At 38.5% G+C, this 72089-nt stretch overlaps 1 protein-coding gene across 1 annotated transcript; it reads right to left on the reverse strand.

Annotated features, from left to right (window-relative positions):
• Positions 1–5499: 5499 nt before the first annotated feature.
• LOC129377188 (teashirt homolog 2) lies at positions 5500–57551 on the reverse strand. The gene is made up of 2 exons (XM_055056973.1): positions 56858–57551; positions 5500–9249 (listed from the first exon to the last, which is right to left on the reverse strand). Exons 1-2 carry the CDS (start codon positions 56895–56897, stop codon positions 6209–6211), a joined length of 3081 nt encoding a protein of 1026 aa, XP_054912948.1. The 5' UTR covers positions 56898–57551; the 3' UTR covers positions 5500–6208.
• Between the last annotated feature and the right edge of the window lie 14538 nt (positions 57552–72089).

The following is a 72089-nucleotide window of genomic DNA, read 5'->3' on the forward strand; positions in this document are numbered from 1 at the left end:
CATTTTGTTGATCTTTTTTTTTATAGATAATCACAAATAAAATTGTCCAAATCCAGATAATATATACAATTAAGGGATCTGAAAGGATGCTTCACATGTTAGAATGATTTTGGAAGTAAATTTAATGTCAAAGTTTTTGTGTTTTGAAAGTAAGGAATGTGTCTTGGCCTTGATGCAGTCAAGGGTACGAATGGGGAAAATAAACAATTTTGCGCTTCTCAACAGTAGGAAGAAAATGTTATAATTACTATAGACCAGCTGTTTCTGATCTAAAATTTATTTTACCATGTACTTTTTAGTCAAATCCATATTCCGTGGAGTACTAGCAAAGAAATCATAAATTATACATCTAAAAAAAAACTTGTTTCTTGTCAGATATGACAACATAGCAATATAACTCTGTTCCAAGTATATAACAGGAACAGACATATACATGTGCTCAGTAAGAGAAAATAAAAGTTTATGACAATGTATTGTTTTTGTGTTTCTGTCTTTTCTTTCTGATTACCAAAAGCATAGCTTCATTATTATAGACCCACAGGAGTCTGTTTTGTGTGTTTATTCGTATTTCTGGTTTCCAGTTATAATCATGGTGATGTGATCTCTCATACTAATGTCAAGTGCCAGATTTAGCCAAATGACACTTCTTGTTGCATCGCTGTGATACATTTTGTTTTTTAATTTAACACACTGTAACAGAGTGTTTACTGTTGGTCATTAATTGATTGGTACCAAGTTATTTTTGACGATGTCAACAACAGGCTTCAGCAAAGAGTTGGCTTTTTTGGATTTATTCAAAGTTAGCCAGTTAGCCAGTGTCTTGACCATTTTACAGCTGCATGTTGGAAAAAATTGATTTTCTCCCAATTCAGGATAAATAACAATACTTGTATGTATTTAGCAATAATTGCAAGAAACAGACACTAGTAGGAGAGTGCAGCTGTGTGAGGAAATTGAGGGATTAAATACTATGGGTTAAATAAACTTATTAAGATACAGGTAGATATATTTACAAAAAGTTCAAAATTTAAACCTGTACCACAGTTTTGATGCATGGTAAATGTTTTGAAATGTCTGGTTGATTTTCAGGTGGTTTGACCTGACAGGTAATCTGCTTGTCAGAAACAAAACGAATCTGATCTTTTTTTCTTTAAATCTAAGCTATTTAGGAAATACGTTTATTTTAGAGTCCGCTGGTTGTTTAAAAATGAGCTCTGTAAAAACCTTCTAGGAAAATGACAACAACTTTATTATCTGCTATTCATCCAGATTGTCACAAAAGTAGTCTAAATCCAGCAGGAGATGGCTGGACATTTTGCAGCAAAGTGGTTTTGTTTTTATGCACTTCTGAAAGGTGGATCTTGCTGGATCTGGAAATGTTGACAGCTTTTTGGAAAATGAGGGTAAAGGTAAGGATCTATATTCTCTGGGGGATACATACAAGAACTGGGATGAATTCAGCTGCTAATGCTAACAGCCTTAATTGGAAATATACAGTGTCAAAGACAGCTTAAAATGTCACCTCTATGATCATGTTATCTTTAAAAATAACAGCAGCTCCTTTTAAAAACACATACTGTGTCATGTCTCTGTCTAACGTAAATAATATCACAATTTAACTAAGAAAAAGCTTCTATAGGGTTCTAAATAGGTAAAATGACTGGATACAAAACATTATATAGCAAATTAAAGTTTTTTCCTAAATATGCATTTGAAAACAAAATATTTGTATGTTTTAAGGTGAGAGGAAATAAGGTTATTTCTCCTCACAAGCTCGACCAACAGGTTGTGTACAACCTGTCCTAATATGAAAACGAGAGGCTTCATTTGTACAACTAGTTCTGAAAAATTGAACTGTTTGGGAGAAAGTAGATTGAGTTCAATAAAAACATTTCATAAAGACAACTGATTTTATCTTTTAATGAAAGCTTAATTTCTATAGAAAGTAGACAAAACATTGTTGATGTTAATATCCTGGATTTAGATTCTTTGACTCGTGTATCTCCAGAAACAATTAGCTAAGAAATGCTCAAATTTACTGAAAATTCACAGTCATGGTAAAAATGAAGTAAACCTAAATTAATTTTAGAGTTTTACATATTTCTAAAAGATTTTGCTTGAATCTTGTGCATTCCAAAAAACATCCATCCTCACACGTCTGATACAGTTTCCCAAAACTTTTCCATTTTCACTTCGTCTTTGATAAAACTACAAAAGAAAACCTAAAATGACCATAGGGTGAATTTTCAGTTCATAATGACTCTACTTTTAAACAATAAAATACAAAAAATCAAATTGAACTAAATATAGTGGCGTAGTCAGACATTGCATAATTTCTGGAACATATTGGCAAATGTATAGTATATGTTTATTAGAGCATTAATGTTTTTACCTTTTTTTTTTAAATTTTTGACAGTATTTGTTTTCCATACATTTGTACCATCCTCTGCCATGGCTGCAAAAACGGATCCATCTTCCTGGTTTCCTCTGAACTGTGTTATGTCTGTTATTGATGGCAATCAGTTTGTGTTTGGGCCCTTGTGTGCCCAAAGGAGGCTGACTGTGCTTTGTAATTAGCTGTGACATGCTTTATAAATGGTGCAATTAACAGCGTTTATATCCAAACATCCTAAATCAATTAATATAAAGCACACAGAATTATGAGCCTATTTCACTTGATTTTACGCAATGTTTAATCTGAAGTATTTTTTTAAAAAAGATTGAAAGGGAATGTGTTAATTTGAGGGGCAGATCAAACTACTTGACATAAATGCTTCAATAATTCACATAAATGTTATTGCTTTACACGTGTACACTGTTTTGTGAACAAACAGCATATTTCTCATTAATTTAATCAAAACAAGGTAAATTTTGACAACATTTTGTGTCTAATTCTCTATGCATGATTGACTGTTTATTTCTTAACCAAACAAAAATATAATTTTTAATATGTCACTGAAAATGTGCATTTCATTTTCAGTATCTGGTGCATAAGTCTGACTTTAAATCTAAATGAATAACCAGTCACAGCCACAGTTGTGATCTGTTCCTCGACCAAGCATTCTGCTGCAGCTTAAGAACAATGCCTACTTCAATATAAAATAAGTTCCTCCTCTAAAACATAATGGCCCTACAGACAAATCAGAGATCCATCGGCAAAGAAAGGCACTAAATAATTTATAGCTTTAATCTGCTCACTGAGGTGTGTGGTCTTTGACAGTAATTATAAATGCAGGGAGAAATTATAGCTGAATACTTTAACTGCATTAGGAGTCATCTGATGAACAACGTGATTGCCTCCTCATTTCCAACAATAGGGGGCAAGTCGGTGTCACAGCATTCAAATCACCACAGAGCCCATGTGCTTTTCCCCATTTACCATCAAATGTCACTTGCCTGTTATAAAACAGAGATTTGATGGGTGGAGGTAATTGAGGACTTGATTGCTTGAAAAGAGATGAATTGCATAAAATGTTTATGAATTTAGGAGGCAATTATTTTTAATAGCTGTGAAATAATAGAGCTGGAGGAAATATGTTTAATTGTTATGATAGTATCTTGCAGCGGCCGCGGCGGCAGCTTTCGCGGGGAAGCAATAAAGTCTGACAGGAGGATATATCTTTCAAGTGTATCTAAAAGTCATAAGGTGAAAAGAGGATTGTGCTGTGCTGTAGAGGATGCTGCTCTTTGTCTTATATGTTTTAAGTTCTTAGTGGATACAAAAACATGATGAGACAGATACTGTGAGCTTCAGGTTAATGCTTTCATTTAGTGATGGACTGAACAATCAGTGAGTGATTGGAAAAAGTTCTGACCAGTGATCTTCATTAAATCAGTCAATACTTAAAATTTTCACCATTTCTGATCTGAAGAGCTCATCAACAAACGGATCGTCTTTGATTTTAAGGTAAATCTGAGAAATGTTGGAGATACTTTCTGAACTGAAACTACAAACTGCAGAAAATTATTTAATTTTATGTTTGTAATATATATTAACCGTATATAAAAATAATTAAATGAGAATATGGAGGCGGAATCTGACAACCTGACTTATTTGTAGCCATATTATTTAGACTTGTGTTTCCCTTTGGTTTCAAACTGGCTTATTTTAAATATTTTGCTTTCATTTATGAGAAATGCAAATGATGACATATGAGAAGGGTTTGCAAATATGAGCAAATATTTCAGGCTTCTTAGTTTTTCAGATATCAAATAATTTATCCATCTGGATTTTGAGATGCTATATATAAATTTTTTTGAAGTGGTCTATGTCATCATAAACATTATGTATTGTTTTTTTCCCTCTTTATTATTTCCTCCTACTCTGAAAATGAATAATTAACTAAACAAATACATAAACAATAACATTTGTTGCAGTGTCTGCAAAAATATTTTGTACACAATAAAAATGTATTTTATTATAATGTCGCCTTTTGTCAGCCCCTCAGCTACAGGTGTCCATGACTAATCCAAACCTCGCTACCGATGGTCTGAATACTAGACTAGTGTTGATCAGGTAGAGGCGAAGTTAAGTTTTTACTATTTTGATTTTCATTTTCCTTTGAAAATACAAGTACATAAAAAAAAAGAAAATGCAGGTACATCTAAATAAATTTTCCCCATCATCACAAGAGTAATTTATGTCATTAAAGCAATTCAAAAGTTAGTCATGGTTTTTATATATTTATTACAGTGTGAGAAATATTAAGTATGCACTTTTTAAATTTCTATAATTAATGTATGCAAAGTACCACTCCCCAACCACCAAAAAAAAAGAAAAAAACAAGTTTCTCAGGAATAAAACAATTTTCATGTCCTGTTTTGTTCAAGTATGGTAACGGTTATACCTGTTGATCGTTCACTTTGCTGTCACCTTTTTCTTCCACTTAACTTTCCATTCATTTGCTTGGACAAAGCAATTTGCAAACAACCAGTTTCTTTAGCAATGGGGTTTGATGGTGTTCCCTCTTTCTGTCAATATCAGTGTGCGAGAAAAGAGTCTATATGGCATCGTTTAGGACAAAATTATTTATACCACTTGAAGATTTAGATCTAAAATGACTGCAGCCCCGATGTTTGTTTTTTAAAGGAAATAAAACATTCCCTGAGATTCAATCAGAACAATCTAAAAGACTGATATATCTTCCTGTAAAAAAAACATGTTAATAAAAATAAAAGATGACTAAATCAACAAGAAGGATAAATATGACTTTCATGTCTTAAACTAAAACAAGTTTACTTTTTAATCACATTCATTTTTAATCAGATAGGCTACACCCAAGTTTGTTCTGTTCACTTGAGAAAGAGAAAAAAATATATTTTTTCTTCTTTCTCTAACAGTAACGAGTAGAAAAATGCTATAAATTCATATTTTTATGTATAGGTGTACACCTATGCTTTTATCACAGATCAAATCTATACAGAAACTTGCATGTCAGGTGCAAAATGTGCAAAAAAAAAAAAATCCCATCCACAAAACACAAATACAAGCCATTATCAAATGTTAACTCTTTATTTGAATAAGTAAAAAAAGGTGCAGGTAATCACAGGTGTCATGTTGTTCTCATTGTTGCATGAAACTGTCTTTTTATGTTTTCCTAAAATATATTTACATGTGAAATGTCCTTGCTTCCAAACAGACTAATCGTTTTAGAGAAATGTACATAATCCGTGTCTAAACTGGTGATTAAACATTTATTAAAGTGCTTTTTATCGTCTTCTATCATTGCAGCACGAAACATCTTTACATAGCGATATACTGTACAGTTCTGCATGTGTGTGATCATTTCTCAGGCTACCTGCTTCAAAAGCTGCACGTCTGTGCAGATGTATCACAGAGGTTGTACAAGTAGTTCAATTAACTCATTATTTTTTCCTTTAAAATACAATTGAAACTTGACATATACAAATAAATAGTAGTCATAGCCAGGGCTATTGCATGCAAACATCAGCAATTATGTTTCTTCAAGCAGTAATACATTTCATTACTGGTGGTGCATTTGAGCTGGGTGCAAAAGTATTTCTTAGTGTTTCCTCAAACAACATCTAACCAGTGTGTCTCTGCTGAACTCCATGAGTTTTTTTTCTTCTGAAAGTCATGTCGATGCACACTATACAACGCTAATTGAAAAATGGTTGAAATATCTGACCCGTGTAATAAAATGAAAAAGGAAGAAAAGGATAAAAGTTAGAATATCCATAAAAAACATTACTCCTTGTCCATTTCCACATATTGTGAATGGTTATCAGGGGACTTGCTGTGAGTTTTACTCAAATGGAGCTTGACTGCATGATTGCTCGCAAATGTCCGACAGCAGAGCTTACATTTAAACTTTGAGTCAATGTCTTCCTCTGACACCAGAGAGTCGGTGGCTCTGATGCTGAGAGCCTTCAGCATTTCTGGCTCCTCCACCTTTGTCTGGTGCTCTACCGGCATTTTGCACATGTCTTTGATTTGGAAACCCAGATGGGATTCTAAATGGGAAATGAACGTGGTTGGTGACCTAAACTGGGAAGCACAGTCATTGCAGTAGAAGACCGGATGGCCAGTGTCCATATTCTTCAGAAACTTGGTTCCTCCTGTTTTCCTCAGCTGGTACTTTACATTCGCTAGCCAGTGGCTGATGGTGGTCATCGACAACCCAGTGAACTTGGAGATGTGCATCCGTTCCTGAGGGCCAAGATCTGAGAGCAAATACTTCCCCTCAGACGTTTGGAAGAGGCTGGAGGCAAACTGAGCTTGCAGGATGAGAAGATGGCGAGGATTCCAGTTCGACTGCCTGCCTTTGCGTTTGTGGACGGAATACACTTCAGCAGACACGTCCTCAAAGCGTCTGACGTCTGACTCCAACTTCATGGTCGGAATCCTTGATGGTAAGGATGGTTTTGGTGTTGTGGCTTTTGGAAGAACCTTAACCATGTCAGCGATGTCAGACAGAGCGTATTTCTGTGGTATTGGTGTAGAAGGCCCTAGCAACAAGGTGCTTGCCTTGCTGTGCTTAGATTTAGTCAGATCAATTGGTTGGTCATCATTAGCCATGAGGAAAGTCTTATCAGGTCTGTTTCTGATAGGACTTCCGAGCATTAAAGGCGGCTTCTCATTGCCCCGGTTAAACTCAGCAAAAATTGACTGAGCGTGTGCCGATAGTTTATCTGCTCTTGAGTTATTGGGTTTATTTGCTTTGCCCAGATGATTGTTCAGAACTGACTGTAGCGCACTAAGAGGGTTTATACCAAGCATATCTGGAGTGTCACTGAGAGGCTCTGATGTGGTGCTGCGTCCGTTGCTGGCAGCGGGGCTCGGCGTCTTGCCTCTGTCAGAGAAATCTGGGCTCAACTTCCCTTTGATCGCTTCACTTCCTTCATTCATGCAGTCTGCATCGAGCTTTGAAGAGGAAGAGGAGTCATCCTGACAATCGCTGTCATCATTCTCCAGCAGATCAAACTTAATATTCTGACTTTCTTTACCATCGCTAATGCCAGCCTTTTCTTTTTTGATGTCCACGTTTTGATGCAGTCCCTGGGGAAGCTCAACTCCCAAAGCGCTGTGGTACAGTTTCCCCTTTGGGGCAATCGGCCTCAACTTGTGGTTAAATGTCTGCTTTAGCTGTGCAGGGGGAGACGCAGAGAGAGGGCTGTTTTTGATGATGCCAGAGAGCTGATAGGCAGCGTGGATGCTCGGGTAGGCACTCCAGCTTGGTGTCCCTGTTTGAGCCTTATTGATAGCAGAGGCCACTGTATTGGCTAAAGATTTTAGGATGTCCCCTCCTCCACCCGACTCTTGTTCAAGGTCTTCCTCACGAAGATAGGGGTACTTAAAGACTCCATTGCTCTCTTTTTGATCCTCATTCTCCTGCTTGTCATCTTTTGTTTCAGTTTCTTCCATTTTGTCTGATGTTCCTTCCCCCTGGCTATCCTTCTCACAGCTTCGAGGGGAGAGGTTTTTCGGCGACACCTTTTCTCCTTCAGTGTCGCTGGCTGCAGGCTCTGCTATGCCCTGGATCTTCTCCACAGCCAGTGGGTCAAGTGCTAGCTGTTTGCCCTTTTTAGATGCAGAGTTTGTGACTTTGATGAAGTGTCCAGTGACCATCATGTGCGTGGTAAGCTGCTGAAGCGTGTCATGAGAGCTTCCACACTCCATACATTTGAGAATTTGAGACTTACATGTCTCAAACTGCCATGTATAGCTAGCGCCATTCTGATATCCGTAGCGATTGTTGTTGGCGTTTGAAAGGGTGGCGGTCCGCTGTGCCTCAGAGTAGCCAGATGCACCAGTGGTTGAGTCTGGGGAGCAGGGCCTTGTTGTTTCAAACACCCGTTTCTTCGCTGGTGGCAGGAGTTTGGGTGTAATCACTGGGATTGGCTCTTTTAAAGGCACTTTTTGATAATGCTTAGTTTTAATCATATGCACACTTAGATCCTGCAGCGAGTCAAAAGAATGGCCACAAAACATGCATTTTAAAACTTTCTGTGCATCCTCCTTCCCTTCCATGTCTTGCAAATTTCGCTTTCTAGATTTAGAGGATGAGGCTGAGGAGTTGCTCTGCTTACTGTGGTTATTATCTTGATAGTGTCCGGTCTTGTTCATGTGGACAGTGAGCTCCACCAGTGTGTCATATGCAGCGCTGCAGTCCTTACAGCGGAAGCGGCTGGCTCCTGTGAACACTGAGCCACAAGGTTTGGTGGTTTGCCTATAAAGGTGAACGGAACTGAACAGGTTGGGCTTGGATGCAGGTTTCGGTGAAAGCGTCTGCTGCAAGGTCTTGGAGAGTGCGTCCTGGTGCCAGTCAAACTCGTTCTTGCTACTCCCATTGGTGCTGTCACAGTTGGCTTTGCTGGTATTTTTGCCCACTTTTAAGTCTACACCGATTCCCGTCCAATAGGAATCTGACAGAAAGTTTGCATAGGCTGCTCTCATTTTCTCCAAGCTGCTGCTTGACTCCTCTTTGTGTTTTGAACCACGACTTTCTTCATCCCTCTGGCTCTCTGGCGGTGAAGACGTTTTAAAGTCTGAGAGTCTGTCACTGCTGTCGCTGAGACGAGACTCCAACTCCAACTCCTGATTGGAAAGCACGCTAATTGGGGAGTTCTGGTTGCTGTAGGTGTTGGTACTCTTGTTGTCCAACTCTCTGTCCTCACATGCCTTGGGGCTGGTCTTCTCTGAGCATTCTTCTTCAGTTTGAGCTTCAATCTCGCCATCCTCTTCTGGAATAGACTCCTGGAGAGGAGCATCTTCATCTGGTTCGTACACTGAAAAAAGAAAAGGAAGAAAATGTGCATTAAAATACAATATTTACTTTGCAACATCTAATTTATACTAAGATTTTTAGTGTGGGCAACAGTGCCCTATTTAGCTTTGAGACCTTGGTTTTATGTTTGGAGGTGATTGTATTGCTGAAAGACAGTTGTGAGACATTTTCAGTTACACACTCCTCAGTTTTACTTCAAATGTCTTCACTTCATGATGCCAGACATTGATATTAGGTTCAGAAGGGAAATTGGAAGAAAACAGGCCCACAGCATCAACAGTCTCTACTGTACAAAAAAGTGGTGCTTTCCTGATGTTCATCTTTTTCTTTATCAGTTTCAATTTAGTGACGTTACCGACCGCCTTAAATGAACATGGGTAAGAACCGGTTCTCATTCAATGGAAGCCATGGATTACTATTTGGCAGTTCCCAAACACTTTGATTTGTTGAGAAAACAACTAAAGTTTTATTTATTTTTGTTTTATTTAATTACTATTTGTAGTAATTGTTAGTAAGGTGCCAAGAATTTTTAGAATTTTTTTTTTTAATATGGGATGGTTTTCATACAGAACAATGTTCTCAAATGAAATATTCTTTTGAAATATTCAGTGCAAAATATGTTGTTTCTAGACTTTCTACACATCTTTATCACTGGTGGCAGTAAGCGTAGAGGTTGCTGAACATTTAAACATTCTGTTGAATATCATTCTGTTGAATATCATGTAAATAGCCATTGAAGACATTATGACATTAGGTGCTATGTGCTTGGGGAAGCTAGGAGAGCATAGCTTAACATAATGCTTTTACTAACAGACTGCTGCTGCTGTAACAGCACCATTTGATTCACGACCCGCCATTGACTTAATGCTGTGTCCAAGGGTTTCCTGGCCTCAAGTTGAGATGTTTACAACAATCACTGGCTACTGAGTGACAAAAGGAAATTGATTCTTCTGGGGCCTGTTAAGTGTTATTGCAAATGACCTATTCCACTGTGATTATGGATGCCTCAAAACTGCAATGGAAATGTGAGCCTTCTGTTCTGGGAAACATCTCATCCTCCCTGAAGCTACGTGTGAGGAATGGACTTTCACGAGCCGAGTGATTCTAATGTTCAGCATCAGTCCAGAAATAACCTACTGAGCCTGCATGAAAAAAGCAGAAAAACAGTACTTCATGTTCTGCTACTAATACGATATCTTAATATTTTGTTGACAGTGAAAATTTAAATATGTTGTTGATGCGGAAAAGCTTGTTGAGAAGCTGATTCAGTTATCAGAGTGTATTGTACAAAATTTCCAAAGATAACTGGCAATCTGTCACGTCATTATTTTTTTCCCTGACAGTCTCATAAAAAGCAATTACTTCTTTCATTATTCATATGTTTGTTCCCCCAACTCTTGGAGCACAAACATTATTGCTTCAATTAACAGATAATTAAACAACAGAATTTCTAATTGACACATTTCCCATCACCCAATTAATGGAGGCTCTGACTCAGCACTGCAGGAATTTCCTGCAGCTGCAGTTTTGGCTTCATATGGATTAAAACAACATTTTTCTCTCATTACATGTTTGAAATTTAACCACTGATAGCCCCTGTCAATGATATCTCTGATAATGCTACCCTGCAGCTCAGTAAAAATTTATTTGCCTGAAAATCTATTGCCAATTGTAAACATAATGTGACCAAAGGGCACTCAAAGATAAAGTACAACAATATAATAGTAAAATAAGTTTAATGTTCTGCAGCAACTAAGTTTTCACAAAAAAACCTAATGTTTTTAATAGCACTGTGTCTCTTAATGACATCTGCCAATAAGCGCAGCTTGTCAGGACTATCACACATCTTTTGAGATACTTTCCACCTCACGGTCATGCAGGAAAAACGGGCATTTTAGGAGAGACATGGCAGATGTGCTGGGTGTTAAATATGAATAGGACATAACAGCCCTGTCCAGGCACTTATGCATTTCATGTGGTTAATATTTCTCAGCTGAATAGAAGACTGTCCGCAGAGGGGATGGCTGCAGCTGAGCACTCAGGCGTCCCGCACCGGGCAGCCCGTAGAATGTCTCCATCACTCTGAAAATAAGACTTTTTTCCTCCTGTATCAATATTTCACAAGTGCCTCGAGAGAAACCCTGGAGATGAACTGGTTGCCGGCTAATGGATGAAGATGGAAATGGGATTCGGACTTTCAAAAACAAACACGGGCCAACTGAGGCCCAGTGAACGAGGGCTTGCGTGCGCGCGCGCGCACACACACACCCACACACACACGCATGCACTCATAAGCATAGATGCGCTGTGACCTTCCTCAACTGCACAGGGTTGTTTTGATTGGCTGGATGAGATCAGGGATGGAGCCCAAAACACCCTTGATGCTAAGGGAGAGAGTTGTCAAGAGCACAGAGATATGTTTTATTTATAATCTTATATATAGTATTCACAGTGAAGGAGAACAGAAATGGCTGTGACAAGTTTCAGGTGGATGTCCTCCCTCTTCAAAGTTAGCCCTAAAAGTGAAAGACTGCTGGGAATGTTCACCAAAAGAGGGGCGGACATCCCGTACGCTAGTGGCTCTTTTCTTATGCCCATCTTCTGGATGAAAGAGTTAGAAATACAGTGGCTTACAAAACTGTATCATGCAAGTCTTTTTACATGCTGTCAAGTTAGAATTAAAAATATGCCAGCATTTTATTGATTTTTGCAACATAAAAATTAAGTGGAATGTAAATATTACAAGATGCTTTGGAGAAAAAATGTGATTCTTCTCAAATTCTCTATTTAATTTAGGTCCCTGCTTTGACTAGGCCATTCTAACAAATTAAAAGTTTTGATCAACAATAAGATCAAAATGTTCTTATTGTCAGGATTGATAGTTTTACTATTTTTGCCAATAAAACAATTTATAAATATCAATAAATTTGAACGTACAGTAGCTTAGTGATGCAAATCACACTCCTTTATGTAACTGGTACCTTAAAGAAGCATGTTACAAATGGTTTTCAAGAGCATTACTTATGTTTGTGGTTGTATAATTGCTGTAACACACAGTCACAGTCATACAATCACCTAAGAAAGAAATAATAAATTGTTCTTATCACTTTTATCATTAACACAATAGTACTGCCAAATATCATAATAATATTATATTTGCAAAGCACTGTTAAAGTTGAAGTAAAGCAAAGTAAAAGTGCAATATACCAAGAAAAGTTTTCTTTTCCTGGCTAGTCACATGCACTTTTATTGATATTAATATTTATGTTTGTCCTATTCTTGGTATGTGAGAGCGGAATTGACAGAGATTAACAGCTGCCCTTCCTGCTGTTCTGTGTCTTTCTATCAGATGCCCTAAGCAGCAGACATCCAGAGGCATCAATTAACCTTCTGGAAGGGATTGCTCCGAGAAAGCTGCATGCCTGACTCTGCTTCCCGCTCTGTTTCTAACAGTGCTTTGCCAGCGTTTGATCTACTATGGCGCTGCAGCAAGTCCCAGTTGCACTGCTCAAAAACACAAGAGCAGACTCAAAGACAGTGACTAAGATCAGTGACCTAAGATCATTGCTGAATATAGCAAGGAAACAACCAATGAGGCTCACAAAGCAGCATTGATCAAAGAATTTATGCACAATCTGATAAAATAAAAGTCAACACCCGGTATTTTTATATTTCTGCCAAAAATAAAGAGAAGGAAATGCTTGCTTTGAAAATGAAGCCAAGTAAGACAACTCCTCGCCTGACCGGCCATAGAAAACAAGAGGCTGGCATGCTTGCCTGAGATTTAGCATGTCATAAACTGCTGTAAAGCCTCCAATCTGTGTCACGACAAATTTATATCTTCAGACAGAGATATGCAAAGGTCAAAAAACCTGAGGTGTCGATCGTAAATCAGACGGCTGAAGTGTTTATAACCTTTATCCGTTAGAACAGACTCTTGGCATGGAGAGGCCTGGATTTACAGAAGCAACGGCCTGATTCTGGGCCAAAAGACTTTTTCTCCACATCCAGAGAGACGAGCTAGCTGCATAAAAATTACAGATTCATGGCTGCATTTCCAACTGGACTGGTGCTAAAAGGCTTACATGACAACATATTTATACCTCAAGTGTAAAGTATAAGTATTTTTATAGAATACAATCTCCTATCCTTTCCAGTGAGTGTATTTGAAGGGTATCTAGTGTACAGCTCCCTCAACAATTATTGGTACTCCATGGTACATATGCATACAAAGCTTTCTCTAAATTTTGTGATCTTTAATTACAGAAACTAAAACTCACACTGAAAAAAATAAAAAAAAAAAATAAAATGCAACCTTTAATTTGAGTGTATTTATACACTGGGGATCTATTTTTATATTAAAATGATCACTTATTGGCCGTTCTAAATTTAACACTTTCACTGTCTTGTCAATAAACCTGTTTTTATAACATTTCACAATATTGGAGCAAAATGGACAAATGGAACTTTGACTATTATTCTTTGTAAAATGGCAGCCAAGAGTTCTGGGTCCTACCCACTGCTCTTCAGCTCATGCCACGAGTTTTCTATTGGACTTAGGTCTAGCCTCGGAGAGGCTATGAAGGAATGCCAAATCTGTCTGATGAAATATGTCTATGTTAATCTGGCCATATGGTTTGGATTATCATCCTACTGAAAGACGTAAAATAGATCTATTGTCAGTTTTCAGACAGTTGAAGTGCCATTCATTCTACCAAGATTCCCACAGCCTTTGGTATAGAAACGGGCCACAACATTACAGTTCCTCTAACATGATTAATACTCAACATGAGGGTTTTGCTTTCCATCAGGTTTACTCTGCGTTTTTGTTCCTTTGAAGCCCAGTCATCATCCAGCACTAAAGAAATTGAAGTCCAAGTTGAATTTGGCAAATTATACATTTACGTTTGTGATGGTAGGATGATAAACTTGCATTCTTCCTTAGCCAATAATTTATTTTTTTAAAATAAACTTCTTAATATTGACTCCAACTGTAAAATATGCTAGATTTTTTTTAACCATTTCCTAATTTGTTTAGGTTAATCCTCAGAAACCTTATTTGTATGGCATCTTCTCCTGTGTTTTCCAAGTTTAAGAGGCCATAAAAGAAATAGAGTTCAGACTGATCACTTTCACCCCCCTGTATTCTTAACACAGTGGTCCTCAGGAGGATGGGAGAACAGGTTTTTCCTGTCAGACCGTCAGTTCCCAAAACCACACAGACGAAAAACTCATAAAAGCGCATGGCAGGTAAGCGTAAGAAACTTACGGGTTCAAATAACCCCATATCTAAAGACCATAGGAGAGTTAAAACAGTGGACTATAAATTTTTTAAAAATATATTTTTTTGATTGTATGAAGTGTTTTTATATTATGCCGTTTGAAAATCAGTGAATACATTTGTTTCCCCCAATTGTTTATCATGAAATTATGCTACTGTAATAAATGATGGATTTATTTTTAAGGTGTTTTTACAAAGTATAAAATAAAGGAATACTTCAGTTGCATTTCTTTTTTCAAATCAATTTAAACTAAAGGTTGAATCTTTCTAACATTTTCAGCTAGTGTGATTCTATTTTAGGGCTTTTTACACATCTTTAACAGGTTTGTCAATAAGTGCGAATGACAACTGTGAAAGAGTGGTTCCAACATCAGGAGAAACTTTTGTAATTGTGAGAACATCAACATGCATCCACTGGAAGGTCAACATTTCCTTCATTAATCTGACAAGCCTCAGAGAGTTAGCACTCTGACGAGTGTGGCTAACGGACAGCTTCAATCCCCATCTGTAAGCATTCGAGGTAACACTATCTTCAGAGAAGATTGGGTAATTCATAGGTGCCGGTGACAGGTCTGCACGTCTGTGCCACTTTCCCCACCGCTCTCCGCTTGTCTCAAGCTACAGTTTTTGCTGCTCGCAAATCAATATCTCTTTTTACTTCTCATTGATTGCCTAGCGGTGGGACCAACCTAAGCAGGACTGTTATGACATTTCTAGATTTCCCCCTGTCCTTGGAACAATCAATTACACGAGCATGGCAATCAAAACCTCTTTGCAAAATGAACCTGCTCCATGACATTTTCATCTCCCGGATTTATGCCATGAGAGAAGAAGAAAAAAAAAAGAAAAAGAAAGAAAAAGAGGCGAGAGAGAAAAGGAGGCCTGCTGGATGGGCAGAACACAAACTAACAACACAGGTCAGACTCCAGGCTGTCTCAGAAAATCTAAGATTGTGTTTCTTCTTTCTCGTGTAAATTATAGAGCCAGCTAATTGTGCCTGTACGTTCTGAAACTCTTAGTCACAGCGCTCATCTGCCGTTATAAATAGGTGTGAAATGTCAGTCAAGAAGTACTCTGTCTACAAAAAAGAATTCCCAACAAACTTTCCCGTGCTTGCAACACTGAAAACAGGATGGCATGCTTCCCAAAAAATAAAGACCCAAACAAAAAAACAAGCAAGTCACCCTGATGTGATTTCTTCCGTGAGCTATCATTAGAATGAGAATCACATGCCACCAGGTTTAACTATTTGACAGCGATATCTGACTAACTCTGCAAGAAGCGTGTGTCACGATGAAATGCATGCATTGTCAGACATCCAGATGATTGCCTTGATGACATGTGTGAAGTTAATTCTGAACCGAATCACATGAGAAATGGTGAAGAGCTAATTTGGAGACCCGGAGCCATCTTTAAGGATCTATAAACACCACTCTCTGGATTGTTCCCTGTCAGGCAGAAGGCACTCGAGCCCAAGGACACTGCGGTGTGTCGACAGAACCATCAAACTCAGAAAGCACCCTTTAACAAAATGTGTCTGGGGGTTAATTGATATCACAAAGAGAGAGGGAGTTTTCGACTTGGTTTTAAACAGGAGTGTGTCATAAGATCTCACATGAGTATTATTTTCTAACACTTTGAAGCTAAGTGATTCTAGTGATAAACCTCAATACAGAGCAGACAAACTGTAACTGAGTCTACCTCTTGTATTCTAACAGCACACTAGTATGTATTCTGGGAAAAAATAAAAAACAAAAATAAGGATTAGATAATATGAAGTGGGTTTGAAAGCAGCCACGAGCATCCAGAAAGTGGTTCTGTTGGATCTTTTTAAAGCTCTCAGTACAAAACCACGAGATGGAAACAACTCTCTCAGTTAATTTTTGTATGCATGAAGGAGATGTTACTTAAAGCGCATTACGTACTTCACTAAACACAAGCTATTCATGCAGATAAATGCCTCGCTTTCACCCACCCTCAACTTTAATATTTAATAGACTAATATAATCAAATGAAAAGTCGCAGCTTGGAGAGAAAAAAAAAACAGAAATAGAAATGGACAACTTGAGGACAGATTGTGAACACAACAAATGGCACAATGTGCTCAGATGGACCCCGAGCCAGATTAATAAGATAGGATCGCAAATATGACACCATATCCTGCCATCTGGCTGTTCATTTGGGCAAAAATGATCACAATAATTATGGCAATTAATCAAAAGTGTTTTCACAACCAACACTCTGTTAACTAAAAACACGGAGAACCCTGGAATACACAATTAACACATTAACATTAGGCATGCTTACTTTCAGTTATTGTGGAGCATTTTTCTGCTGGTTTCTAAAAGCCTGCCTGTGTAAGCTGAACGGGAGCTAACGGTGGTATTAAGTGAGCCAAACCAGGCTGCAGCACCTCCACTGCAGGAGCTCCTTCTCTCCGTGATGTCAGCGAGCGACGCTGCTCCTTTTGATGCCTGCTAGAAGCGTCTGCACCCATCAGTCGGCCCCTCAGTCTAATTGGAAGTGAGCAGTGGGAGAGCATGGCGATCTGCACTCCAGCACCCAAGTCATCATTTTAAATTTGCCACTGCTAGCACACATTTCATGCTGCTACCTGGTGTAGCCCTGCAACAAAAAGAGTCTTTTCAGTGAAGAAAGACAAAAATATGTCCAACAGTCCAACCCTGTCAAATAGACCAGTTTTGTCATTTGATTGGACTAATGAGAGGGAGGTCTTTAGTACTACAGCTACATATGTGTAAATCTGCAGTTAGAATTTTTATGTACTTTTGAAAGTAAATTCTGGTGAAACCGTGCCATCTTGACTTTGTATTTTTAGAACGTTTAACGTTTCCAGGTATAAAATACAACGTGTCAATGTGAGACAATTCAAAGCTGCTTTGACAACAAGCAAGGACTTAAAATGTATATTGAATTATTTGAACATAAGGACTTATAAGGCTATGAAGTTGTGCAACTACAATAAATAATATCTAAGGGGAGAAGTTTGTCTGAAGTAATTTCTGGTTTGATCGCGTATCATTCTCTGCCTCAAACCGAGGTTTACACAGCATAAGTTAAAAGGTGAAAAATGCTTTTTTTATGTAGTAAATGAGAGAAAGATATTGTTATGGTGCTTATTTTACATTTAGACCAAATAGAATTGGTCTGTCAATGTTGACCGTTTCTATTAGGATTTAAAAACTATGCTAAAAACAACTTAAAAGTAGTGAGTTTGTTGAAGCTAATGTAGTCTGACAAAGTCATGCTATCTGCAAAAGGATATTGCTTTTTGAGGTAGATGTCCTCAAGCACTGCAATGTTTCAATATCGCAAGATTTCAGTGCACCTCTTATATTTGGTCATGCGCTCCATAGTTTAAGACTGATGCTCACATTAAAATTTTATTCAGTTTTCAAAAAAGGGCCTTTAAGCACCACAATGAAAACTTCACACTATTCACAGAGGCACATGTCTTCAGATCCACTAACAATCTGCATAAAATGGCAGCAACATGGTTGTTTTTGTCATTCTTTCTTGTCAATAATTTAAATTAGTTACTGCTGAATGAGCTGTGTATGAAGTTCTGTATGAGCAGTAATAAATATAAGATGAACACAGCCTGTCCGTCTCCTATTTGTCCCAGTTTTCCAACGTGGAGATTTTTCTAAACAATCTGATGAATACGTTGGAGAGTGCAACATCAGTGGAGGAGTTTATGGATGATCCTGAAGATAAAGTTCCAGCTGGAGGAGCAGGAGCAGGACAGCGTCGGCTGCAGTGCATCTTCCACCGTAGCGGGAGGGGAGCAGTGGCGCGCCGCTCTGTCACTCGCTTTCTGAAGAGCCTGTGACACGGCTCTCCACGAGCGACATGATGAGGTCTGATGGTTCCTTTCTGCAGAATAGCAGTTTACCCCTCGTTCACCCTTATCAGAGAGTGAACCCATCAACTCGCTGCACGCCACTCAGGAGCGCCTCGCATATTGGAGCTGACCAGTCGAGCAAACAGGGCGGTACTAATAAAAGACCATCTTGCTTCGGTTCAAATTTCCCTGATTGAATGTCAGTCAGGAATGTTTGCGTGACAGCGGGGTAGAAAGTGGGCCATCATTTCAAGGATGGCCCACATGATGCCTTTGTTCTCTGTTTATGAGTGAAAGGTATGATGGCCTGCAGCCACCTAGCAAGCTGTTTGTTTTCAATGCAAACTAAATAAAGCGCTTCTCAGTTTCTACTTAAACATTTCTGCATCAGAGCTACACATTCTGATTAACTGCCTTCAAATGTTTATTTCCTTGTCATTATGCCGAATGAAGCAGCCCGCCTCCTTGGCTTTCTGCTGTGTTGCATTCAGTTTCCCCCTGAGAGCTGTGGATGTATATACAGTGCTCACAGGCCCTGCATCATAAACTTTGCATGAACCTTAAACGCAGGCCCTCCCAAACAACACGGGCCCTCCATCAAGGTCAAGCCCTGATTAATCTGATAGTGCAGCTGGAGGAGAACGTGTGTATTCTATTAGAACAATCTGCATCTCACTAACTCTTCCCGCCCGCTCTATTCTGGTCCGAATCTTTCATTAGATTCTGGATGGACTCCATCGGAAGCTTTTCTCTAACATGCAGCTTATGTCATTTTCAGTAAAAAGAAGCATTTTATTTTTTGTTTTTTTTATTTTTATTTTTTTACATTTCACGTTCATTACACAAGATTGCTACTTTTTTTCCTTCATTAAATACAATGACGGTACAGAGTGAGAGTTTGCAGCTGAAGCGTGATACTGTCAGTTTCTAGAGGGTGGCAATGGGGGGGGGGACCAAAGGCTGCTTCATGGTAAACAAAAAGGGAGAGAAAGCGAGTCAGCCCAACCTGGAGCTCGGCGGGACGAGAAAACAAGCAGCAGCTAGAGAGGCAGAAAAGCTTCAAAACAGCCACTTCCCTTCCTTATTCACATTCATTTTAATGGCAAATTTGTTGTCAAGTGTCCTCCGTGAAATGATTAGGGCCCGCTGTTTTTGTGAAAAGTGCAAACTTCTGGATTTGCCTGCCACGCCTTGACACAGTGACAGGCTATTCTGAGAACAATGGCTGCCCAAATAGTGAAATGTGTTGGCACCCAATAGTTGAAAGTTTTCCCCCAAAACGGGAAAACTTTTTCTGCCGCGTTGATATCTCGATGTTGATTAGAATGAAAAAAGCAGCCAGTGAATTGGGCTCCCCAGAGCCGGCACATAAAGCACTGTGAGAGATTGACAGTCGCTCCATTGAGCCAATTATTTGTGTTCATGAGACCTTTTTCTATTAAAACTGGTTAAAGACTCCAGTCATTGTTGGGGCGTCTGAATTAAGCTGCCAGTGGAGTTTACGGAAAACCAACAGCAGTTAATGGCAGGGCCGCCTACTTAACGGTGCTTTTACTACATGAACTAATCACAGCTATAATAATGTTTCCATTACGTGTTAAAGTTGAGCACAGTGCTTTTTAGAATAAAATGCATAAACGGCAAATTATCCTCAAGTCTACAATAAAGGAAATGCAATAAAACCAGATCAGTAGGGCCATATGTGTAGCATTAATGTAACACTGCAAACATACCAAAGCTGGTCAAATGTTGCTGGTGGAAAGAGGAAATATTTTCCACCTCTCACTATATCCTCATTTAGCCCTCAAGTCGACGGCGTGACATTTCTGAGGTGTTCGGCTTTAATGGAGGAGGAGTAGGCTGCAGAGCCATTTTATTCATTGCATGGGAAAAAGTGGTTAATTTATTGAAAAGAAGGTAGGCGGACGAAGCAGCCGAACGGAACTGATACTCCGCATGGCTGTAGGTTGTGCACCGAGAGGGAGGAGACAAGAGAAGGGAGGAGTGGGGGAGTTCAGTGGGGGGAAAGAGGCCGAGGAAGGCGGAGACCAGAGCGACAGAGAAACGGCTAATGGAAATGAGTGACAGGCTTTCAGAATGATTTACAACGGGTGGCGCTGCGGCAGAGTCGGCGCTTGATGGATGATCCTGAAAGACGGAGACGAACCATAAATCATGTCTTTGAATCATTGACAGAGATAAAGGAGGGGGAGAAAAAGCAATGGCATTGACGTTCATTCTTCCAATAATGTACATTGACGAGTTACACTACGGAGCCTTAATTAAAAAGTGAACACGGGTCTTCTCCCTCTCTCGACTCCCCTCTTCTCCTCCTCTTGCCTCCCCCCTGTGCCTCCATCCCTCGCTTCTTTCTATTGCGATATCAATGGTAATTAAAGATGCAGCATCCCCGGCCCATGTCCCACAGCCACTTCCTCCAGCTTCCAACAGCAGCCAGATTAGATAAGTGCCTTGCTAAAAGATAATGTCACCCCTCAACAATATCAGGATGAGTCCGGCTCATTTGTTTCTACATCTGTTCGGCCAAAAGCCTGAGATGAGAAAGAGACAGGACGAAAAAGGAGGAATAAATAGTAATAAAAAGTACTCACACGCTGGTAATGTTTAGTCGAGATTGTAAGTGACTGACTTTATGCTTGACCAGTGAACTCAGTATCAATAAGGTAATTTTCTACATCTGCACAATCACAAGTCTAAGAATATGCCGTATTATTATTACTGCACTTGTAACAAGACATTGTTCCAATCTTATATGTTAAATGATCTGCCAATAGAACTAATACCTTTTCATCAATATTAAGTAATTATTGACTTAAAACAAGCTCACGTGTCCTGCTAAAAAGTGACTTGTACATTGCTTTTGTCTTAATTGAAGTGTACCAAGATATTTAATCTAGAAACTAGACTAAACATATTTGATAAAATTGTGTGTTTTTACATTTAGGGACTACTGAGCTGTGTTGAGACTCGATGCGGAAGCTGTAATTACAGCGAAAAGTCTCTAAATTACAGTATCCGTGATGGATATTCTACACCTTAACTGTTGCACATCTCGGATGAAAAAGAGGCTCACATACAGCAAAAAAAAAACAACAAAAAAACATCCACAAATTATTCTGCCCACATAGTCGAGGTCCACTATATTCTTCAGTAGTGATGCACCAAAAAATAAACAGGAGACTTGAGTTGGTCGACTTTATGCCAGACTTTACTTGATCACTGATTGGTTGGCCAGAAACTAAATATGCAATCGTGTTTTTTTGAACGAGTCAATATACAGCTTGCAAAGCTAAATGAGCTAATCATGCTAAATACTAAAGTAAGTTTGTTTTAGGCTAACCAGTTAGGAGATGTTTGCAATCTTCTAGAAACAAAGATAGTTAGCTCAGCAAGTAATACGGGAATTGATCATTAGCATTAGCAATGCTAACTGTGCTAAAAACTAATAAACTTGTTAACTGGGACTTTTGATAATCTTATATGAGTGGAATTTTGTTTTACTGCAGAGCTGTGTGACACCCACTGCTCTCTCTCACAAACAGTTTGATATAGCTATCAACCTGAAAAAAAATTATGCTTTTTAATTATGGAAAGGATTCTGGAAGCTCTGTAATAGTTATAATAAATTAATGAATCATTTAAAAATCTAAAATGAAACAGTGACAAAAGAGAATGAATGGTTCTTAAAAATATATATTATTTTTAGATGTAGAAACATTAACAGAAGTATCTTCTGAAGGTGTAAATAAGAGAGATGCTGGTTTGATGTACAGACGCCTCTGGTCTGTAACCTATTGTTTTACTGCTTTTGTAGACGTTCAATGATTCAGAAAGACAGCTTTGTAACTTCAGACTGCTTTTGAAAGGTTATTTGTTTTTTAGAATAAATATTCCAGTATTAAACAGTTTAATGTGTTTCGTGGAAATTAACATCCCACCTTTTCAATGTATCCATGAACTACATAAAAATAATTTGTTGTCAAAAACATAAATTGCAACTGACTGAACTTGAATCAGCAGGTCAGAACTTCACAATCAGCATCTTTGATCGGTGGATTTCTGCTCTTTAGTTTTACTTTGTGTGGACATTTAAGAAAATAGACTTTTTAAATCTGTTTTTCCAAAATCTCTTTCTCAGTAATCGTGGTGCTGCTCTGCTTGCAGTGCAGATGGCACTTTGATAAGCAGGAGGAGCCCTTCAGGAAGCACAGAGGCTGAATGAGTGGCATTCCACATCAGCTGAGCTCCCTTAAAGTGCACACAATAGAGCAATGAGGTGAGAGTAATCCTAAACATCTGTCTTGTGTGTTCTACATGCACGGGCTGTTTGTTCAAGTTCAAGAATAGACATTAGCAAGATCATGGGGTGATGGGAGTATTCAGAGAGGAGGATGTATCAATTCATGCAGTACTTCTTCAAAGGGATTAAACAGGGTCTCTGCAGCCTGTACCTCTCTCTGCTCGGGCAAACAGAATGAAGAGGGCTGCCCTACTAATACAAATATCCCCTTTCATGACATTACAAATGAATACTTAGGTCTGTCTATAAGATTGGTTTAAGCAAACTGGAGGTCTGTGCAGAAAAAAAGGTGCAGTTTGTCGTTCTGCTTCATGGTGACATTTCTGGTGAGCTGAATACTTGGTGGTCGTCGAACGCCAGAAGACTGGTTGCGGTAACCCTGGTCCTGCAAAATCCCACCCTGTCCGGTCTGCCTGGGTCTGCGTGTTTCTGAATGATTCATGCTGCCGCTCAAACACAAAAGCTAGCACACGATTCCAGTGCCATTTTCATCTGAAGGCTTGAAATTGTTCATATCATGTCTGATCGCATCCTTGCATCAAAACACCGCTTGATGGACAAGGGAAATAATTACTTGTCATTCACATGTCTGGGCTTTCTCTTCTCGCCTCTTTTGTTGCTGTTAAACATGTTTCTCTGTTAAACACTTTTCCTTCGCACCCTCCCCCTTTCATGTCCCAAACTCCAAAACAACCTCGACTCAAACTTTAAAGTTGAGATGAAAAAGTGAAGATTTGCTAAATCCTCACACCTCTACGTTTGTGAGAACTGACTCCTCAGCTGAATGAATCAAATGCTCAGAGCATAATGAACTTCTTGGAGTCTCTGTCATTAGCGGACAATAGCTCCAGCTGATCTTAAATGGTCTTAAAAGATGATCCATAAAGTAATGAAGCCAGCTCTGCTGCTGGCCTGACGCCCAAAACGGGACATAATCAAAGCCGCAGGGGACACGCCGGAGCTACTGTTACTGCTCAACATCCCTCCACTTCCCCACTGAATGCTCTTTGAAGGGTAAAATCTGCTTGTCATTATGCCGTAGATTGTGAATATTCAAAATTCACTGCGTGCGTTTCAAGGCTGTCAGCCGGGAGCACAGAGCGCCTTCAAACCCTGCTGGGTTTTCTATAAGAGCAGCTTGTAGTGTCCAAGGCCCACCCTCCTCCTGACTCTTCTGCCCGGACCACCCTGCTTGCTGCGTTGCACTCCATGACAGGACGATGCGGCTCAGTCCTTGGACCCATCGCATTGTTTTTCTTGGACCATGGTGAAAGCAAATAGCAGCTAAAGGGCCCCTGTGCTCGGAGTAAAAAACCAAAAACCCATGCGGTCGTTCATCAAAGCCAAGACAAGTCGCTATTCCCCATCAAACCCTCCCCATTTCCCCCCAGGGGCATCGCTATCTCCAGCCTCCCCCTCTCTGGGTTTTAACTAGGACTCCAAATAATTCCAGAAATGACAAATGATACTTATATCTCTGTGCCTGTGCCGAATCAATAAGCATGCAGAACAACTATCCATCTTGAGAGGTATCGACATACGCGGCCCCAACGTCGGCGGAGAAGCACTTGGTGGCTTTATTCGGGGGCTGCGATGGGCGGAAAAAAAAAAGAAAAAAAAAACACAGCACGCTCTCTCCCACAAGTGGTAGCAATCCAAAATCTATTACCAGGAAGTGCAGCATGTGGAGAGATTTTTCCCAAGAACAAAGATCGCTGGGAAGAGAAAGCGGACCGATCATTTGTGAACTGGGACGGGGCTTATTTTGACAGAAGCACCTGCACATGTTTACATGGCAGTTGTGTGCCGGTGTGAGCTGATGGGTGGCGATACGGCCCCCTCTCTGGTGCTCTTCCCCCAACCCCCCAGCTGGATCGGAGCAGCTGACAGATAGCACTTCAGAGCAGCTTTAGCTGCAGCTCCCCTTGAGGGGTGTGATTGATGACTCGCGCTGCCACCTAGATCCATTTTCCCCTCCAATCTGACTCCTCACAGGTAGCGTGCAGTCCTCCCTCTTTCTCCTCCTCTTCCTTTCTCTCTCATCTCCTCTAAAAATTTGAAAGGGCTCATTTTCAAAGAAGGAGTTTACCAACAGAGCGACTTCAAAACATCTCCTTCGGACAAATTAAAAACAGAATCGTACAGAAGAAATAATTGGGGATAAATGTCTTGCACAGCCGTTTTGATCCTCAACATTAGAGAGTAGAAAAGTATAAGGAGAAAAAAAAAAACAGTTCAATGTTTGCAGGCATAATGTCATTAGCAAGGAGAATGTTAAGACCCAAGACCCCTGCAGGTCTGAAGGCATTTAAGAACAGTTAGCTAAGCCATCTGGTAGACAATTACATGGGAACAAACACACCGCCTCAGCAAATAAAGCTCAGCTCATCAATCACCAGAATGGCCAGAACTTGGCCTGTTATTCCCTCTGATTTAATAACCCGGTGAACTACAGACTTATCCAGTCAACTGAAGAGCATCCTTACATTCACCAAAAAGCTCACAACTACAACGTCCTGCCAAAGTATTCATACCCGTTCAATGTTTTCATGTTTTCTAACATTAAAACCACAAACATTGTTTTTTTTTTTTTTCAGATATGTGATAGACTAACACAAAATAGGATTCAGATTTTTTTTACAAAACAAAAAATTAAAAAGTGTATAATGTTTTTGTATTTAGCCACATTCACTCTTCAAGCCATTGTACTAATTAGACCTGAAGAAACAACATGGAAAATATTTTGGTACGGTAGTGGCAGCATCATGTTGTGAGGATGCTTTTCTTCAGCAATAATATGGATGGTGGTAAGAGTTTGTGGGAAGATAGATGAAGCAAAATACAGTGGGGCATATTATTCATAGGGATTAGGAACAATTACCACCTGCGAAAATTTGCAACTACTTGATACTCCCTCTAAAAAATACTTATAACTGCCTATATTATTTATTTAAACCCTGAATATACATAAAAATGCAATAATATCCAGAGGGGAAACCTCTTAGCAAATATTTACAGTGTTTCTTATTTCTGCTGTCAGGAGAAAGTAGCAACCCTGGACATACACCCAAAACTACAATGTAACGATCAAGAATAAGACATATACATCTTTGTAGATGAATATAGTTGATTTAATACCAAAAAAACTGCAGCTGTAATTTTTAACAAATCAGTTCTACAACTTATTTTATACTCTTTCCATTTTTCTTTTTTTAAGAAATCAATTTTGTTCCACTACTTTCTGTTGTTCTATGTCACATGTTTCTAATTAAATACTGTGAAGGATCAAAGATGGAGTGTGAAATAAAAATAAAAAAAATCAAACAATTTTGCAAAGCACTCTGCGTAACAATACATACTTTTATTTTGTCTATGTTAACGTCAATATTTTAAAAACTTGATTTTATGCAAGAGCAAACCAAAGAAAAGTGCAAGGTTAAAAGTAAAAACATTAAAAGCCATCACTGGTCCACTTTCAAGTAGTTTGCTTAATTAACTTTTGCCCTGTGATTTTAATTGCAATCATTCTTCCCGTGGGACCTGGATGTGGATTGTCTAGTAATTGCAGATGTTTATATATGAGATGGTGACCCGGTGTCAAGCCCATTCCTGACAACCACGGAACAAAACGAGGGGCCACACTGTCACTTAGATTTTATTTTGTCAAATTTAGGAAGAACCACCAAGCTGAAAACGAAACTAACAGCACAGTATCGCAGGCTGAGAATGAAAACAAAACCATAAATATAAAAGGGCTGCAATTCACTCAGATGCAGGTCAGCCTTTGTCAGCTCCGGTTGAGAAAAAGAACATGTTCATGCAGTGTTTGTGGGTTGTGGCCTGGGCGGCCTGTGTGGAAGAAAAGAAGTAGGCCACCGCTGCGGTCTCCGATTCTCCTCAGTACACGCGTCACCTGCCAGCTCATGTGGCCCAGCGGAGATGTGAGCAGGTCTGGCAAGAACCAAATGTTTTCATTTACCTCGGGGGCATCCGTGCTCTCCTTTAGCAGGCGACGGCAGGCTAACATGTCGAGATACCAGTCCAGTCTTTGCCTCTGAGAGAGGTCGGGTTCAGGAAGCATCAAGTTTTGACTGAAAGGAGGGAAGGCTGCCCCAACCTCTGGGGTGAAAACGCCGCACAAAAGACAAATTTGATCACCGGGGTGTGTCAGAATGAACAAAACAAGAAAGCAAAGGATCAACTTTGTTTCATGGCACATTCCAACACTTTAGAACTTGAAAATGTGCTTCATTACACCTCTCTGCTCGGGTTTGATCTGTGCTCATGTTGCTTGATCTCTCCACAGTCTACTGGGCAGCAGGGGGTGGTGGTGTTTCTCTGGCAAACCCTCAACACGTCTATTTCTAGCCCAGGACTTGCTGACAGCACGTTTAACTTTGTGATCCGCACATGAGAGACAGCTAACGGTTACTGACAGCTTAAACGTACCATCTCCCTACACAATACCTTATTGACACGTTCCACCTCTGTTTCAGATAAAAAAAAAGAAAAAGAGAAAACAGAGATGGTGGGTACAAAAATATCATAAAGAGAAGGCTGACTTCCAGCCAGCTTGTGGAAACCAGTAGCTCCGTTGGGGAGGCTCTGGGCAGGGTGGGGCTGTCTATAGAAGCCTGATTTATGATCTACTCCGCTTTGCATGTGTGTTCACAGGTTTCTGAAAGTTACTCTCAATTAGAGCAGCAGGGGTTAGGAGTATGTTTTGCAGAGGATAAGTTAAAGCTTGACACGTTTATTTCTGCCTGGTGCAGCTGAGGAGCCGGTGACAGCCTTATCAAAAGTCGTTTTCTTTGATCACCCAGCTCCAAATGTAGGAAGTGGTAACCGTCCCTGACAAGTGAAGAGAAAAATCTAAAGGAGCACAAAATGTTTATAAAGCCTAACCTTAAAGGGATAGTTCAGGATTTTTGAAGGGAGGTTCTATTATAAGATTGTACGCACTTAATATAACAGCAGATGATAACTTTCTTAGGATCTCCATTTGGTATAAATTCAGATTAGTTGGAGCCAAAGCAGATTTCTGCTGTCCTTAAACAACTAAAATCTAACATAATTTATGTGCGTCATCATTTAATAGTTGCATGTGTTTCAGCAGTTATTTACAAAGAAGTTCATTTAACAGTTTTAAAGGTATAATGAGGTAGGTGACAAGTGTCACCAATAATTATTGAACCATTTCCAAAAAAATTATAAATAATCTAGCTATTAGCTGTCCAAAAAGTCATTAAATCTGCTGATCTGAAAGAATTGCAATATGGAAAAGGTAAAAAAGTAAAAATATCTAAACATATATTCTGCAAATTTTGCAATTTTTGTGTTATTTGTTTAGATCACTTGCATAAAATCTAGTTTGTTCTTTTATTTTAATGTCTGCGTTGATATACATTTTATTTTGACTTATTTCAGCACGTCAAAATAAAATCGACATTACTGTCAAAAGAAGAGGAATAATTGCTAACTATGAAAAATTTAACACATATTTTTTTTCTTCTCATCGGAAGAAATGTATCGTTTTCAGTATGTGTTTCACACCGGAAGATCATTGATGTTGACGCCGCCTCTAACCTCTGTTTGCTGTGTAAATTATCCGCTTCTATGTAAATTACCTTCAAATGCAAACTAGTTGAGGGGTGTGAGGATATTTTCAGCTAATGAAAACAGACAAATCTTGGTTAAGGAGAAATATTTTTTGTGAAGGTAGAGTGAAGGTTTCAGAAATCTCAAACTGTTTTTTTTTTAATCTCCTTTGATTTAATTAGTCCATATATTGGTTTTTCATTTCAGTCTAATGGGAGACAAAATAGCTGCACAAAAGCTTTCATTAGCATTGATAGAAACAATCTATTCTTAAATTTAGACTTAAAGATGATCAAGAGTAGTTCAGTCTCTTAAAAATATGAAATATCCAATCGGAAGTGGTGACAGGAACCTGTGAAACTGATTCTAATGTTAGCATTATTAATAGCTAATGTTTAGCTACTGACAATGTTCACTTTCAGTTGCTTCTACACCATGACTTTAAAATTTTACAGTCTATTAAAAGTCCTTTAATCCAACCTTAACAACAGAAAGTTTAAGAAGCTTTGAAACCATATATTTTGGATAATTAGCTTAAACTGTTATCTAATGTATATTTTAAGACATTTTTAAAGTAATTTCACTCCAGAAATCTTGAATTATCACTTTAAAGAATTAAAAGCACCATGTGGTGAAGAACAAAATGTGATTACTTAGAATGACAATAAGAAGCTGACAAAAGAAGCCCTAATCACATTTGTAAATTTAAATTAGCTTAGAAATAATTCACAGAAAGAGTAAGCAGGGATCTGCATCAAGCCAAAATCAGAGGAACGTCCTAATGAATTCCTCAGGACACAATCCCTAATTACGAGGGAAAATGCCACGTCCCTTCACAGTTCGTGGGGTAAATCTTATTTTTGAGACGTTTAATGACTGATCCAGCCAGCGAGACGGCAGAACAAAGCGCCGTGGCGAGGAGTTACTCATCTCCCCGTTGAAAAAACTCCTCCGTTTAATGATTCACCGCTAAGGAGAGTCCACACACTTCCAGAAGAATTCAAATCCCTTTTCCCACAGCCTCTTTCAGTCCGTATGATAAATGACACCCGTCATTCCGTCGTTGCCAAACAGCACAGAGGGGAATTGTACTGATATATGATTCACAAGAACAGGAAATAAACTCTGCCTTTCTCTCTAGCTCTCCCTCTTGCCAAGTAGGACGGACCTGGACAGTGTCAAGGATCTTTTGGTGGAGGCGGTGGGACGGGGCTGACGGCACCCAAGCCCAAAAAGGGAATAGGACAGTGGGTTTCCAAAGTGAACTCTCCCCTCTCTCAAAAGCCTGCAGCTTCTGGTGACTGATGAAAGGCACGGCATTAAAATAACACCAGCATCTCTGGGAAAAAAGCTTAGGAGGATGAAGAAAAAAAAAAGAAATTAAACAGAGGGCAAATTAAAGTCTGCAATTACCAAACAGGGGGGGAAAAATATAGATTGAGCAACCTTCTTCTGCCCCCAATTACAATGCAGCAAGCGAGGCTAATTACTGCGCCTTGATTATTTCAAATTTCTGACTGATGAGGGTGACAAAGACTTGAAGAGATGAGGTGCAAGTTCAAATAGGCCGAGTACACACAGACAGAACGTGTAGCCCGCATTAGACATCTCAACAAATTAAAGACTTTCTGCAACCTGCTCTGATGTCACTGCAGTCAATGTCCCTCTACTAGAAACAGACGGAGGGACGCATCTTGCTGATGCTCGCCTCCAGGCTAGTCCCTCCAGGCCAGTGCTCAGCGGCAGGCCTCCCACTTGGGCTCAGAGCGCGGGGATGTGCCCAGGGCCAGGACCAGCAGCACTCAATCACCCAGACAGCGACATCCTTTCGCCATCACCATCAGAGAGGCCCCTTTGGGGTGGTGAGCATGAGTGTCGAGTGGAGAACGGGGGAGATATTTATGGGCAGAGTGTTCCCACACACACACACACGCACACAAAAACACTCAAAACCATGCGATTCTGTTGATATACTGAAGGCTGGACTGTGAGATGGAGCCATAAAGTTCATCTCCTCCTCATTTTTAGCCCCTAACCAGACCCCTGGAAGTGCTCCTCTGAGTTTTACCGGTTGGGACTGATGCACAGAGCAGACAGCGTGCGTCAAGGCGAATGCAAACCACCATGTTGAAAAGATGAACCGAATGATCAAAATAACTCAAAGAAAGCAGAACAGACACTGCTTCTTGAGATGCTTCCGTCCTGCGTGAGGAGCTACACATGTTTACCTAAGAGATGCATTTCACTGCCTCTTTACCTTTGATTTCAGAGCACAATAATTACAGAGGAAGCCACGTATGACCCTGTGGCAGATTAGGGAAGTGGTTTGGAAATAGGTTCAAATTGTCCTTCTGAAATAAAAGAGGCTACTTTGCACCACCAGGGGTTTCTTTCCTCAGGCAGGCCAGGGGATTAAAAGAAGCCATAAAAGGTCTCTAATGGCATCAGTAATGTCTCGCTGCCATTAAAAACGGTGAGAAAAACATCTGCTTTGCATTTTTCATTCCCCTGCTACTCATTTGTCTTTCAAACTATCTGAGAGAGTGCCACGGTTTCATTGTGCTCATATTTCCTCAGAATAAGGTAATTTTACTGACTTCATCCGACGGGTGTTTGCATTAAATCAGGATTGTGTTTTCACATGCCAAAACAATGGCAGAGTCGCCAAGGTCGCACACTGCGAAACGGCAAACCATCTACGGCTTGAATCAGTCTGACCACGGTGCCTGAGTTTCATTGTGAAAAGTTGTGCTTTAGTTTTAAAAAAACAGCAGCCTCCCTTGATATTTATTAAATACTCTGGTGGAAATTTATTTATAGCTTTGCACTTTAGGAAATGAATCTTTTAGTAGGGTTAAGGTTAGGAGCTGACAATTTTTAAAAATCCAACGTTAAGTTTGAGAACATTTATTCATTGGGGAAATAAATGCTATGTTAAGAAATAATCATTTCTAAACATATTAATACTCTGTTTGTGCTCTTTTGCCAATAGGGCAAAGTTTAGTTTTCTCCAATAACATTTTATAAGAGAAGATCTCTGCACACTATTTTAAATGTCCCAAGTGCAGGTCCTGTTCTGTGCACTCTACTTTTGAGCTCACCCCAAAACCTTTCTATATGATTTAGTTCTAGACACTTTTATTTTTATCGAAAGTCGACTTTGTGTCAATTTGATCATGTGAGTTAAAGCATCATTGTTATGCAACACCCACTGATGACCCACTTTCAGTACTTCTGCAAGAGGCCAGCAGCTTTGTGATCCCATTTAAGTTAATGAGGTTTCCAGCACCTTTCCATGTAGAAAAAGCCCACAGAATTATGCAACCTCCACCAAACTTCACAGTGGCCATCAGATGTTCTGCCATGTATTTAATATTAATTTCACTCAATTTGAAAAGTGTCTCAAAGTAATGGATCTGTGAGTCATATATCATAATTACAATATAACAGAAAGTTAAGGAATAATTGTGATGGTCTAATTAAAATTGCATAATTTATATTATAGCAATTTTATTTACTAACAAAAATGGCTACACAATAGTGTTGTCCTGTCTGGTTAAATTATACTTATTCACACCAATAGGGAGCCAATTACTGATTCTTGAGTCATTTTGTAAAAAAAAAAAACAATGCATATGATATTTTTTCATACAGAATAAGCATATTCAATTATGTGAATAAATGCTTTTGGATCCTTACAATTCCTAAATACCTAATGACAAACTTGTTTCAGATTATTTGAATGAAGCAACCAGGTTTATCAGACAGAGGCTCCATCATGCCTAACAGTAACCATCAGGCGCTTTTCCATTCACGTTTTGTTTCACTCAATTTCATTTCTTGGAGCCATTTCGTATCTTACGAAGTTCAAATAAAACTACTTTGAATGGAATGTTGTCTATTGTTACCTAGTTTGAAGAGTGGAAAATAGAAAAGACCCTCCGTTTCATCCCATCCCAAAGGAAGCATGAAGTGATGGATTAAAAACATTTTGTTACATTTATTTTATGGGAGGGAAGTAATTGTGTTTCCAGTGAATTTGTTAAAATAAAATGTCAGAGTTTTTTCCACATAGAATAAATGTACTCAAATAAGTGAATCAGTGTGGAGAGTGCTCAATGTTTAACTTCCTCAACAAGACAGACTCTTAATTCACACTTGGGTCACATAACAAGAGTCCGCTAAGAGTAAACACCTTGATTGCTTTATGGTTGGCCCTGTAACCATTAGGGGTGCACTCTTCCTGCAGCTTCTGGGAAACAGAAGCCCCGCTGTAATCTTTCCCTGCTAACCCTTTAATAAAGCATAGCCTGCTTCATTAACTTCCTCTCACAGCATGATTGATTGGTGCCAGTCACAGAAACCCCATCCTCGCTCTGCCCACTGCTCCTCAACCAACTAATAAAGCACTCCTTTTTTTTTTTTTTTAAATTTCCAGCCAGCTACCACCCATCCCACGATTAAAGGAGAGTATTCAGCACGAGCCAAAGAGGGAGTGGCATCAGCTGTGGATGGCAACGCAACAGTGTTCCTTTTGTTCAAAGGTTGGGTCAAAATCAATTTTATGGGATGGCACTATAGCAGGCCTCACTAAGTATGTTTAATTCTTACAGGTTTAGATTCACTCCCCACACATGACATAAAAAAGCCTTCGACAATGAGCTGCTCTTATTACGCTGGCAAAGTACAAAACAAATGCAGCACCAGTGGAAAAAAAATAAAAAATCAAATGGGATTAAAGGTGCCGTTTATAGACAGGACGAGTCATTATTTTGCCTGCTGCTTTAACAAGTCCCATTACTGAGCGACATTCACCGTGTTTCTTTTCCACTAATTTTGAGTCATAACTGTCACAGTAGGACGAATATGGGAGATAATCACTGAGAAGGAAATAGATTAGATTGAGAAAGTTTGATTTCCTTAAATTACACATTAGATATTACCTGAGGAGCAAAACCAAGTAAAGTGAGGCCTTAATGGCAACTTGAGAAACTGCACATGAATACTAATTCAGAGGAAATTACGCATACACAACACACAGATAGCCACTACACAAAATTCACTTACAAAATGAGAAGCTACATATTGATGATACTACTAAAGTGAATGTACAATCTAAGCAGAGGGAAGGAAGCAAGTACGCTGGAAGATAAGAGAGTGGGTAATGCAGCATTACAGTAATAATGACATATTTTCTTGTCCTCATTTAGGGGCTGGACGCCTTTATTTTTTGTTTCAGTAATACCCACAATGCCTGTGTGTGCTGTGATCCCTCACTGCTCTACGGTGGAGCAATAGAGAGATACAGAAGTGCTCGATGCTGCTCAGCTGCAGTGATAAAGTCAGTAATATCGCTATCTCGCCCTCCTCTCCCAAGGATCGCTATAAAACCTATTTCGAAAATTGCGCCCATATATTCAGCGAGGACAGTTGGCTCATCGCGTTGACAGTGCAAAGTTTTAGGCTGAATTACGCCGCCGTCATTCAGAGGGCTTTATCAAAGAGGGTCGGTAACTCACAGACCCAAATCTGTGACAGGTCGGGCCCGACACCTCTCCCTTCCCTCAGCCAGCCCGCCCCTGCAGGCAGCTGGTGGGGTGCGCTGCCCCTGAAGCGCATGCTGCTGTCGCTCGGGACACAAGATGGTGCCGGGTCACAACACTGAGAGCTGCACACCACCCAGGCAGACAAGCACAGGAGCAGAACTCCAACACACACTGTCGGACAGATCAAAGATGGAGGAGTAATCTGAAGTAATATTCTTGATGAATCATTTTAAATTACCTTTAATTCATCTGTCTTACTTTTTGCAAATTTAAAATGGCAAAATCAATACCGACTAGTTCTGCATAGTGAGCAGTTTTTCATACTGAAATACTGTAGCTCCAAATTAATATTCTGATGCTTATCTGCAGTTAATTATATCTGATGCCTTTGTGTGTAACTTTTGAATAGATATGGATCAAGAACTAGGCTCTTTGCTCTATCTGGTCAATTTTCAACGTGATCATCTCCGATTGGTGAAAGCCCTCAAATCAGATCTTTCTCAAAATAATTAATGTACCATATATAGGTGTAACGAGTAACCTAGTACATAGTACACAGGTGTACATAGTACACCTGTGTACTATGTACATAGTACACAGGTGTACTATGTACTAGTTTATAGACAGGATGAGTCATAAACTAGGCCAGAGTTCATAGGTGTACATTTTTTGTACACCTATGTACAAAAATTGTGGATAATAAATCAGTCTCAAATTTCAGATCAATTTCTCATTTTTAGAGGAGATTTTTATCCTTCAAGGCATGATTATTAAAAATACAGTGTTGTTACTTGAGAATAGTCAGTTTAAAGCTGAATTAGATACGTTATGTTTTCCTTAGCAGGACAAACTGCACTTTAGCTTTCTTTTAATTCAGGAGCTCTCCTGAGGGACACTTTGCCCCCTTTTTTCTACAGTCTGAGGGGTGATATCACCTCCAGCTGTTTACAATTAACTGGACCTTGTCCCGTTGCAGAGCTTAAGTTGTACTTGCCCTCCTTAAGGCCTGTATTTTCCAGATGCTCTAATACTAAGTTCCCTAAGCCCAACACAGGGACCTGCAGGACAGATTGTATCAATCTGCAGCAAGACTTCATGGAAAGAGTAATAATACTATAAACTGTTGGTTTGGCAAAGGGAAAAACATTACACTTATAATTCTCACTAACACTCATCCCCTGCAGCTACATGAACTGTATTCATTTTCACAAATTACATTACATAAATGCACAGAGGACACCGTGCCCATCAAAATATAACCTGCACTCTGGGGATGGAGAGGCGCTGGCTGCTGGCTACGCAAACTACTTTGCTGCACTCGTCAGCAGGAAAAGTGTGCGCTAGGGTCAGAGTGATACATGCCCACTCTCTGCGTGGTGTTTGAGCTGAACAATTTTTTAAAAAATGACATAAAAAACAAAAACTTAGACCTATCTGAGAGCGACAGCACTGAGTTCCTTTGCAGCTTACAGACGTTGTATGACAGGCAGCAGCATGAGAACCCACATGCTTACTGTACGGGGGGATAATTCTGCTATCAGACGCGGCCCAGATTTAACACAGAACAATGCAGACCAAGTTCTGAGCTCTTTAAGCTCTCGGGAGAGGGAGCCGTCAGAATGAGGCTGGACAGAGTTATCTGATGTAAAGTTGTCCAGATTGCCACTTCGGAGATTTTTTCAGGTTGTAGAAGTTTAATTTTAATTCAAAAGAAAAAACGAACACAAAACGAACTGTTCGGTCATGTATAATGTATTACCGTGCAATCACTGCGGTTTCTGTTTTGTGCCGTTTCTGCTATGATTTTGTTGAGAACTTTTCATGCGGGGGTCATGAATAACGATCAGCGTGGGATTGCCTTTCAGCTGTGGGCAGGAGCATTCCTCTACACCGAGCGCCACCACTCCTTATCCAGCCAGAGGTGGAGATGATCCTCTCTCTATAACAGCTCGGCTTTTCCCTTTGTGTACATATGTGTTTGGCGTCGTCTCGGCAACAGGGAGTCGTCTCCTACGTCGGGCCGGGCGTCTCCACACTGAAGGAGGCAGGATCCTGCCAGTCTACCACAGGTTTAGCTAAGTAGGCACCCTGTGTGAGTGAGTGAGTGTGTGTGTGTAGAGTACATATGGCGTCATCAAAGCATGCCAATAATTACAGAGCTGGGTTATTACTGTACGTGACTGTTGTTTTCATTAACATTCATTTCCCGTCTCCGGTTAAGAGTAAATACCCACCCACCAGTGTAATCACAGGTTTATTTCAAACCAGTGCAGCTATCTCCATAATTTCATCAAGCCCCCATAACTTGACAGGGGATGTGATATTTATCTTTCAAGAAAAAGGCCAGAGGAAGCACTCTGCAGGAGGTAAATACAGACGACAGTGGAATTCCAGTCATTTAATGAGTTTGTTCAAATACACACACACACAGCAGTAAACAGGGGTCCACTTGAAAAAGTCTTACAGTGATATATTATATCACCGACCTTGGGATTTTTTCTTTTTTTTTTATTTCACACGTCATGATGCTAACGACTTGGAGCTGGTCATGACCAAATGGGATCGCATCTTTGCAGATTTACGTCGCATTGAAATGCAGGCAACCTTGGCAGGAAATAAGAGATTGGAAGGAGGGGGGGGGAGGGTTGAGGTGGAGGGGAGAAAAGCCGGCCTTTCATCATTTTCCCCAAATCAGAGGAGGAAATGAATATGGATACCCTCAGGCGTGAGGGGAAGGAAATTCAGGGGCTGATGAGGTCCCTAAAGGATGCGTCTGGACAGTACCGGAACTTTTCAGCTGGGTCGCTGCCAGGGTGGGAGGGCTGCCACAGAGCATGTAGAAAACTTATGCAAACAGCAGACAAACACAAAGAGGAGGGGGATATGAACTGAAAGGACACATAAACAAAAGCATGTGCTGATAGACGCTAGATGGATGAAACGCAGATTTGCTGCTTTCTACTGCAGAGAAATAACACAATGAGTGTCCTTAAAAAACTATATGTTCCTAAGATTTCATTATTATTTTATTATTTTTCTTATTTTATTACTAATTAATTGTCCAAAATTTTTGTCACATGGGCCAAAACCATCAAGTCAAAAGAGGACCAAAAAAAATGTTTTCCAACTCAAAAAGAAATAGAGCATGTAATATTTTAATTAAACAAATAATGCAGAAAAATCTAATAAAGAGATGTTTAAATTATTCTAGATCCAAAACATAAAAATGGTTCTACCTTACTAAAAGTAATTTTGTAAATTTTCTAAGTATCAATTTGTAGAAAAATTAGAACACAATTTATTCATTTCAGATTAGGATTCAAGTTGTTTAAAGTTCTTACAGTATTTAGCCAAATTGATCAAATGCATTAAAAGCAGATTTAGGTGCAGCAAAGTTTGCTTTTTGAGCAAAACATCACTTTGTATTTGTCTTTAAATAAGATTTAAAGACAAATAAATGTCTGTAAATGTTATTTAAATAACATTTTAAGACAAATATATTAAACACCAATGCTGGAGGGTCAAAGTTGTATCATTCTTGAACTGAAGTCAGGGATCACACACAATCAATCAAGAGGTTGCAAATGGCCCCAGGGCCACACTTTAGACACCCCCAAAGGTATTTATCATCTTAAACTTTTTCACATTTTTACAAAGTCCAACCTCCAACTTAAATATATTGTAATTAGATTTTATATGATAGGCAGGTAGGTTGTGTGTGTAAAATACATAATTTCAATAAAATCCAATGACCCAACAGCTTTGTCACCTGATCACTACACAGAATCTGTCTGTGTGCAAAAACACACAAATGGACTCACCGTCCGCACTGTGAAACATGGCGGTAGCAGCATTATGCTGTGGTGGTGTTTTTCTTCTACAGGGAAGGAGGAAGAGAAGTGATCGGAAGATGGTTGGAGTTAAATACTGTCAGGACCTTTTGTTGTTTTGGACTCAAATTCAGATATGAGGGGTAGGGGAAAGGAGACACAGGTGACACTGTGAGGGATCTGACACTAATTGACAAAACTGAGAACTGTTTAAGCTGGGGAGGTTGATTACTGTTTTACTGGACTGTTACACAGGTGAGTTAATGTGCAAGTGAGGAGAGCAGAGGGCTGATGGACTGAATAAATTTAGTGAGAAAAAAAACAAAACAAAACACAAAAAGAGTCCAACATACCATGAAAAATAAAAGACAATCCTGAAAGATATCCTGTTGGAGGCTGTGAAAGACCTGAGACTGAGCAGAGGTTCACCTTCCAGCAGGACGACGATGCTAAAAGTCCACAGAGCCAAAAAGTATGGCCCTGTCAAAGTCTAGACTTAAATCCAATTGAGAAGTCTTGAAAATTAATGCTTAGAGATCCTCTCAATCCATGCTGATGCAATCGCTGTTATTTTGCAGATGCAAAAGTATCTGGGTTTAGATGTGCAAATCTGGTAAGGACATACCCTAAAAGACTTGCAGCTGTTATTGCAGAAAACAGTGGTTGCTGAATACAAATTCAGATGTTTACTTATGAATCAAATAAATAGAAAAGCCAGATATTCTTTTTCTTCTACTTCACAATTCACAACTAATTTGGTCTATCACATAGAAGCTTAATAAAACACAGAGAAGCATGGTGCTTATATAATTATATCTAGTTGGACGTGACAAACATTTAATCTAAGGGAACATTTGAAAGTACAACGGTAAAACTCACACACATGCACTAGTGAGGCACTTTCTGCCTTAAATCTCTGAATGCTGAGATAAACGCGGCTATCACACTTTGTAAATACTCATATGGCATCCAGCAAGTGCTACTTGCCTCACTGTGGTATGCTGGGATGGAGCAGGCGAGGCTTAAAGAAAATTAAACTGGTTAGACACACTGTGCCAGTGGCCAAAGATCAACAGAGGGGCTGAAGAGTCAGGATGTCCCTCTCCTTAAAGTGGGTTAAAACTGATCCCTCACACATCCAGAACTTATTCACACAGGGAGAGGAGGACACCCAGTTAGGGATTATAGCAATCTGCACAATGGTGAAAGCACGAGGAGCGGCTCCACAGGGAGGAAAAGGACATGCCATGTTGCAAAATATGCAAATGGGCTTTACGATTTGCATTTTTAAAAATAGTCACAAGCAAAAAAATATTAAAGTCCAAGCAGGTTTTGAAAAGTGTATGTATTAATTATGTCAGGATGTGAGAAAACACATGGGCATATTACTGATTTATAGAGAGCAACTTGAATAAAGTTTAGTTTTACATCAGTGGATCTTTCCATCCTCAGTAATCGACTTCAAAACTTCAAATTTAGTTTTAAACATATCTTCTTACAAGTTGATTATGTGACATTAAAGCTAAAACCGAAATATTCAATTGATTAAATTCAGACAAAAACAGTCATTCCGCATATGACTGATAAAATATTGTAAAAACAGAAAATGTAATTAAAGCATATTTATCTTTAGGTATTTAAAGAATCTGAATATGAACTCACACATGTCGTAATTGAAATCTTTTCCATCTTTTAACTATTTTGACTCAGTTTGAATAGAAAACATGGAGAGAATATAAATAAGCCTGGCCCTTAGAATCTGCCAGTTTTCAATAACGCTTTTTCTCATTTTAGAAATTGTTAAAATAAAATTTTTATTTAATTTGGAATTCACAACTACTAGCAAAATCATATCAGATTTAATTAATAACTTTAAAAATGTTTGCATTTTGTGTAACCATGTGATTGCTGATCAGGATCTGGTTGTCTGGTGTCAAGCACTTCTCTTTACCCGTTATATACCACATGATGCATGATACACGATTAACCAGAAACTGGTTAATCGATAAAAAATGTGGTAGAAAATTGGTTTAAAATGGACCAAAAATTGCACAATGTATGCCCAGTTTAAGTGTGCATAACTATAACCTTGTACCATGGACCTTTCAGTTATCAGACCTAAGTCATAGGGGGCTAAGTTGAGGAAAAGACTGGATCCAGACTCAGAATAATCTGGATATAAGAGGCAGAATTCAGGCTCCATCCTTGTGAAATGTTGCATGAGGAGAAAATGTGCAGTCTAATTATTAACATGGGAATAAAAAAAATATGGTGCTAATGATCCTCTAACAAATGATTTCTTGTTTAAGATATATTTCTTGTGGTTGGATTTATCCGAAAATCTACAAATGCACTCAAATTAAAGGTTTGATTTCAAAACATGGACATTAACTGTGAAAGGAACTGTTTGAAACATTTTATTTTAACCCTCATCTTATATGTTTTTCATTTTTCCACTAAAGGTACTAATTATGTGGCATGTTGACAATCTTGTCTTAATTACAGACTTTTGTGCACGCAAAAAGCACAAAAACAAAGCAGAATTAAGAGAGTTTCTATGAATCCTGTAACTCCTTTAAAGCTGACAAGATAATCTTACTCTTACTTCTCAGTTTTTCCCCAACAACCATTCCCCCTTACAAGTAAAAACCGGCAGTGTGGTCGTGATGATGGAGGAGATTGTACTTTTGTTATTTCCAGATCCATCACGGACCAACCACTGCACCGCTGCGTCCTGCCCAGGTCACTCTGTGTTAAAGTCGGGGCCTTCGGCAAAAGCAATGATCTGCACGTGACCTCTGCTACATTTTAGGGATGAGTGGGCCCCAGGCGACAGTTACCACGGATACACAACATGGCACAGAGATGACACGTCAGTCAGTGACACAGTGAGTGAGACGGGGAGTTGGAAGGACAGGTAGATATTCAGACTGAATACGAGCTAAATATAACAAGAACTACTTTGACATCAGGACAAATGGCTATAGATAGAGAGGAAGGGCATGCAAATGGGCACATTTTACAAAACACATTTATATATAACTGATTAAAAAGGATTTAAATTTGACAGCTGATTAGTTTTAAGGTGTGTCAAAGAAAGGAAAAAAAAGAATCTTGAAAATAACCCCACATAATTCAGGTTCTTTCAGATTTTAACACAAAGACAGAGTAGCGAGGGCCGATTCCCCCAGACAAAAACATCTTTACGGTTCCCAGCAGACTCAGTCTCTCACTAAATAGCTTTGCTGACTGTGACAACACCGGCCTCCTACCGCCACAGAGAAAATGACCACTTTCTCCAAACTTCCAAATGGCCGGGGGTTTGGGAGGTGGGAGCACGAGAGATACCGCGACTGAAAATACAACAGACAATTGCTGACTCAATGTTTGTCAGGATATGGGAGGGAGGAAAATGTGTCCTTGACACCTTAAGCGGTTTTGGATTGAACACGACTTATTTTGACAGTTCGTTCTATATCACTGACATTTGGGAGGCAGACAGAAACACACACACACGCGCACACACACTTCAAGACAAACATCTATTCTTCAAAAAATGGAGCGACACATTGTAATCATGCTTTAAAGCCACTACTAGAAGATCAACCATTTTGATAAATGTTGCCACGCACAGACAACATGTCATGGTCAGTTTTCATTTTGTTTGCAAATTTCCTTTAAATCATTATTTAATTAAAATAAAATCTACCCTCCTAAAACAAACTTTTTTGTAGAAATTGCTCTGGTGACTTTAAGACATGAGGGAACTGAGCCGGATCCAGGTGTGTTCCCAGTTACTCACGTTTTTAATCCGATCAGCCCTTTAAATACACAGGTGGACAAACTTCAGCTAATCCAGGAACTAATTTTTGTTTAGCAATTTAGTACTTTTTCTAATTTTGAATGCATTTGGCACACTTAATATCCTCAACGTTATTTTGTTCTGGATAATGTCTACAGCACTAACTAGCTTGGCTGTTTTGTAAACTTTCAGTTGGATGAAGTTTTAGCTATTGGCTGTTAAGTTGTTAGATTTATATTCATGCTCTTATTTTGAAGTGGGTGAAGAAGGTTTATGCAGTAGTTCCATTTCCTCTCCTCACTTTCTCCACCTAAGATCAGTGCAGCAAATTATATTTATTCTGTACCCAAAATGCAGCCTGTCGGTCTACAAACAGTTGAAAATCTACTGATTTTCTACGTGTTTTACGAAGTCTTATTAGGCCAAATCAGCCAGAGTTAGCAGTACTCAAGAACTATAAAACTGGAACCAGGAGTGAAAACTCTGTTCCAAACATTCACTTTCTGAAGCAGAAACCACACAGGTGGTTATGCAATAAAAATTTGATCTTGTGAAGTGCTATGTTCTAACATATGTTGCATCATTGAGCTATAGCAAGTAACAAAATGGTTGTATTTAGTGTTTTAGGATTAGTGCAATGAACTTTATAATTAGTACTCTTCACCACTGTTTGCATTCAGCAAGACATTTAACAGGATCTGAGAACACTGCATGGATTTCTGGGTAATTTGGGAAATAAAATACAAGGAAATTGCCTATGAAAGGAACCAGAACACTCTGGAATGACCAGATGTGATTATTAAAATCTTCAGCGACCATTTCGACCCAACTCACTATAAAAATCTTATGGGCTCTTCGATGCCTTGCATAGTTAAGATAATTATTTGGTCCCAAAGCAGTTTCTTCCAGAACTGCTGTATTGCTCACTGCCTGGCAGACAGATTCATAACAAGCCCAAATGTAGCAGTTAGTCCCACTATGTCCGCACCTGCAGAACAGCTTTATACCACAAAGAACTTGAGTCTGGCTCTCAGACTGTGGTTGCACTTGAGTTTCAAAACTCAAGACTTCAGACTTGACTTAGATTTGAATCCTGAAAACTTGAGACTTGTCATAGACCTGAAATGGACTCAAGATTTAGAAATTGAATCTCGGGAGCAATTAAAAAAGTGTTGACCACACGACTCACAGAAATTTAGGACTCAGAATATAATGGGCTCTCTGTAGTGTTTCTTGACAATGTGTCAATAAAAGTACATAGACATGGCTTAAAATTTTCTCTATTTTTATTTCATTGCATTAAATCCCATCAAGTGGCATTTTTGCAGTAGCTCAGCCACAAATTGCTACCCTGAGAGAAATGTGCATTTTCGCCTGCGAAAGAGTGTGTTTCATTTATTAACAAGGAATGTTTGTGGATCATGGGCTGTAAATGGTTCATAAGAAGCTCTTAATGTTTAATGTAGCATTGTAGTAATAATAACCCCACAAATTCCTCTTAAGCTGAACTTTATAATGAGTAACTCTGGGTTATTTCAGAAGTAAATAAAACTTCTCTACCTGCAGAGATGTAGGCAATGACTTGTGGTTCTTTAAAAGAAAATCACTTTCTGTTTAATTGACTCAGAGATTCAGCATTAACATATTTCTCCAAGTATTTTTTTTTCCTTTTATAGAACAAATGCTCATTTATAATTTTGTTGGATTTTACACCTTATAATTTAAAAAAATAATAATAATCCATGGTTGTTTCATTGGATCTAAAACTGAAAGTTCCAAAACGTAAAACTTTTGTAAGTAAGCCTTTTCCATAGTTCTATGTTTTAGTCAGACCAGCAACAGATATGAAAATGTTCATTTAGGTCATTACAAACTTGAGACCTGACAGTACCTACCAATTGCTTACTACGAAGAGTGATAAGACTTGAAGAGCACATTAAAAAAGCAGCTGGAAAAGGTCAGACTTATATGAGTAAATTTAGGCCTGAACACCTTGACATCCAAATCAATCTCCATAGAAGCTCCTGCTCTAGTTGCTCGACTGCCATTGATCTTGTTCCTCTTCTGATGTCATCAACTAAAAAATAAACAAAACCAAATTTGCCATTGCTTTCTTCAGCAAGCCTTACAAGAAAGTAGAATTTTGTGAAATCCAGCAGTGGAAAGTTTTCATTGTCAGTGCACACAAAAAGAATCCACCACTGGATCGGATGTTTAAGAACCATAACTTTTCACATGCAAGGCACAGTCGTGACAATGACCAGGCCTGGCCAGGTTTTATTGTGATGTGTACACCTGCATTATCATTACCCCCTTAATGAAAAACAGCAGCAACACAACACCATTATTTTCTACACTCCCCGAGGCCCAATGCAGGCTCCTTAGATCCTTAATCCAATCTGTTTACACACACCCACACACACAAACACTTGGCCTTACAAACTAAGAGCCATAAAATATGACTGTAACATATTGCACTATTATAGTTTGCTTTTAGAGGCCTCACTGTCACTCAGTTAATCTTAAGAATGCTGTTCTGGTTTACAAGTAACAGCTGAAAATCAAGAGAAACATGCTCCCATCTTGATAGACAACATGACTTATAGCTGGCCTGGCTAGCAACCTCTCGGATGTCTGGTCTGAGATATATGACGAACAGGCAATTGTGGGAGGACACGGAGTCCCTGAAATTCTTGTAAAAGTGGGGAGGGTGATGAATCTGCATCTGCTCTTAACCGTGCAGACACACTATAGTTATCATCAGTGAGGTCACGGGGTATCATCATGTGTTTGGTAGAGGATGTGTAACCTTGAAAAAGAATGAAAAAAGAGATGCCAAAATGCTTCAGGGAAGCCAGAAACCAAACGCCAGATGGATGCACTTTACTAAAAGCCTGACCACTGCCGCTGCTCAGTCGGTTGCGGCCTCAGCGTCGTGAAATCTGGGTGACGATGACATCACCCCACGCCCACATGAACCATGCATGTGACGTGGCGGTGTACTCCCCATCGGCAGCCTTTGGCACAGTGTTTGCTCTCAGTCGAGACGCAGTTGGGCCATAATTAGACATGCTGCTTCCTGTACAAAGACCTCCCTGTGTAATATTAATCATGTGAGGATAAAGTTGTAAATCCATCCCCTGCGGAAATTCCCCCTGTCTTTCATGTGTTCTCCAAATGGAGAAGAGGGTTCTTTTTGCTTCACTATGAAAGAAGCCACCCTGGCCTTGAAACATGCGGCTAATAACAATTCCAATGCAGCGTTTTGTCAAAGAAAAGGCAACAGAAAAGGCAAATCAGATCAACGTGATAAGCTGAAAATCTACCGCAACCCCCAGCGACCTGATCTTCAACGTGTGAGCTATGATGATGTGAAAAAATATTATGAGAAGATTTTATGGGGTATTTAGTGAAATTAGTTCATCTTCATGGAATATCATGGCATATAAAATGCCGCAGAATAATATTTTTAGTTTCCCAGCATTCATTTTCTTCTCTAAATTAGACCATTCGTCATGCACTCATTACAAAGACAGTCAATTTTGAACCAATTCCAATTGCCTCTAATTTCTAACTGAAATAATGCAAGATGCACATTTTTCATCCGCCTGACATCCATTGACTTTATTATTGTATGAAAATGCCAGAGCGGCGCTGCATAAACACAAAAAAAGTCATCATATTTTGCATTTTGAGATGGAGTTTACTGGTAGGTGTTGCACTCTGCACACAATCTATTAAAATTCAAATCAAATAAGAGAAAAGCTTTTTTCAATCATCATGCAAATAAGTGCTATATTAGAAAGCAGAGTTTGAAAAGTTGTTTGTTTCATTCACTCACTTTTGCTTCAGATTAACTGCAAAATTTGGCTTGGAGGTAGTGCAGCTGACAAGAAATCACTTTAAGTAGCTGCAAAGAGCACGCAGTCCGAGCCATAGGCTACAAAACACCGACATGTTGTATGCTTCTCCTTAATCAAGCTGTAAGTACAACAGAATTATTCTACATTCATCACGGACACCTAAGCTGTCACTGCTGTTTAATGAGTATCAATTAAGCTGTTTCAACAGACTAGCTCAGCACATAGTGCAGACACAAACAGGCAGGCACAGCCCTAAGGAGAGGCTTCTTAACGCCGAGCCACATTGGGCCTCAGACATAATTTAGGCTCGGTATCGGGGCTGGAACAAAGAAAAGAAAATATGAGAAGAGATGTACAGAATTTCATTTTAATATGTTTTAACATTATTCTGGCATTTTGTCCATTTTAAAGCACTCACATTACACCTAGGTGCAACATGATATAGATTATTTGACAAATGCTTTGCAAAATTATAACAAAAAAAGTAAATGTGAAATGTATCTATTATGCAAACACATATGGTGTTACATGTTTGCATTCAGGGATTACTTTATCAAAAAACAAAGTACCTTTTAGTGTCAACTTTCATTTTATTCGAGTCTTTATTTTGAATTCAAAGTGCACCTCAGAGATGCATGGGGTAGAATAATAATGTGTTTAATAGAGTGCATGATCCACTGGACCCCCTGCTATGGGGAAAAACTAATTCTTGTCACTTAACATTCAGTTTGACATTAAAGCTTGTTTGCTGCTAACAAAAATTATCAAATGAGGCAGTCACTATTTGAAAGCTCTGCTAATTAGAAAGCTGAAGTTTTACCCCTCAAAGCAGAGCTTCCATAGAGAGAAGAGCAGCAACACACAACTTATTGTGCTGGTTTTATGGCACATTGGAGTCTTTACTTCACTATTAAACAAACTTTTGAAAGCTAAGACATTGGTCAAAGGCAGTTGGCAAACTAATTTAAAGTTTGTATATTCACTTTAAAGTAGGGGAGGAGACCAGCAGAAAATATGTGATTATTTGATATCCAAAGCCACATGACATCTTCTTAGTTATTAACATTACCTTGACATGAGTGTCTAGCATGAAACGCTTCAATTCAAAGCAGTGGATACGTTTATACAAGATAAAATAACTTATCAGAGCCCCAAACATATCAATCAACATCTAAATGGATGTTGATTGATACCGCAACCCCCAGCGACCCCCATGTTGATTGATACCGCAACCCCCAGCGACCCCCAGCTGTCTGATAATTTTATTTACAACAAATTTTGGTCAGACATTAAACTCTCATCCACACTTGTTTTCCTTAATTCAAATGGAATCATAAAATACATATCAGGATGATATAAATTCAATATATATTATTGGGATGTTTAATCTCAGTAAATCTGATTATTTGTTTGTGTTACCGCAAGATAGTTTCTTCAGTAAAGGTATTGAAGAAGCTTTATTGAAGCTGCTGATCTGCTGATTTCAACAATGCACCTCCGCAGAGGTAAAATTCAAATTTTATATACACAGCTCTCGAAAAAAATTGAAACCACTGCACTGATCCCCATTGAAAACCTCTTGGTTATTCCTCCAAACATTGATTTATGAACTCTTCCTGAGTAAAAAACATTAGTATTGTTGTTTCTAAATGAATATGAACTGGTTCTCTTTGCATGATTTGAGGTGCATTTTTTGTTATTTTCATCATTTCTCATTTTCTGCAAATAAGTACTAAATTTTGCTTGGAATTTTAGAGACATATTATCAATAGTTCATAGAATAAAAGAACAATATTCATTCGACAAAAATCTATAAAAAGTAAAATCAGAGAAATCGATAATTTTAAGTGGTCTCTTAAATTTTTTGCAGCGCTATAAGAAGAAGAAAGTAGTGCAGAGTTATTTTTTTCACCTTTACTTGTACAGCTAAATCTAATTGAGACATGAGTTTTCATTTTCAAGAGCGACCTGCTGATTTGATACCATTGTTCTGCTGTAAATGGCTGATGATCTCTATCATAGGACGTCGTTTCACCAAAGGAAGCTTGGCAGCATTAAAAGGCATAATGTGGGAGACACTTTTTTCGCTGCCAGAGTGGCTGGACTGTACAGAGAGTGAAAGCCTCTGTTTGACCCCAGAAGAGAAAGACAGACGATCAGAGGCCATCGAGGTGAACAGCAACGCTGGAACATTGACTGGATTCATCAAATTAGCTTCCATGTAATTGTACTGTATGACGACTCGTAAAACATGTCGGCCATAAAGCTGTCGGGAAGCCATCAGCCTGGTGCTAAATGAAGTTACAAAAGGTGCAAGGTTCACAACTTCATACAGTGGAAGAGTAAAGCGTCCAGCAGCACAGAGTCTGCCGGTGACCTCATCAATTGTGGTAACCATAGCGATCAAAAAACCCATACTGGTTGAGAGTCGGTATTTATTGCTTATTAAAACACAACAATTAGTAAAAATGTTGTTACTGCTAGTCCAATAAGCTATTCTATTTTTTATTAATAATAAGCACAAGACATCCTAGATTTGGTGAATCTTTGTATACACAAAGTGCAATTTAATACTCAAAACTAGATCTGCTGATTTCGACATGCACCTCAGCAGAGACTTGATAAATAATTTTCTAAACCTCCACAACACCTGACTGCATATTTAGCAGTCTGACCTCCCAGAGACTCGCGGAGCATGCAGTGCGACGGCAGTTTACCTTTGTAATTGTTACAGATCACACCATTAGCACAATATTGTCATAGCTCCTGCTCCCGCAGTCTGCAGCAGCTGAGGGTTAATTTGCATAATAAATCTTAATTGAAGCTCATTAAGGATTTGATAAGAAGCAAATCAGGTACACCGCCGGATAACTTAAGATTAATGTTTTCTCCGTCTTTAGGCGCTCGCGTATTAAAGAGAAATGTCACGTTCATTAGCAGAAGTTTAACATTGCCGTGCATCAGGTGAAGTTTAACTTCAGCAGTAGGAATAGGCTGGGGTGAGATTCCCAGGGTAGCAGTAAAAATAAAAAAAATTATATGTAACATGATCCTTTTATTTAGCACAGGATAGAAGCTATTTCTAATTATTGCTGCTAAATTGCATTATAAAAATGTAATCTATAACTTGACCCGAGCAAAATGAATAACAAGCCAGTTTTGAAAGTTTTTCAATCAACAGCCTTATTTTTGCAGAGCTTCACAATACTTTGAATTTGTTGCTGCCTGTGTAGAATAATACAGTCGAAAAAAAAACTTTTATTAACTGGTCATTAGCAGAGCTATCTGCTGATGTAACAGTTCTGCAGTCAGCTGTATAATAGAAATGCCAAGTTAGTAATAACATTAATGGGAGACATTCCTTTAGCTTCCACCCATAACTTTTCAAATAACCAACATTATTTCTGGTTAACTACAGAAATGTACAGGACTGACAAATTGTTTCCTGAAACCAGGTATTAAACTATTCACAACTGTTGTATAATCACTTTAAAATTAAACCACCATTAAAAGCATATATAATAACAATGATTTTACACACACCAATTTTTTTTATCATCTATCAAACACAGTATCTCCAGGGCTGAGTATATAGCAGACATTTCAACCACCAATGAGTGCTAAATGTTAAACACAGCAGCATTTTAGACTTTATAACTGCGAAGGAAGACAATTAAAATTCAGTTTGCCTTTACGAGGTACGTACATAAACTACAGGAATGGTCCGCTGCCACAAAACATCTACAAGGTGAGTTATTCCTGTTTGGATGTATGTGGTGGTATTTGTCTTAATAACTGGAACATAGATTAAACCAAGTCTTCATTCCAATATTTTATTATGATTTTTGATCATTCCGATGACGATATTTGAGGACAGATTAAGCAACAGACAATTCAAGCAGCTTGAATTGCCTGTTGCTAAAATGTCCTATACAAATAAACTCCCTTTGCCTGTTGGATTTCTTCCCAGCTTGTCAGAATTACCAAGGGTCTGCTTATACTCCAAAATAATACACTTTTTTGGAGGGGGGGCTGAATTACGTCTTTTTTGTTAATCGCATTAATTCATCAAAGAGACAAAGACAAAACTTCCTGCAGTCCTCCACAAGAAAAGCCCTTCGCACAAATGAACTGCACATATAAGATATTTAAAAGCTAATGAAACAGCTAAGACTTTCCTCTTTGCTCATATAAACTCAACAGTCTCAATGCAAGGAACTCTGTGTGTTCAGCTGCAGACTGTAATTGTCGGTGACATCATTAAACAAAGGTAATTTGACTGTTAATAGAAATAACATACTATATGGTATTATTACTTCCATCGCTACTTCCACTAATGATAAAAATAAAACTGATTACATGTAAGCTGCTCTTGTGGATTAACGTCAGCCTCTAATAATACTCCTTGCCTAATTTTAACACATTTTAGCAAAACTAATATTTAGAACTGTGATAAATTTGCACACAGTGAGCCTAATCATGATGTTAATATTTCCTTTTATTACATACCTGGCCAAAACAGGTAAGAGAGGTTCAGTCCAGGGCAAATCTGCTCCAAACAAGAAGAAAACTTCCTCTGGCATTTTCATAAAATAACCTTCTGTAGAACTAACTATAGGAACACCATGATGGAAAATCTGTGATTTTAGATGCCGTGCGTATTTTTAAAAGCTTGGCATCCTTACAACAGGTAACTGGTCCATGCTTTTTTTTTTTTTTTTCAGATTGAAATCCTGATTATTTTAATTACAGTTTGGAGAAATGCATTCAGTGTTCTTCCATTTGAATGAAAGCACAAGAGGAACGGCAGCCCATTCGCTGCCTGTCTGAAATCAGAGAGGCCTGATTTTTAAAGCTCCTAAGGACCTCTTTCAAAAAGACATCTCCGGTTAGGCTAACCTGATCCGGCTGTGATTGTTTTCGAGAAACCTCCAAACCATATGGCCTGCATACATGCCCTCTGCCTGACTACGCATGTAGGTCAACTACTACAAGATGGATGTCTTCACTTAAATCATCTCAACTTTGTATGGACACAGATTACGTGTTGACACAACTGCATAGGATATAAATTACCAAGTTCTAAACTGTAGTGGGAAATGAATATCATTGGAATAACACAAAGCATATGAGCTGCAGTGAGTTTTACCATAAACCACGACAAACCGTACCTGCTCTGTGGAAATCAATAGCAGGCCCACTGTGCTACTGTATTAACTGCAAGCTTGCCTTGCACTCTTATCCTCTAAATCCACATAAATGAACAATATAAGCTATAAAGTCTCCTCCCCATATTCCTCTGTAAATCATTATATCTGTAGGGACCTCGACAAAATACCATAACATAATTTCTTTTGTACTTGGAATGTCTGGCAGAAATAATGAGTTTCAGCCTCCCCGCAATAAACTCTCCCAATATTCTAGTTATTGTCAGGCTTAATGAGTAAAAGAGAGAAAAAAAAGAAAAACATAACAAGAAATAGTGGCTTTTCTGCAGCAATGATCACACGGAAACATTATCCACATGAATCACCTCCGACGGCATATCAAATTGTGTCATTTGCCTGGAAACTAGTACAGGTCTCAGAGGGAAGGAGAGGTGAATGAGCGGTTGCTGTAGAGAGGTGCAACATGGCGCAGGAAACTTGCCTTGAGACCCATCATAACAGGCTGCTTTTTTTTTTCCACACAGGAGAGCGAGATCACTGCACTGGAGGGCAACGGGAGTCTCGCTTCTTATCACCGGGACAGCGCACCGCCTCGTTGGCCTCGCGCGCAAACAAAAGGCTTCCACAAACCACTCGCTATCTAAACCTGTCACCTACATGTATGATAAAACGCACCGAGATCATTCTAACGCCACCTGACTCCATGCTGCTTTTTTTTTTCCTGCAGCAGACACAAAACTAGCTGATGAGGAGAAAGTTATTAAGGAGCGTCTCTATGGGAGCGCTAGAAAGTTGGAGAATTGCAAGCTTTGCAACAAAGTGAAAGTTTGCTTTTGCTCACAAGCTACTAAAAAATTTCAAGGCTGGATTTGATCAAAACAAAACATTTGCCTTGTTGACATGAATTCAGAGATGCAGCTCAGAGAAAACATACACTTTTAATGACTGCTAATGATAACGCTCCCCTGTAACTTTATCTAAAGTTCTCTTAAGGCTATGAAAGAAGCACATTAACGAACCCAAAGGTATGTGATCTGGTGTTAAACAGGTTTTTCAGAGGTGATAAAAAATGCATCTTAAAACTGCTTCAACTGTAGCATGATTTTCAAGGCCAAACAGAAGGCTTGCCTCCTTGTTTTTATGGATTCCTTCCTAAATTGAGAGGATTTTCAAACATCAAAAAGAAATAAATGAGTCATTTGTTTTGTTTTGACAGAATTTGCAAAGATTATTACAGTAGAAACATCTGACAAATAAGAACAAAACAATCCTCTTTACCTACACCAGAAATGAATTGTGCCTTAAAATCAGAAACTTAATTTAAACTCAAGATATAAAAAGATAAAAACAAATTTTGTGATAAACGACCCGCACAATATCAGAAAAACATCTAATTGCAATACTATTTCTAAAATGATTACACCAGTTCTGATTAACCTACATTTCTCTGGCTCTTTTCTATCTGTGCCATTTCAAAACCTCCTCTCCACTCTGTGAGCTTTAAGACCTCAAACAGTAAAAATATACATTAGGTTTGGCAAATTAGGGCAATAGGAGTCCATACAAGTGATCAAATATATTGTTGATTTGCATAGCTGAACTGCATCAGGTTGACAGCTAATACTCAACTGAATATTGTGGTCGTTAGTGATTGCAATTTTTCCACTGAGAATTGTGATAAATCCTAATACAAAACAAATGCAAAAAAACAAAACAAAGTGATCAAAATTATATGTGTCCAAATGTTGGAATGTGACAAGGAATGAAAGTAGCAGCAAAATGTATTTATTTTATTTTTTTTACTGTGCATATTTTCTCACATTTACAGTAATTATTTTTTTAAAAAAAGGAGCACAATTTCAATCACTTTTACAGCACTGGCAGTAATATAGCAAGACAATGTGGAAATGTGACCAGAGGAAAATAGTGAATGCATCTCCCCCTCCCCTGCTTGTTGCTGCTCACTTCCAATCAGCTGACCGAAAGAAGACTATCAGACATTCCCTGTGTTTACAACAAACTCAAATTTAGCAGACGTGGAAAGTAAAATATCGCCATTATTAGCTTCTAATAATGTTACGTTATAAAACTACCATTGGCATAACTCTTGAGCAGCAGATTGCAGGCTAGCTAAGTAGGCAAATAGACTGACTAATAACCTGCTAATTTCAACATATTATAATCCCAGTTTTACTCTATGAAGAACAAATATGCTAAAATAAAAAAAATAAAATAAATACTGTGCAATAAGCAACAACTGAATTTAGCCAGAGTTCTATATTTTTTGTAAATATATGAACCACAATCAAAATAAAAATAAATATTGGAGATTTAACTGTAAGAATCAATGTTTGCGTATTTTTGCAGCAGTGTGAATGCTACCCATGCTGGCCCAGGCCTCATTCGAGCAAATACTTCAAAATATACTTAAAAGTCTCTTACAAGAGTTGAACTGTGAGATTACTGAAAGACTTTCATTCAAAAGTGGCCAAAGAATTTCACTTTCCACTGTAATTCAACACAAATTGTTTGTGAAATCATACCCACTTCAATCTAAGCTGTGAGAACAGAAAATAAACGATTTAAGAACCCGACAGACCCAGCACAATCCGGATACAGCAGACGTGGATTTAGAGTCAGCAAACTCAGGAGCTGTTGAGAATATTTACATGGAAGAAAGAAACAAAAAATAAAATAACAAAAGTAACTAATTTTCTAGTGTTTTCTAAACACAGATTACTTTTTATCTGCTTACTTTTTCTCAAACTTATGTCTACCTGTGATCTAAAGAAAAAGAGAGACAACTGAACAAGTCCTAATCTGATATTTCCAGGCCTTACGTTTTCTGCTGCTTTCCCTGCAGATTTTCTCATCCCGAGCCTACTTCCCTTTTTCTACTTAAACTGGATAAACAACATCTGCCTTGATCGTAGGATGTTTTTCCTGAACAAACCACTTAGGAGGAGTTTCTGCAAGCCAATTCCCACAAGCTGCTGTCAGTCACTTGCTGGCACTGCAACACTTAATGCCTTTGTCTGTTCTCCAATTTATCTTGTTAACAGCAAATTGGGCTAACGGCTTGAAGCACGGAGCTATTGTAAAAAAAAAAAAAAGGAAAAAAAAAAAAAGAAACTGTTAGGGGAGTACTCCCACGGCCACAGAATAACATATGGCCCCCTTCACTCAAAAATGCATCCCGAGCACTTATAGGGCTTCGTGTTTACACCGTATATAAACCTGATACACAAATTCCATCTTGGACATGGCGGCCTGTTAGCCTCTGGCTTTGTGATGCCTGCCCAGTAATAAAGCAAAGCTTTAGTGCAGCCTATTCTGCACCGGTGAGTAATTGGCATTCTAAATTACCATACAGACCGTGCTTGCAAAAGAGGTAAATCTGTGAATAACTGGCCTTTACTTGGAAAGGCCAGTGGAAGTATTCACAAATATTACTAGGTTTTTGTGGAAGGGGTCCGGGGGAGAGTCGTAATATTACAATCCTCAAAAAAGGACAAGCAAACAGGATGCTGAATCCGCAGGATGAATGTCTAAACTGGCAATGGGGTTCGTTTTGGAGAAAAAAAAAAAAAAACAATTTTCACCAAGAGAGAGATGCTGCATCTTTAAGAGTGCCACCAAAGACAAAAAAAGGAAAAAAAAATGAAACCTATTCCTTTGCATCTTCCATGCTCTTATTCCAATACTGCTCTCTCCTTGTTCCCCCTCCACACATCATTAAACATATTATTATAACATGACTGTCAGCCCGCGCCTCTCCTCGCTCCGTTCTTGCTCTGCCAGGTAATCAATTTGTCGTCACTCTCTGTAACCCCAGTAAAGTCATCAAGTGAAATGAGTTACAGCTGCAAAGAGCCTTCAAGAATACAGAAAAGAGGGAGGGGGGAAGAGGGGTGAGTACTAGTGGGGGGGAGTGAGAAGGGGAGGGGGCAAAAAAAAAAAGCGAGAAAAATGACAACACAGCCCAGGAATATTCCACCGCTTGATAGCACATCCCAGGTCTTGAAGATGAAATATTAATGCACAATTTGTTTATCTGCGGGCCCACATCTCTCCGGTGCCGAGCTGTTAATTTTCTATCGGCACAGACAACGGATCAGTCAGTCATGAACTCTTCACAGCCATTACCGGGAGACATTTTGATTAAGTATTCCTAATGTAGTGGATAGGAAAGAATGAAAACACTCTGCCTGCCAACTTTTGATTGACCATTAAGCCACTGATGAATGTGCCTGTCAAAGAGGAGACAATTACCTCAACAATGAAGAAACTCTTCTGGAAGGCTTATTTCTCTGTAGGGCTGACACATTTACCAGAGTACAGGCGAGGCAGCTGAGAGCGTGTAAAGGGATCACTTAGGCATCTTCTCAAAAGTTCTCCGAATAAAAGCTGGGGGCATTGTTTCGCAGAAAAGGCGGCTTTTCCGAAGCCTCGGGGTGTGAGGTGGGAGGGCAAGGGGGAGATAGAAAAAAAAATATTTACTGTGCGAATGTATGGCGATGTGAGTGAGCGTGTGTGTAAACTGAGAGTGTGTCGCGCAGATAAGGGTCTCAGTATCTTAAGCGGCTGCAAAGAGATGCTATTATTTGGCAGAGAACAATCGCCATCTGGTTGCTACATCCGCAGCCGTAATAAAGACTGATAACTCCTCGACGCACCACAACCAAGTAATTGCATCCTCAGAACGCCGGAATGCCCTTGATCAATCTGGGTTTAATCCAGCAGCTCCATCACTGCTGAAGCTGTTTGTTTTAAGGGAAGTTTCAGGAAAAATGGAGTGCAGGAAATGAAAGAGGCGGCGTTACGTTGAGTTGTGTGACTGTGGTCAGAATTTTTCTACTTTTTTTTTCTTCTATTGCTATAAACATGAGATCATAAAAAAGCATCAGAAGATGAAGATGATGAGTTTCACAAGCAAATGATGTAGCCTTCTGTACAAAAAAACCCCAAAACAAATCCGGTGTGTTGTGGAGGTGTGCTTTACTCTTTTTCTCCTGGATAGACCTCACGTAAGTAAGTAAGTGTGTGTGTGTGTTTCCGTGTGTGTGAGGGAGTGCAACCCATTCTCCATTTGTCCATAAGATTATGAAGAGTTCATACAGAGTTCATCTGCTACGGATACAGTGGAAGCAGCACATCTTTCAGCCCCTCTCTTCTCCATGCGGGTCAAATCGAAACACCCTCAGAGATTTTGTTATTTTATTCAGCTGTGAGAAAAAGTTTCTAAACAGCGAGTTAATAAACACCCTGTGGCTGATTTTAGAATCATGAAGGAAGAAATAAACAACAATTATGCCTTTAACTGTTGTTTAGACATGGGCCGGGTATTCAGGTATTGACTTTTCAAATCACTTAAAATTTTCCCTGAATACGTTCCAACAATCTGCTAAAAGGAAAGAGCCAAAGTGACCAGATTTTTTCCGACTTTGCATGTTAATAGAGTAACCTTAACCTCTCCCTCCCCCGCCAGCTACTGCACACTGCCAGCCAGCTGGCTGAAAGAAGGGAACTACACTTTCCATTCACTTACAAAAAAAAAACAAATATTCAAATTTTGTAAATATTTACAGTTGTGAAAGTAAAAACTAAAAGCTGCTCGCTGATTAAAGCAGCAGATAGCCCAACTAATTACCCATCTAATAGAATGTTATTATACTTCCACCGGTGCTCAAGAAGACAGAGAATAATATAAATCTTTTACATTCTGCAAAAAACTACCACTTAGTTCTGTATCAGCTTTTTATGTTTCTGCTTAAGTCTAAACCTCCTAATCAGAATAACAATGAATAAATATTATATGTATATATATTATTCCTAAAGTACAGATCAGTATTATTTACTTTAGCAGCTTTAGGTTTATGAAAAACAATTAGATCAAGTTATGCATTTTATTTATTGTTTACCAAGCTCATGCCTTTATTTATCATATTATTATGCCCCCTAGCTCCCCCATCCTTTCATAACTGTTTGGATAATTTGTTTTATGCTACATGTACCCCCCACCTTGCTGCTGTAACATTGGACCTGAGCCCAAAGTGAACCCTGATGGGTCCCATCCGGAGGTCCCTGAAGAAAATACAGCTGTTCGGAGTCTGCGTTCAGATTATTTACAGTTATATAACTCTGTCCTGAATAAACTACAAAATTCCTGCTTAGCTGGGGGCTCCTTGGGACACACAGGAGGAAGGAGGCGGAGGGGTGTCGGAGGAGGGGGGGTCCCACTGGATTAAAGTTTGAATTGTGTTTAAAACCGGTTTCCACACAGAAAAGGAAAAAAATCCCACTCGTGTTAAGAAGATTCTCTTTTTGTCGCTTACCCGCAGCCCGTTTGGGAGCCTGCTGCTTCCTCCGTGGCATTTTTGCTTTTCTTTTTCTTTCTGGAGTCGCAGCTCACTTCACTGTGTCCAGGTGAAATCTGAATGCGGTCTGTACGACAGTCCATGCATACACACGCGCGCACACACGCACTCAACCGCACGCACACGGAGCAGAGAGTGCGGAGTGTGTGTCAAGTCTCTATTTCTCCCTCCCCGAGTTGCTCGGCGCGTTTTTTAACAAAAAAAGAAAAAGGAAGAAAGAAAAGAATCCAAAGAAGGGATTGTTCTCAAAAGCGAGGAGCAGATGTTTCAACCGCGGGCTCTCTCTGTTCACCTTCCTCTTCTTCCTCTTCCTCCGGGCTGCGAGTCGTCTCTTTTCACCATCCGCTTTTGTCCATCAGTGCCTCGTACGTTGATCGATGTGTGTCAGTCAGTCAGAGAGTCCGGGCAGAGCGGTTGTTGTGGTTTTCTTCCGTCCGTGGATAAAAAATCTGCGCGTAAAAACGAAGAAAAGGCGTTCTGGTAATGGTACGGTGGATTACGCACGGTGCAGGCGGAGGGGGAGAGGCGATGCCAGCAGACATCGATCCATAGAACAAACTGAACATTAAAAACTCCTCCCTCCTCGCCTGGACTTGATGATGGCAGCGAGACATTTGTTACACTAGATAACCATGAGTTTATTAAAGGAACAGAGGCCAGAGAAAATACACGGGAGCCGGGGCTGTGTGAGCCGCGGCTGCTTTCTGTCACTCTCTGTTTTTCTCTGGCTTTTCTGCCTCACAGCTTCCGCTCGGCTCGCTGGAAGAAGTTTGAAATATCTCAAAAAAAAAAAAAAAAAAAAAGAAAAATGAATGAAGTTGCTCGAGTCACACGCCGGTCATAAGAACATTCATGTATATTTCAATGAATTAAAATATCACTGAGAAGCTCATTTATACCCATTATAACTCAAAAAATGCAACTCCGTCAAATGCATTACACACACAATGATATATTTCAAAACATTATTTTTTTAAGTTACCTGAAAAAAAAAACTTTATAAAAACATACAATAATCTATAAAACGTAATTGCTACGGAAGGTAGACGCACATAGTCTAGCAATTGTGGATGGAAAGTTGAGTGGAAGGAAAAAATGCAACTATAAATAAAAAAATGCAAGATCATCTAAATACTTCAGAATATTAACAGAAAGCTCATTTGGTTCAGCAATATAATTCAAAAGGTGAAACTTCTCCACAGTCATTACAGTGGTATATTTCAGCTCTTCATGTCAGTATATTTTGATGGGCAGGAATCAAATACTGAACTTAAAAATGTTTTTAATACAAATTGTTTTAACCTTTTAAGAACCTTTACACTCACAACAATGATGGTTTCCCTGACACTTATCTGTACATTGCGAACAGTCCACAAGTCATTACGTATATTTATATGTAAGCATTTATTTGTGGTGAAACAACAAGAGTTACAACAGGAGAGGACAGAATATGTCTGGTTTCCAAGAATGAAACTAGAACTCTAGGATTACCCATTTTCATAAATAAAAGTTTAACAAATCATTAAAAATAACTTTATCCAAGTTTCTCCAGACCATTTTCTTTTACAAGACTAAATTTTATTGTGAAAGACAAAACACCATAAGAAATTGACTTCACAATTGTCTTTGACTAGGCTAAATATTTAAGGTTTGGAAAAAAAAGAAGTCTGTTATAACAATAAAAGGCCCTTTTCTTCACCACTTTAGTGCTTACAGTCTAAAGGGGGTAAGCATTGCCCATCAAAAACGTGTTCAGGAATAAAATGATGGATAACATTTTTGCTGCTTCAAGTGTGGCACCCCTGACATAATGCTGCCCTGGGCACTGAGTCACGTCGTCCAAATGAAAAACTACAACTAGTCAAGCAGAGGTTATACTCTAATATGTATAAAAATTTTAGAAATTTACCAAAACCCCAAAAGCAAAGCTAATCTAAAGTTATGCAAACAGGAAAATAAAACAAAGGATTATTATAGCTATAAAATTTTAACTCTTTTACTAAAACTGACAGAAAAGGGAATTGAAAGTTGTTTCAGTTTACTCCACACAATGTTTTTATTCTAAAATTGTTATCTCCACACGCTTTATACCCAAAACAATATTTTTTCTTAAGCATTCTTTTACACCACATCTTCCATATGTGGCTGTTGCCCCACAAAGGCTCGCTTTCTTTTTTAAAAGCCTCTCATGACCTAATCAAATATGAAGCTGAGGTGATGGATGACTTCATTTCAGAGAGACAACACCCCTCAGAGATCCAGGCTCGCCCCGCATTACAAATGGCTTCCTGATAATATTCCATCACCCTATTTTGTGTCTGTCACTCATTTCACCAGTGATACCCGAGACCTCCCGTGAACTCCACCTGAACTTGTGCGATCAATCATGGCTCAGATCAAGCTTGAGCCTTACCTGTTTGACAGCTCTTAACACCCTGTGTGTACACAAAGCGTACGCGCGGCGCAACAGCCGTTGCAGCGGTGCCCACCGCCGCCTCACCTTATCTCTCCATGAAAGGCCTCGCTCCACTGCAACCCACACCCACGCTGTATTCGTGCCACAGCTGCTTCTCTGCGCCTTTACGCCCAGACTGTAAAAAATAAAAAAAAAAGTTTCTCATCATTTACAACTTTTTACCGGCCGCTCATGTGTGACATCCATGTGCAGATGGCGGAGTCTGTCATCCTTTGAGTCTTGATGAGCTTCTCCTATAATCACACGCCTGCCATTCGCATACCTGGCTGCGTTAGGATTTTACTCAACATGTTCCTTTTTAGTTGTTTTAAATATAAATATCGTTGATGGAAACAACCTGTGGCTTTCATCACACTCATTAGAAAGCAGAGCTGCTTCTCTAACAAAAAGACAAAAACAAACAACAGTTTGACCATTGTTTGCATGTACAATGCCCTGCACATTTTTTGGGAACGCTGATAAAGATTTGTAAAAAGCAGTAAAATACAGTGATCTTTTTTTTTTTTCTTTTCAGAATCATTTATACATTTATTTATTTTTTTACTTTAACAATTCTGAGACGAACATTTCACATTAGAAAATGTCTTCTTTAACTTTCTTCTCCATTAGACTCGTCCCTGATAATTGTAAGATTTGATGAGTGTCGGTAAACATTTAGTGATCCATCACTTACTGCACAAAGGTCTGTCCTCCTAGCTGCTCTTCAAAATGGGTAAGACAAGAGAACATGTCATTCATGGATACTGAATTTTCTGAAAATGGCCGCACAAAAACATTGGCAGTGTTTTCAGTGCTCACAAGAACTTTTGAGCCACAGTTTACGACAGCTCTGGAAAAAATGAAGAGACCACTGCACTGAATCCCATTGAAAACCTCATGGTTTTTCCACCAAATGTTGATATACGAACTCTTCCTGAGTTAAAACATTAGTATTGTTGTTTCTAAATGAATGTGAACTTGTTTTCTTTGCATTATTTGAGGTCTGCAAGTACTGCATCTTTTTTGTTATTTTGACCGTTTCTCATTTTCTGCAAATAAATACAAAGTTTTTGCTTGGAATTTCTGAGACATGTTGTCAGTAGTTCATAGAATAAAAGAACAATGTTTATTTTACTAAAACACATACGTATAAAAAATAAAGTCAGAGAAATTGATCATTTTAAGGTGACTTAACTTTTTCCAGAGCTGTTCCTGCCTGCAACAGTGGGTGTTGTAGCCATCTTTGACATTTATGCATATTTTATTATGTACTGTAATCATGGTAAATAAAAAGGCATAGATACCATAAAGATACCACTTTTATCTTTACTAATACCTCACATTAGATTACTGTTGGAAATGCAGAAGGTTCCTATGAAACTCTTCTTAAAAGTGATGCTGAAGTCAAGAATACAATGATCCTCCAACTTTCTGCTGTAGTTTTCAAATTCCTGTTGAAGAAAGCTCTCACATCCCACATCATTTTCAGATTCATTATTGGCAGACATGTCACTAACTCTTCAGTAGTAGGAGTCATAACAACAGCAGCTGTAACCTCTCCAGCTCCAGGCACAATTTATTGAACATGTTCAAAATAATTTTTGATTATCATAAATTTATTAGGAAGTGTCACGAAATATATCAGAAAACATCTGAAAATATCTTGACATATTTTTTCAGTTAGTAAAATAGTGTCCCGAAGGGTTCAAAAAGCTTAAAAATGTCTCTGAAGTAAACCAACCAGTGACAAACTCTTAAGTATCACTAAAAATGGAATTACAGATTGATAAACAAAAGTTATAAAAAGTCAGAATAAGGTTAAAGGAGAAGCAGAACAGTCAAGATGTCTGACTGTCCAGTGGTTTTTCCCAAACACTACTGTTTATCTTGGCATCATACAGTTAGGTGAAACATAATGGAGGAAAATAAAAGCAGATTTCCAAAGCAAGAACTGCAACAAAACTTTCACTGTTTAACCATGTAATTGCAACAAAAGGGGATTTTTATCAATTTAAGGATTCTTTGTATGTGGACAAAGAGTTGTAAAGGGTGTTGTATGTAAGCTTGAGTCAGTTCTGGAACAGTAAGTGTGCCCTTCATTTCTTGGAAAACCAGTCATAACACCTTGGAAGCACAAGCAAAATCAGCCTTTTATTTACTGTCAGCAAGGTGGTTTAAGTGCAAGTCTTTCATTTGAACACTTTTGACCTCTGATGTTTGCTGTGCAGTAGTTTGACTCAGCTTCACAGCCTTTTTTGATCTTAGACAGCAGAACTTTACCCATCAGTATTAAAGATAGTAGTGAAGTTACTCTTGATTGTACGTCTAACATTCAGTCAGTAAGCTAAAGAAGAAAATCCATAGATGTGATCGAAGATATTTAAGGTGACAATTTTTGATGATTTTCAAAAAATGTAATCTGAATGGGTTGTAACTTCTAGTATGAGCCTACAAGTTTATCTAGAAGGACATAATAAAATCTTCACGATACTTATTAATATAAGTATCATGTAAACCAGTCCAAACTAAAAGTGTTGTAATGAGTTAAGTTTCAAAGGAGTGATAGTTTAGAAGGTATATGTCATCTTCAGATATTATAAAATACTATATTGATATCAAATATGACTTTAAAAAAATGTTTCTTGAAACTGTGCCACTGTCTCTTTAAAAACTCTTGCTCTGTCTGAAACTCTGCCTTCAAGAAGTCACGACAACATGAATCTTCTATTAACATTTAATGTTTTATTCATTTATTCAGTGCTGGACTGAGAAGTAGCTCCTCTAATGAGCCCAGCAGGTGCTCAGTTCCACCAACTCTTTGCAAATTGTTGCTGGCTAGTTTGAAGGAGCTGAGAGAGGAAGTTTTAGGGAGGGATACTCTGGGAGGCGGAAGCTCAGAAGGTTGGAAACTACAGATCCAAAGAGGAGCTGCTTCTCGGTTCCACCAACCTTTCTTCACACTTGGTTGGAATGGGAGATTAATGGATTTCTCAAACATGCATGAAAGAATCTGCATTCTCCAGATATATTTTTGATCAGGGAATAAAACTAACATGATGGAAAGCTCCAAAGAGTAAACTTTTTCATAATACTGTCCATTTAAGTATTATCTACAATTAAAAATGCATTTGGTTTTTGTTCATGTTTACCCAACACTTCTGTAAACAAACCAAACCACCTGGACAATTTTCTTCAGTTGCAGCTCATTTGCGGTTCTAATGCGTGAAGCCGCCCAGAATGAGCAGAAGTTATTCAGTAAACTTAACAAAACAGTACAAAAAAAGCAAAAAGGGAGAAATTCAGACATTTTGTGGTTACGCAGACACAGAGCAAGGCATTGCAAGGACTTAAAAGTGTCCCGATCACTTCCACAGTATTTCCACAATAGTTCCTCTGTTTTCTCACTGCAAGAAAACCCCATCACACTTCACTTGCAACTGAGCCCAGGGCAGTTTGGGCTGCATCAGAGTTTAGATGAGCTTTCACACCTTTCCAAACAAAGCAGACAAACCTAGGAAATAAACTCTGGTCAGTGTTAAGCAGACTAAAAACTATTAAAGCACCCACAGAATTGTGTTGGTAGGGGTCCAAATCTCCAGAATGTAGAACAAAAACAGCGATCAGAACCAAACAAATGGAAACTCGGTATAATATGAAAAAATTAAATTAAACTAAGTTAAAACTGAAATTTGAGCAATTTCATCAATAGTTTGCTAAAATAGTTGCAAGTTGCCAAAAGATGTGCAATTAAGTACACTTACTAATGAAAGATAAATGAAGACATTAAACAATGAATCAATAACAATATATAGACACATGATCAATATCAATAGATAGCACGTCTGATAAAATATTCAATCATTTAACTGAACTCTGATCCAGAACCGCATGGCATTCTGGGGGATTGAGGCAGTGGAAAGGCTTCAGCTAAGCAAGTTTGATGGAATCAACTAACTCACTTGGTTACTTAGCATCTCACTCACTCGTTGGTTAGCTAGTAACTTGTTGAGTAACATGTGCAGCAGTCGTTTCACATTTTGCCATCATTCCTCTTTTCTGTTAAACAAAAATCAGTACGGAGAAAAAACTGTGGATGAAACAAAAAAGGTTGAATCACTAATTTGGCAGTGTATTAGATATTTCAAACAAATGTAATCAATTATTGACATTGACTTATGAAACGATATATTGTGATGGGATTTTCAGTCTTGTCCATCGCTGCTGTAGCAAAATAGCAAGAGTCATACAAATTAGTGGGATGAATTGGAAAAGTGTTAAATTGATTAAGATTCACTTCTCCTGGTGCACAGAATGGTGCTGTGTCTCTTTGACATAAATTATGTTTCTTTCTCAGCTCCTAAAAGTTAATGAAACATTGGTTTAATTAGCAATTAAACAAAGAAATTTAGGAAAAAAAACATTCACTCCCTCTAAAGTTTGACATATTGTCCTATTCAATATTTACACAAAAAGCAAAAATCACAATTCATATTAAAAGATTTGATATTAACCTTATTTTGTGTTGAATATATTTATATTTTGGAATTTCTTACATACATGCTGCATCTCCCTTTTTGATTTGGCCTTTGAGCCAGGTCATAGCAGCTGCTTGGAACTAGCTAGCTTGGAAACATAGTAAAGCCTTTAGCGGCTTAGACACATATTTCCCCCAGGAGTTGGAAGCAAGCAGCACAGACCTAAAAACAGATTGAATATTGACATCAGGTAGTTAAAAACACAACTACAATTGAATACTAATGTTGCAGCATTTCTCCTTAATGAATAAAGACAAAATGCTTTCCTTTTATGCTAATCATGGCACCTTTCCAACATATTTGCAGGAGCATTTTGTCTTTTTGGGTTGATGTCTTTATTTGAAATTTTTCAGATGAAAACAATTTTTTTTCTTTTTTTTTTCTCAAAATATTTCTTTATTTCTAACATCTCTTTATGCAGTAAGGGCACCATCTGAAACCGTCTTTACTTTCAGCTGCTGCATTCAGAAGACGGACAATGCAGCAATTAAGCTGTGTTATTCCTTTTTTCTCATCTCTGACATTTGTGCCTGTCTCCTCCCGATCGAGCTTTTCAGACGTATTTAATTGGACGAATATGAGCTCTCATATGCACTTAACAAGGAATTCAGACTGTATCCTAGAAAATCTGATGTGAAATGTGTCAAGCTTTTTCAGAGTGTCATTAGGAACTGAACAATTGTGAAATGGCTACATTTCCTTTCATTACAGATGTGTGGTTTGGAAAACTCTCCAGTAGGAATGGGTCCATACGGGTTTTCTCCATATGATAACCTTGTAAAAAAATACCAGCATTTTATTACATCACAAAAACTAAAGAAATCTAACATTATCTTCTTGTATCTATTGCTGCTGAGACAATGTACTGACTATAGCAGTTAATATGTTAGATTTAAAAAGTACATATTATATAATACTATATTATATATTGTAACACACAATGAGAATGAAATGAATTTTGATTCTATATCATATTATTAATCAAACAAGTTAATTTGTGTTGCATATTTCAGCAACAAGGTAGTTCAATGTGCCATATATTATGAAAATATATTATATTATATTATATTATATTATATTATATTATATTATATTATATTATATTATATTATATTATATTATATTATATTATATTATATTATATTATATTATATTATTTGTTCTGGTTAATGCAAGATGGATCTATGGAGCTCTAATCTGGACAACATTTCTGCCATGTCTGTTTCTGGTTGTTGTCTGATGACAATTGGCCTTAAATAAGACAGTGAGAGCAGCAAAGCTTTTATTTCTCTGGTTTCTTTTATGATGACTTGTTGATATGCTCTTGGAGCTACTGTAATTTGGACACTGTGACAGATTTTTTGATTTGTTCTCCATTGTTGGCTAAATGGGTCTCTTTTTCTTGTTGCTTTTTTCAGATCTTTTGGCCTACTTTATCTTAACAGACATGTTCTCCTCGCCTTAAACAGATATGAATGTAATCAGGCATTAGTACAGAAAAAGTAAAAACAGAAGAAATTTGTAAGTTCTGTGAAAAAATGCTTTTTCACAGAACTTTAACAAATCCAAGACACCATATAGCTGCTCACATGAGGATATTTCTGAGCTCTCTCTGAATCCTAGACACCTGTAAAGCCTTTGGTGGATCCTCTCTGGTCAAATTTGAAATTCACCACGAACAGCTTTTTAAATTCTTAAAGCTCTCTTCACGTTACATGGTTAAAAATTTGTTATATTCTCATCTCAATAGGGAGTCTAATTATAATACCTTTGTCACAATCAAAGGAGGGAGGCTTTATGAAAATCCCAACTTGTCTGTTCTTTAATGATGAATTTCTATGTACAGCAGACAGCCTGTGATTGAAGTCTGGTTTCATAACATTCAAAGAAGTGTCGACAACATACACCTACAGCTAAAAGCAGAAGCTTGATTTCAGTTTGTTAAGGCTTGTGAAACCTTACCAGTGTTAAAAACAAAGAGCTGTTAAAAATTCTATGTCTTATAAAAAAATCTGAGAGTTCCAGCTGTGTGATTGACAGGTGGTTAAAAATAAAAAAATCCCCGAGCAGGATAGCATTTCAGCAATTTCAAGACAAAGACTGAATAAGAATACGTTTTAAGTTTGAGATATAAAGAAAAAGGACATGAGACCAGATGAAACTGATCCGTAAACAAACAATTAGTGCTTTTGAATTGCTGTCATCGAAGTATAGTTTTGATGAATACAGTAGATCATCACAAACCTGTAGTGATTTATTCTAATTATTGGAAACAGTATTCTGTCTTAATGAACTGTAATGAATAATAAACTGGATTCTTGGTGAAAATCTAGCCACCATCTAAACCCACTTGTTGTGCAGATTTTTTTTTCCCCCAACATGCTTTTTAGATTCCCATAGTGATGTTAACTCACCTGAGAACTGCCATCTTGTTTTTTCAAGCTTCTATTTATTTTGACTTTGAACTTAGCTCGACTCATGGAGCGAATATTTGAAATAAAAAATAAAAATAAAAATGAAAAGATATTTCATGTGATTTGTTGAAAAATAAATACAAATATTGAATTGATTTTTTTTAATGTTAAAAAACAAATGATCATGCTAATCTTAATCGGATTAAATATTGTACTCAAGTAAAAGTAAAAAGCAGTTTTGTAAGAAATTACTCAAGTGAGAGTAAAATTGTATTAAAGGCTACTCTTGTGAAAAAAATCATTTCATATTTAAAAATTATATCATCAGACAGACTGAAATATTAAGTTATGTGGAAATTTTGGTATTTTAAAGATCAAAATTAAAATAATATAAATAAAAATATCAAAATCAGGGAAAAGAAGCTAACAAAAACTGAATGTGTATGTGTCTGAATATGATACGTTTTTCAAAAACATGTTTGTTCTTTATTCAACAAATAAAGAACATAAATATCTTATTTGAAGATATTTCATTCAATAAAAAATTATTTTATTCAAGAGTAAAAGTAGTTTTTACTTCAAGTACAAGTAAAAACTACAGCATAGTAAAAGTACTCCAAAAAGAAAGATTTTTCTGAAAGTTATTCAAGTAAATGTAACTGAGTAAATATAACTAATTACACCCCAACTCTGATCTAAATCATTCAGATAATGACTATATGAAAATAACTACCATCCTGAACTTACCTATATCTACAGTTGGAGTAAAAATAAACACAAATTCAAAGCAAACTCAAGTTTGCTTACAGTAAAGAGGGTGGTAAGAGAAACAAAGATCAAATATTAGGCGTGGGAATAAACGTGGAAGGTATCAGTATCAGGAAATGTTTCCTATGTCTGCACAATAACACAAAGTGTCCAGTTGGACTGAGAAGAAATGGGTATTTCTGCTCAGACACACAGTTCTGTAGGGACTCCTTCCTGCAGGAAGAACGCATTTAAGCTGAAAGCTGGTGAGAAGGAAGAAGCCAGAGTGAGTGTTGCTGCTGTCGAAAGTGCAGTTAAAGGAGCTTTGTGGGACTCAGCATGTTTGTCCTCAGGGCTGAATGTAACAGATGACAGAGATCATTGGAGCTTTTTTCGCATCAGTCACAAGTCTCTCCTTTCCCCAGTTTTATAGTGTACTGTGGAGACGCAGACACCGTTGTGATATTTGTTGCGCTGTTTGTAGCTAATGTTGGTAGCTGACAAGGAGCTGCTTGTCGCTCTAACCATGATGCATGCTAATACGTCTCACTCATTCCTTTCTTATTCTATTGTTTTGGTGACTATTTTTGATCCTATACTGGTGCAAACAATTTGTATGCCATGAAAGGGAACTTGCACAGAGATATAAATATATATGTGTCATTTTTATCCAAGCAGTGGAACCCCAGCACACACTGCAAAGGGCATTTTTGTGAAACACAATGGTCACAACAGCTACGATGATATCTGCATTTTAGGTCCTAAAATTGTAAAAGGAAACAGAAAAAAGTCCTGATGTTCAAAATAAAAAGTTACATATGAATTAGAAACTAAAAGCTAAGTGGTTTCTTTTGTAGTCTGACTTGAATCTGGTTTAAAAATAAAATATGTGGAGGTAGTTGGGGATTAGGGTCTCTATGGCAAAGAGACTTGAAGATGATCACCACAGATCATTTCTCTCAATCCAATAAGGTTACAGTCACTTTTACTTTTGGAGCTTCATAAATATATATATAAAAAAAATCTAAATATATCAGATGAAAAAAAACAAACAGTTCTCAAAAGGGAAGCAGATTTGTCCAAAGAAATCAGTGTGACTCCTTGGTCAGTATTTGTTCACCTGTCTCCATGGTAACTAATTGTTAATGACTGGGGGTAGTCTCTGCTGTTTTTTACTTCTTCTAGTTTTATATGAGATATGCACCACGGCATCAAGATAGCAACCACTGCTTTATAGTCCGGAGAGATGCTACAAGCCCGCTAGCACAGCTAGCTTTCAATCCGTCCATTTGAGCTCTTTTGCAGTGAAAGATGGGCCGTCTTTGAATGTACAGATCTGGACATAACTTTTCAAAAATAAAAACCAGGTACTACTTTTTTTTTTTACTTGGTATTTGCATACAGTCTAAACAAAAAACAATAAAGTTTGTTCCTCTAATATGTCAAAATGTGGTCCGAAGGGTAGTGATAGCAAGGCAGTGTCTATTGTGAAATTATACTATGACCCATGTAATAGTACAACACACAATCGACGCTTCATCATAGAGCATTTTTTGGCTTATAAAGAAAGAGCTTGAAACTGAGTCCGTCAGCCTTTTTCAGAACAAGGAAAAGCAAATAGGACACGCATGGAGGATTAATGGCCACCTTTTTAATTTAACCTAATACCACCCATACAAACACCCTTTCTTACAATGCTGCTTGACCTATTTCTTCTCATGTAATATATCGTTAAAGCAGCCTTGTGAAATAGCTTAATTATTCATGCTTGATTTCAAAATGAAGAGCTTTGAGAACATGGCTCCACTGGAGGATTGACACACACACACAGCAGTGCTCTTACAAGCACACACACTGAGCCACACTGGGGCCCCACTTGCTCCGAAGAAAGAAAAAAAAGAAAAACCTCACACAGCCTTGACTGACTTCGTCCACCGTGTTGTGCACAGAGCATTAAAGCAAGAGTGAAGATAAATGCGCTGTCAGCGGCTTTAATGATTTATTTCAAACATTTCTCTCGATCCAATAAGGTTACAATCTCTGGCAGGTAATTGTTTACAGAGAAATAGAGGGCATTTGTTTGTTTTATTGAGCACTGAGCAGAGTGAATGCGCTTAGCTCAGAAATGGACGCTTCGTCATAAATATCAATTCATTGTTTGAGAGTCTTCTGTGCTTGTAATTCTCATCACACCCAAAACTGCACATACAGTACAAAGTATCTGCCCCTAACATGTTTGGCTTTTTTTGTGAGTCAGACTGAAATATTTCAGGTCACAATACTTTTTAATGTCAGATAAACTAAGTAAATACAAAAAAACATTCAAGCATTTGTGATTACAGACCTCACTTTTTAAGATTTTCTAACAGAGAGCAGACTTTATGGTTCCATCAGTTACACCACGTCGTCCAGGTTCTGGAGCAACAAAGCAGGCCCAGACCATCACACGACCACCACCATGTATGACAGCAGGGACAATGTTCAGTCTTTGAAATCCTATGTTTGTTTGTTTTGTCAAATGTAACCAGACGCACATTATCCAAAAATGTTTAACTTTTTTTTGGTTAGTCCACATCAAGAGGCGAGGGCAGTGCGTAGCTGTTCGGACTCTTCAAACAAAATGTGTTTTTGTGTCCTTGTTGGACTTGGAACTCCTGTCATTGTTGCCATTTTTGCCCAGAGTTTTGCTCATTGTTGAAGTACTCTTGGAGTAAAGTTGAACAGACTGCCACCCCATTGGTCCGTCTTTTCTCCATTTGTGGATATTGACTCTTAATGTGGTTTGGGGGAAGGGTAAAAGAGTAAAATAGGGGTAAAATACAGTTGTGAGACTTGTCAGGTATGTTTACAGGCAAAGCAAATGAACAATAATAACCCGGTGATAAATGAAGGTGCAGAGAGTTGGATGGAAGAAGAAGGGGGTTAAATACTGATTCTTCAGTATTTCCTCCTTTACTCCCCTTTGCCAGGGCATTGGGTCTTTTTGTTTGTAGGGTCCGAACAGCTACGCACCGCCCTCGCCTCTACGTGCGCAGTTAGGTAAGGCATCAGAGCAGCCTGTCACTTGTCCCTTGCTATTGCTTTAGTCCGCGTCGACAGTTGTGTCCACCCTGGGTTTGTCAGTGTCTATTCAGACCTGACCTGTCTTGTTCAGCTCATGGCAGAGGATGCTGATGGACATTTCCAGTTCTCCTTCTCAGTGTCCATCACTCGGGCGCGGGATGCATCTCTGACGCATCTTAGTTTGAGCTCCTGAAATTTGTTGACAGTTGCAGAGGGTGGTCTGCAGTTCTGCCACCCTCAATTACGGCAGATGTGATGTGATTCTGACTTGAGGGATGTAGGTTGCCTGCTGTGCATAAATGTTCAATTGCGGTCGATCGATATCTTGCTAATAGCTTTTGAAAATTGAAAACAATGCAAGTAGAACAGATGTGCAAACCCCGCTGAGGGATTTTGAAAAACAAGCCCAAAGGGCTAAGTGAAGGTTGGGTAGGTGACATCATTTATTTATTTATTTCCAGTCCTGGCGGATTAGATTCATTCATCCTCTTTCATGTTTGTTGCTTTGCTGCCAGTCAGTCGCCTGTTTGTTCTCTTAATTTCCTGCGAGTCGCTGATGAAAAAGAAGGAGTATTTAATTAGCACTCCCTCTGTTCTGCTGAAACTGCTAGTGTGCTTTTTTATGGGACCAGAAGAGGAGCTGAAGTCTCTTTCTAATGGAGATGGAGGCAATCAGATAACCAACACTGCCACCCATGCTCTCTTTTCCTCTTCTCAAAGAGGACAACTTCAGCTTTTAATAAACATGTAATAAGAAGGAAAACAGCTGGTAGCTGCATCACAGATGGCGCCGTTCTTGGCATCTCCAAGAAAGGGACCGCACGTACAGATGGCTCATTATTCCAGCATTTGCTTATGCATATTGCACAAAATTTTATTCCAATGCTTAACAACCAGTGTAAGCAATACAGGTGTTGCTATTTTTCACAAGGCTCCCCTTGCAAAGTGAAATAAGCAGACGGCGTCTTGGTTTGGTCATGTCTTTTGATGTGGATCAAACTCACACGAGCCTCTAAGAAAAAAAAAAAAAAAAACTTCTCTGCATCAATATTTTATCGCCGTCTCTGTTTGTGAGGAGCGCCACGCTAATCTGCACTCAGGTGCGATTCGTGCCTAAACCAGCTGTCAGTCTTGCCGTGACTGCAGCTCTGTTTTCAGACTGCACCTTTGTGTCGTGGAGGTAACAGTCTGCGAATACCTCAGCGGGTCGTTGATTAAGACAGAGGGAGAGGTATTGATCACAAAGCAAGGGCAAAAAACCCCCCCCAAAAAAACAAGAAAACCCAAACCAGACACAGCTGGCCAAGAGCAAAGCTAATCACCTGGATCACTCATCCTTGACCTTAGTAAAAACTTTCGACAGAGTGTTTTTATGTGAAAGCACAAACTTCTAACCCCTTTGCATGTTACTGAACATTTGCATCCTATGTGTATTATTTATATGCACTCAAATAGAAAATGTCACTGGTGAAAAATAATTTGACTGAAAACAAGGCGAAGGATTGCGTCCCATGAGAGAATAATGTTCTTTTGTCGAGGCTTTTTTTAGGTTGACTGTTTTAAATTACAGATGCTCTCTAATTGGCCACGGTCAAATAAAACCCGCCTAATGAGGCATTGCATTCATTTGCTTATTTCCTTTCAAGTCGTTTCCCTTTGTATCTGAGAGCAAAAAGTCCGCTCTTGTGCTCGCTGTTGTTTCGGGTATTCTTAGTCAAAAGACTTTTGGTGCTTCCAATGAATATGTAAATATTTATTTTTTCTGCAGCAGAAAAGTTGAAACTGTGAATTTACTCATTAGCTATAAAGAGAAACACTGCTATTGCACCACTAGTATTATGAACACCAGCTGCTTTTTGAAGGATGATTCAGAATTTTTTAAAAGTGACTTTATGTTAGAAAGTCATAAGCAGTTGAAATCTTTCCTACAATAGCTAAATCTGTAAGTGTCTTCATTTTTATAGGAGCCCAGATAC

Source organism: Poeciliopsis prolifica, unplaced genomic scaffold (genome assembly GCF_027474105.1).
Source record: "Poeciliopsis prolifica strain line A6 unplaced genomic scaffold, Auburn_PproV2 SCAFFOLD046, whole genome shotgun sequence".
Lineage (NCBI taxonomy): Eukaryota > Metazoa > Chordata > Actinopteri > Cyprinodontiformes > Poeciliidae > Poeciliopsis > Poeciliopsis prolifica.

What these genes read in the sequence shown, in the direction of transcription:
- LOC129377188 (XM_055056973.1), bottom strand. Translation starts at nt 56,897, where the DNA reads ATGCCACGGAGGAAGCAGCAGGCTCCCAAACGGGCTGCGG. An exon ending in GGCTCCCAAACGGGCTGCGG is followed by an intron (nt 9,250 to 56,857) that starts GTAAGCGACAAA and finishes TTCTTTTTTCAG; the next exon opens with TGTACGAACCAGATGAAGAT.